At 45.1% G+C, this 72,089-nt stretch overlaps 1 protein-coding gene across 1 annotated transcript; it reads right to left on the reverse strand.

The window, feature by feature from the left end:
• Positions 1 to 9,236: 9,236 nt before the first annotated feature.
• On the reverse strand, positions 9,237 to 50,009 carry OPRD1 (opioid receptor delta 1). The gene is made up of 3 exons (XM_033157908.1): positions 49,447 to 50,009; positions 12,110 to 12,459; positions 9,237 to 10,286 (listed from the first exon to the last, which is right to left on the reverse strand). The coding sequence occupies exons 1-3, from the start codon at positions 49,671 to 49,673 to the stop codon at positions 9,754 to 9,756; spliced, it is 1,110 nt and encodes a 369-aa protein (XP_033013799.1). The 5' UTR covers positions 49,674 to 50,009; the 3' UTR covers positions 9,237 to 9,753.
• Positions 50,010 to 72,089: the final 22,080 nt, after the last annotated feature.

The raw sequence follows: 72,089 nt of genomic DNA on the forward strand, positions 1-72,089 counted from the left end.
TCCCTAACATACACGTTTTGTTTTGCAAAACAATTATTTCATCCACACTCATTCAGACATGTCCACCTCTTTTAGTCCAGTCCCCGTCTGCTCATTCGCAGCAACCAAGCTAGCCATGACACCACATGATTTACCATATAGCTCACGGATCTGAGAGAGGGCTAGAAGGGAAGATGAGAGTGTGAGACGCCTCTTAGGTATGAGCTGTGCTGGATGTTAAGCCAACAGAGATCAAGCCTTGCCTTTCATTACTTTCTCATTACTGAGAACAATTACCTGGCTATATATATACCTTGCTATGCCTTCAGGGTCCTGGATCACAGCTGGGGAAGAGGCAGGTTTGATGGTGGAGGAAGATTATTATTAAAGCAAATGAATAAGCAGAGGGAGTGTCATATCTTGCCCAGGGTTAGCTCTCTGGCCCATTTATAAGAGGCTGATGAGTAGTAGGAATGGTGGCAGTTTTAGCAGTTGGCTTATATTTGTGGGATGCTCTTCCTCAGAAAGTAGGCACAGCCCCACCGCTGGTAACTTTTAAAAGAACTTAGGTAGAGCAACCCTACCTGATACTGATGGGATTGGGGGTGGGTGGAGAAATTGGATTCAGTTCACATTTAATGGCAAGCCTACCTATTTTTCATTTTCTGAAACAATATGTCAACTGAAACACGGCTGTACTTCCTAACAGTCTTCAAGGGTAGCTCCCTGGAGAGCACGTTGCAGTAGTCAATATCGGAGGCTTTCAGAGCAGGAATAACTGAAGCCAGATTACCCTGGGATTGTGAAGGAGGTTAGGATGCGGCCTTTCTGCACCCACCCCCAGCATGCCTCATTCCTCCTGCTCGGCTGGCAAGACACCTATGCCAACAAAGTTTTCTCGAAGCAGAACAGAGGACTTTCAAGGCATGTTCTCCTTCCAGCATTTGCATCGTTTTCTGAAGACCCTGCACCAGTAAAGAGAGGATCGCTCCTTTAAGATGTTTTGCCTTTAATTTGCTTTTTAACTGATTGACTCATTCTAAGGGGCTTCAATGTGGGTTTTAATTTTATTTGATACGGCTTTTATTATGCTCTACTGCTCATTGTAAGGGGTGTAATGTGGGCTTTAATTTGATGTTGCAAATTTTTATGTTTATGCAGTTTTATGTTTACTTTCAACAAGCCTTCTAAATGGATTCCACACACACCCCATCCCAGTTGGCATCTATAAAGGATTTGAAATTTTGTGTGTGTGTGTGTGTGTGTGTGTGTGTGTGTGTGTGTGTAGATAGATAGATAGATAGTTGTTTTAAATATGCTTTTATTGGATTGTGAAATCACTTTGAGCGACTTCATGGGAAGCGATCCATAATTTAAATTGTTACTGTTATTAATTTACTCCTCCTCCTCCTCCTCCTAATAATGCTATGCAGTTATTTTGCACACTGTCTTGCGAGGGCCAACACTCTGAAATATAATGGTTCTGGTTAATACAGGTCTGGAAAAAGGAAGCTTACCGGGCAACCCTCATGTTATCTACTCATTCGAGTGAATTATTGAATCCTATAGGGCTTACTCACAAGTAAGTGGGGTTAGAGTTGCAGGTCTAGCGTTGCAGCCAATGCTAGTCCTACTCAGAGTAGATCTACTGAAATAAATGAACACGACTAAGGCTGCAACTCCCAACCTCACTTACCTGAGAGTGAGCTGCACTCAGTTCAACAGAACGTATTTCTGTTCTGAGTAAACACGGTCAGGTTTGGGCTGTTAGGTCTATGAATTTCCTTGGGACTACTTGGAGTAAATTGGACGCGGGTGGTGCTGTGGTCTAAACCACAGAGCCTAGGGCTTGCCGATCAGAAGGTCGGCAGTTTGAATCCCCACGATGGGGTGAGCTCCCGTTGCTCGGTCCCTGCTCCTGCCAACCTAGCAGTTCGAAAGCACGTTAAAGTGCAAGTAGATAAATAGGTACTGCTCCGGAGGGAAGGTAAACGGTGTTTCCGTGCACTGCTCTGGTTCGCCAGAAGTGGCTTAGTCATGCTGGCCACATGACCCGGAAGCTGTACACCGGCTCCCTCGGCCTATAGAGCAAGATGAGCGCCGCAACCCCAGAGTTGCCCACGACTGGACCTAATGGTCAGGGGTCCTTTTACCTTTACCTTTACTTGGAGTAAAACTTAGCTGGATTTAACCATTGGCTCTCAGATGGTTCTGTCTTTGTTTTGTTTTTTTCATGTGTCAATTGAGCCTGAGAAGTCAGGCTTAGGGTGTGTTCACAGTACTGCCCTAGAGCACAGCAAAATTGCCCCCTCCTTCCCATGTGTTTCACAGCTCTTTCCACTAACCCTCTTGCTGTTCACATCTGCATGGCTTCATTAATGTCAGATTAGTTTCTGTTTGTGTCCACACCAGGGACCACAGACAGGGCAGATATGTCTTTAACTTGTGCCAAGGTGTTCACACCTTGGCTATGGACTAGCTTGAGAAGCAATGTACCAAACAGCAGTATTTTATAACAAAGTACAGGATATGTATGCATTTTGGATAATGTTGTGTGAACGCGGATTAAAAACCCAGCAATGAAATCACAGTGAGTGCACAGTAAACAGGAGTGTGAACACAGCCTGAGTCATTCACCTGGGAGAGTGTGAGGGAACTTGGGGGAGTGTGTGGATAACACATTGTTCCAAATGCTAGCTGCGATTGAAATGTAAAACTTGAGAAGGTTGCCTCTGCAAATATCAGGGTTTAGAAGGTACACAAAATCCAGCTGTCAACATGCAAATCGCCTACAAAATATTCCTGGTGAGCAGCTGTTGTCACTGAGCCAATCTTAATGCTAATTGGATTGAAGAGATTGAAGAGGGGTTAAAGAAAGTGACAAGGAAACAATTTGTCTTTTCCTTGTTTGGTTAAGCTTTCAAGATGTTTTCCCTTTCCTGCTTTCTTGAAAGGTCACTCTTGAATGCATTTCTTAAGTGAAATGAATAATATATTCGGCTACTCAAATAAACATCCTCTTTCTAGGCCACTTTGCTTTTGGATATTCACACTAGGCGTTAGAGGAGGGGTAGCCAATGTGCTACAAAGACTGCGGGGAACCTTTGGCCTTCCAGATGTTGCTGAACTACAACTCCCATCATCCCTGGCCATTGGCCATGCTTGCTTTGGTTGATGGGAGTTGTAGTTTCCCCACACATGCTATGCATGTCCATTCCTAGGCAAATGTGTACAGCAAAGGCAGCTGATGTGGCGCCTGTCAGATGCTGAATTTCACATCCTTCCCTCCCTGACCATTTGTCACACTGCCTGGGACTAATTGCCATTGCAGTCCAAAACATTCAGAGAACAACATGCACACCCACCCTCCACCATCACCAAATGCAAAAACAGTCCGGTTAGCTCCGGTTAGCATTTGGGGCGGGACTCGCTGATGGCCTAGGCTGGGATGGGAAAACTCTTTTTTAGCCACAGAGCCACCTTCCCTTCTGGACAACATTTCAAGAGCAACAAATGTGAATTTCACCTCTGTACAGTAGGCCAGATTCTGCACACATCCACAGACTGCTCTCTGTTCTCCATCTGTCAGGCGGCAGTAAGCAAGTCCCACAGCAGGTTGCCAGGAATGTAGAAGACAAGGAAAAGTTCTTACCATCTGCTTTTTACTCAGTATTTACACAGAGAGGCTTGGAACACAGCCTCTTGGGATAATGGTGTTGTCCTGAGTGAATCTCCACACACCCCGTCTCTCCCACTTCCTCATTCGTCATGCTTATCACCTCTACGGGTGCTGACAAGGGCCCTCTGCCTTTGAGCTCTTTGATCTCCTACTTTCAAGGCACACCGGGTTCTGGGGGAGGGTGGACCTGGAATGCTTTCTAAAGACACTGTGTCCAACAGTTGTCACCCCCTGGTGCTCCCTCTTCCTCCTCCCAGTGGTGGAGCTTCATGCTCCAGCACCAGGGGCGGGAAGCAGGTGGGGCGGGGCTGGCACACATTCTGGGGGCGGGGCACGCCACCCGCAGGGGCGTGGCATGCGTTCTGGGGGTAATGTACAAACAGGACTTCAGCTAGAGAGAAATTGTTTGCGAAAACGCATATGCCTAGCACACTTATAAGGCATGAGGTTAACGGGAAGCCTCCCCAGCAAGAATGACCTCCAAAAAGTGTTGCTATCTTCATTTTCACTCATTGAAAGTGAGGGGGGAGGAATCTGAGCTCAATCTGTAGCCCAGCTTTAATTCTGCCACCTCAAATCTCTTCTAGCTGATTCTGCTGTGTGTGTAGGCCAGGCCTTTGATGAGCCTGTACATGTGGACTATTGGGGGTGGGGAATCTGGGTCATGCATGCAACTCATCAGTGTAATGGAGCCTGTCAGTATAATTCTAGCAGAAGAACAGACATGCGGGTTTCTCCAGGTTTTTGAGATGCTTAGGGCTTGTTCACGCATGCTTGCAGATCATTTGGTTTCTTTCCACTTGGTAGGGAGCTCAATGTATGAACAGACTCTACTGTAGAAGTGTTGCATCTGATGTGCTTGGATGGCTCCATCTGTGGTGATGTGCCTGTGATGTCTCATTTACTCTTGCAAATTGTTTCCTGATGTTGCAGTCCTCCAGTCATCAGCAAGATGCACCTGCTCTCGGGAATGCCAGCTTCTGTGAGTGGACTGAAGCAAACAACTATCCTTTCAATGGAATCAGTGTGCTTTTGCGAATACGAGTTTCCCTTCTGCCTCTCAATCGGAAATGTTCTATGGAAGCAAGAGAAGAGACACCATGGAGAGAGTAGAACAGGGACTCTTGAGACCAGAGCTGGGGGGAGGTACAGAGAGTGTCCTCCCCACTAGAAGATGTAGCCTTATTCCCATCCTCAAATTTGAAAGATGGATCCCCAGCCACACGACCATTTCAGCTCTGCAGAAGCTTAAGAGAGCCAGTGTGGTGTAGTGGTTAAGAGCGGTAGACTCGTTATCTGGGGAACCGGGTTCGCGTCTCCACTCCTCCACATGCAGCTGCTGGGTGACCTTGGGCTAGTCACACTTCTCTGAAGTCTCTCAGCCCCACTCACCTCACAGAGTGTTTGTTGTGGGGGAGGAAGGGAAAGGAGAATGTTAGCCGCTTTGAGAAGAAGAAGAAGAAGAGTTTGGATTTGATATCCCGCTTTTCACTACCCGAAGGAGTCTCAAAGCGGCTAACATTCTCCTTTCCCTTCCTCCCCCACAACAAACACTCTGTGAGGTGAGTGGGGCTGAGAGACTTCAGAGAAGTGTGACTAGCCCAAGGTCACCCAGCAGCTGCATGTGGAGGAGTGGAGACGCGAACCCGGTTCCCCAGATTACGAGTCTACCACTCTTAACCACTACACCACACTGGCTTTGAGACTCCTTCGGGTAGTGAAAAGCGGGATATCAAATCCAAACTCTTCCTCTTCTTCTTCTTAAGAAAGCAAAACTGGACAAGGGTCCTTTAAAACGGGGTTGGCAAAGTTTTTGTGGCTTGGGCTGGTTCATGGTCCTGCAGACGCTGCGGTGGGCTGGAGTGTGCGTGCATGCATGTGCAAATGTTATTTCCAGCGCTCCTTCTGGTGCAGAAGAGGCATGCGCAGCTTCCCATTGGGTGCAGGAGCTTCCTGCACCCAATGGGAAGCCAGCCAGTGTCACGGAAGGCGGTCCCTGCTCTGCTCCGTGCCGATTTAGCGCAGCGCATGGGAGCCGAGCAAGTGGGCGCCGGGGGTCCCTGAGCAGGTGGCGGGGGTCCATGGGCCGGTTAGATGACCCCCCCATGGGGCACTTGTGGCCCATGGGCCTTAGGTTGCCAACCCCTGCTTTAAGGCAGGGGTATCCAAACTTTTTTTTCAAAGAGGGCCAGATTTGATGAAGTGAACATGCGTGAGGGCCGACCAAAGGGCCGGCCAAGTTTGTTGACCTTTTTTTAGGATTGAAATTGTTCAGCTTTTTTAAGGATTTTACCCCAGGAAATAAACTGCCACAGGGGCCAGATTAAAACAACCGGCGGGCCAAAATGGACTTTGGACATGCCTGCCTTAAGGAGTCCAATGTTCTTTAAAACTGAACACGCCTTGTGTACCATCTTAAGCCCTCAGACTTTTCCAGCTCTTTGCGGTATCCCTCTCTTCCCATATTGTTTAATGAAATAAGCATCCTCAGCCAGCCACGACTCACTGGGAGCTCTCCAAGGTGCTGATCTGGCTGCCCAGATTTGTAAGCTTTTTGATTATCCCTGTTGTGCCTGTATCTGCCCTGACTCTACTGTACATGGCAAGTAGAGTCAGGCAACTGTGACTATGCCTAAGGGGTGGAGAGCCTCTGGACATGAGGCTGGAAGCCACCTGCATGTCCTTGGGCCCTCTGAGTCCCCTCAGGCACACCTATTGCTCAGAAGGGAGCAGCAGAAAGGGAAAAGGAGCTTGGATGTTTTTGCAAAGTGTGCAATTGTCTCCTTCCTCTGTGAGAAGATCTGCTTTGAGGAGATCAAAACACAGGGGGGAAGCATCTCAGTGCGGAGAGAAAATTTTGTTCCTAATAAGTTTACAGAAAGCCATTAATCCATTTTGTAGTTGCATACATGCAGGGTTGTTGTTGTTGTTGTTGCTGCTGCTGTTGCTGTTTTAAAGTGCAGTTGCAATTTGAATCTTGAGGTTGTGAATAACTACAAGACAGGGTTTGCAGTTCAGCTGTGCATTGGTGTTATTTGCATTCTTCTGCTGGGACTGCTGAGTTTCTTGTTTTTTGTTTGCCTTTTGTGCAGTCAGGACCACTGAGAGGTTTGTTTGTTTGTTTTAAAATTTAGTCATTTATAAACATTTTCAAATAAATAAAGTTTACTGGAGATCATTTTTTATTTATTTATTATACAAACTCTGAAAAGAAAATCTATGGCAAAAATGGGAGGTGACACTTGAGTGAAATGACATGACACCGTTTCCATGGGAAATAGCTTTGTGTCCGTGCCTCAGTCCACATTTGGGTTCAGTCCTTCCCGCTACTGGAGTGCTGCTCCCAACAGGTTTCCATGTTAAAGTAGGACTTGGTCTGAAAAACGTTCACTACCTTGCTGCACTTGCTGTGACTCTGCCTGCCTAATGGGATGCAAAGTGACGAGCATTGCAAAACAGGATTCTGGGGTGCTGTACGAAATCCTTGAGGTACGGCAGATGGAAAATAAATAGCAAATACTTTGCAGTTCATTGACCCCTTTTATTGAGTCAGTTCTGTTGTTGAAATACAAATGTTCCTTGTCTAGATTTTTGTTTTGCCACCAATCTCCCCCCCCCCACTCCAGACACTGTGACCTAAGTAGGTCAGATATCACACCAGGGAAGCTGAGGAGGTAAGGCAGTAGTAAACAACAATGCAGAAAGCGGTTGAACACCAGACACACCAAAATGATACACAGGCCTCAGTTGCCGATGTCCCAAAGCTTGTTCACACAGGAACTGCCACCTGAGTAACGCTGTGGCATTCCTGGGACATTGATATATACAATAAGGGGCAGTTCAATGGGTGCCTTTGTTCGCTGCTGGAGTTCCTGAGCGGATGTAGAAAGGCTTTAGCTGGCTCCCCAGGGTTCCAACGTCAGAACGGCGAGGAAAATACAAAAGAGAAGGGAGCCTTCACAATTCAAGGAAGGCTTTTGTGCTATCAGAGAATCCTGATTTGAACTTGCAGGCTCCCTTGGATTTGTGTTGCTTTGGCACAGTGGAGCAACGAGGATAAAGAGCGACTCTCCCTGCAGTGGTACAACTTGCTGTTGATTATGAGGAGGATTCAAAGGTAACCCATGCATGAGGTGCCACCAACTTTTCATTTCTGTCTCCCTATCCAGAGTTCAGTTGGCTGCATGGTCTTCTTCCCAGAGCTAGAAGGGCAGCTCATATTAGAGAAGCGAGCTAATGGGTTTGCCAATTTTTGCTTATTACAGAGAGATAAAACAGTAATAACACAGATGAGCAATGCATGAAAAAACCCACAATATTCCCATTTCTGTTGCTGAGCAGTACTGATTACTTTGTGATTAAGCTCTTACTAGCAGAGGTCTAGAGTCCTTTCCCAGTACTGTGGCATTCCCTTCTCCTCGCCTGGCAAGAGTTGGAATAAACTGACTGTTTCAAATATGCAAATCAAAATCAAATATCTGTTCCTCCGAATGAATAACTGAATTTAAATTTGGTGGCCAGTGGCATGTTCACTAAAAAACAAAGTGAAACAGAAACAGTATCTTATGCAACATGTTGTACTTCATCATTTCAATACTTCCATTATCTGCTAAAGTGGAGTCTGATATTGGCTCATCAAAACACTAAGGGTGTGCCCTGGCCACAAGATTCAGTTTTTATCTGTAGCTTTGGAAAGCAGCTCAATCTGTTTTGGAGCCACTCTGTAGTTTTCCAGTTTGACTCATAATTTGAGGCAAAATTATATTTGTTGAGAAGGAAGCTCCCCCATCTTCACTAAAATGAGGAATCTAAAAGAAAAGACTATCTATATATTGCTTTTCATATGAGTGGATTAAATTTGCAGGCACGTTAGTTCCTCCAGAGTGTATCAAGCCAGCCAAATGTTAGGAGATACAACTAGGGTTGTGTGTGTGTGTGTGTGTGTGTGTGAACAACACTTTTAAAGTTTCATTTAGAAAAGAAAGAAAAGGTATTTTGTTTTCTGCCAGCATGTGATGCTATTTGCAGGCATATTCTGCCTTTATGAAGGGATGAAGCACACCAAATTTCAGAATGATAGTTGAACTGGTTCCCCTGCAAGGGAAGCATTACCATTTTGGAGTGGATACAGTAGTAATTACAGGGGGTAATGGGAGTGGGGAAAAGAGCATGAATGTGCAGGAAATACCAGGATGGGGGAACTGCCAATGCACTCCAGCAAGAACCTTACATTGTTGGACTTTTGTTTCCCTGCTGGATTTTTGGGGATACAACCCCTTCTCCCCCAGGAAGGGAGATATCACCATTGACTTGTATAGAATTAGGGGTGATGCGGCGGGGGGGGCATGGTCTATGTGAAGAACAAACAGTTTTTAATAGTTAGGTCAATATTTCTCCTCCAAATCACTGTGAATGGAGTGTCCTGGGAAAATAATTGACTGTACAGGGCATTTCCCTAACCAGTTTGGTTTTTGCTTTGATTAAAAAATAAATGCAGTAGGTTTTTTTGTGTAGGGAACACACCCAAGTCCACAGAGCATCTTGGAAGTTTAGAGAGTCAGTGATATGACTTGAGGTGTCTTTTGAACAGTGCAGTCTGGTAATCCAGGAAGTATACAGAGCCACCGTAGATCCCTACAAAATACCTAGCAAATAATGAATGGAGGAAGCAACAGAATGAACACTGGTGTGTTAATCAAAGGCCCAACCATCTACAACATAACAAAGATATGTGCAGTGAACTTTTCAAAATTATTTAAAGCCAACACAGGATGATTAAGAAAACATCAACCATGTAAAAGACATTCAATCAATGCCAGTCTTAAGAATTCACTTCAGAACCAAAGAAATTCACACCCAAATATCACTTTGCAGTTGATGCCTCTCCTGTGGGTACTCTGTTCATGGTTGTAGGGGGGACTTAACGTTTGCAACAACTTGCAAAAGTACACAATGTTTGTGATCAGGCCTTTCTCCCCCTTCTGGCCATTCCTACGGTTCAGCTAAAATTCTGTAGTTGTGACCTGGGTCACTTCTGAATGCAGTTCATCCACTCTGCGTCCACGGGAGCCCCTCTTGTGGCTGTCCATGTCTAGTCATGCCGACTTATTGAGGACTTCAGAAGGTGTGCAAGTCGAGACACGCTCTCGTGTGGTGTTCCGGGCCCGGCTGAAGCTGCTCTGCTCCATATGTGACCGGAAGGGGAGGCAGAATTCTCGGAAGCACCTCTTGAAGTTCTCATCCAAGAAAGCGTAGAGGACAGGATTGAGGCTGCTGTTGGTGTAACCCAGGGCAATGCAAAAGTGGAGGCTGGCCATCACATAGGGGTTCTTCTTGTCGATGCCCACCAGGGTCCAAACAATGACAAAGATCTGGATGGGTGTCCAGCAGATGATGAAGGCAGCCACCACCACCAGCACCATGCGTGTGATACGACGCAGGTTGCGGTCCTTCTCCTTGGAGCCTGAGAGGAGGCGGACACTCTTCAGGCGGAGAATCATGAGCCCATAGCATATGGTGATGACCAAGATGGGAACCAAGAAGGCAAAGATGAAGACACAGATCTTGGTGACTGTGTCCCAGTAGATCTGAGGTTCAGGAAACTGCAGGAGACACATCACGATGCCACCTGCAGGGAAAGGAGAGGAAGAGAGTGAGGTGACTTTAATTCAGCAGATGGAGATACAGAGATAGAGAGGTGTCCAGCTTGGACATTATTTCCCAAGGCTCCGTCAGCACAGATGCTGATTTTCACTGCCGTCTGTTCATTGAAGCAAATGTAGGAACATCAGGACTTGCTGATATTGTAACTCCTAACTCATGCCAACATAATGGAATATTCCCAAGAGTGTCTTGCATATGACTCAATCAACTAACTGGAACTCACAAAGCGAATAAAGCAGATTTCATTTTTAATGCTAATAGTAATATCAATAATACTAGTAATACTACTACTGATATTAACAGCAGCAGCAGCAACAACAACAACAACAATAATGCAAGTGGAAGCTCTTCTCCATGAGCCTAAAGGCTCTCTCCATCACCACCCAAGCCTGCATCCCTGTCATGATCTTTCAAAGACTTTCAGCTCTCTTCTGGTGTTCTGGCTGTGCCAGCCAAAGAAGGAAGGGAAGTTTACCTCTCTCTGCTCCAGCACACAAAAGGCAGGGTCAGTGCAAGACATTGCAGCTCCTGAAACTGCCTCCGCCACCTATCTTTCTGCTGCTTCCTCCAACCTAACTGCCTGCTGGCCTGGTTGCTTGCTCACTGCTAGCAAAGAGGCTTTAAAGACTTAAGGTAAACGTTAAACAGTAACTCTAAGCAACTTCGCCCATAGTGCCTCACCCATTTCTCAGAGCGAGGCACTGAGCACTCATGCCTTTGTTGGCAGCTACCATGCAGGCTGGAGGAAAGCAGCAGGGTGGGGGCAGAAGTTGGTAGAGAGAAGTGGTGGCAGGGCTAGTGAGCTAACCAATCAACTGGCCAGCTAGCTGCTGGAAGCGGCTCAGTGGGCCATGGTTGAGGGAAGGAACATCCCAATGCCCCTCCCAATTCACCATCTCAGCCATGTGACTCATTGTGCTCCCCACATCCAGTAGGGGAATCTTCTTCTGGGTCAGAATCAAAATCTGAGATGGAGAAGAATTTGGGATTTTCAATACTTGCTCTGCCTTTGGAGCGGAACAGTATAAGCCCATGAGACTTGCATTTCCCAGTCCAGAAATAGGAGTCTCTGGAACCATGCTTTTAGATAGCTCCTTTTCCTGGAGTTTAGACAAGGTTGTCGTGGTGGTGGGTCCCAGTATTTAGTGCCCTGTGGTTTAGAACTACCCCCTTTTTTACTTTGTTGCTCTTGCCGGTTCTTCAGATCCACCTCCTGATGACTAGATGGTTGAATTTACGTTAAATGGGTGCTGTATGGTTTTACATAGGCAACAAGGTTGGGGATATGGTGTGCAGGGAGAGTTCTTTAACTTTTAAAAAAGCCAAACACTATTTTATCCTCTGCCAAGGTCCCATAGGAACTATTTGGGGGAGGGAGACATTTTCTATCTATTGCAAGAAGGAAGCTGCTATTTGTGGCAGAACATATTCAAAACTGCTCTGAGAAGTCTGAGGAGGTTGCTTCATGACTGAGACGGGGACTAGCCAATTAGTATTGTGGTGTGGGGAGGGGGCATCATGCTTGAAACAGTGCTGTGCTAATATGCCTTCCACTGAAAACGGAAAGATCCATTGTTCCCTAAGCTTAGTCCAAGTCAGAAGGTTCTACGTGTGTCCAAAATGTGGTGAGGGAACTTTTACAGCAGACTCACTGATAAAATCACACACATCTATGTACAGCCTTATGGGCGTCTCTGGCTGTGGTTTATAGAGCAGGAAAGTGGCGTCTCTGCCTTCCAAAGCCCACACAAAGGAGGATTGACTGGAATGTGGCAACAAGACACTTGCCTTGAGATCGGGTGACAGCCATGATCATGATGGGCACCCCAATGACAGAGGAAAGGACCCAGATGCAAACATTGATTAACTTCGCTTTTGCTGGGGTCCGGAAATCCAGGGCCTTGACTGGATGGCAGACGGCTATGTACCGGTCCACGCTCATCATGGTGAGGGTGAAGATGCTCGTAAACATGTTGTAGTAGTCAATGGAGAGGACAACCTTGCACAGCAGCTCCCCGAAAGGCCAGGTCTCCATCAGGTACTTAGCACTCTGGAAGGGCAGTGTGCTAGTGGCCAAGGCATCCGCCAAGGCCAAGTTGAAGATGTAGATATTGGTGGCTGTTTTCATCTTGGTGTATCTGCAGGGAGGAGACAAAGGGGAAAGCGTGTCAACTGCAGATTACGTTTGCTCTCTGCCTAGGAAGTATGGGTGTTTCCTGGTCTGGATGAACAAAGGCCCCCGAGCTGTCAAATTTCTCGGCTTTGTTGTTGTACCCTTGTTTAGCTGGTGTGAAAAAAGAAAGAGGCCTGCAATTAACGATACAGCTAGTTCAAAATAGTATGTGAAATTCAGGCCCCCACCTCTGGGGATGGATTTATCATTCTTGCTCTGGCCTCTGTCAGTTTCAAATGCATTTATTTATACGTCTGGTCCAATAGCATTAATCTGCTTTTCTAATAAAAAAGTGCATGAAAATCCATATTTTTTTTCCACAAGTGATGCATTGCTAAATCGGTACACATTTTTAATATGCATCTCATTACCTTTTAAAGCAGAGAACTGCATCACAAATTCTGGAGAAGGATAGCTCTGCATTTCATGCCTGCTCATTAGTTCAGGGGGTGTCAGCCAGGTCAGTTCATACTGAACTTGGGAAAGAATTAATTCCATATGCATCCTCCCCTCCTAATCCCAATACAAGGACCATGAACTTGGCTGGGTAGCAGGTGGGTAGCTGATGCAGCTGTTTTAACAATGCTGCTACACGTCCTCAGCCAGAAACTCCCATCAGCAATCTGGTCACTGCATTCTGCACCAGCTGGAGCTTCCAAACCAGACCCAAGGGCAGCCCCACACAGAGCACATTGCAGTAAACCAGCCTTGAGGTTACCAATACGTGGACCACCGTGGTCAGGCTATGTTGTACACCCACTGGCGGAGGCAGTTTGCTGCTGAATACCAGTTGCTGGAAATCACAGGAGAGGAGGGCGATCTGGGGACCCGAAGCTGGGAAAGGCTGGACTAGCCTTTAGAATAAGGAGCCAGTGTGGTGTAGGGGTTAGAGTGTTGGACTAGGACTCGGGAGACCAGGGTTCAAATCCCCACTTGGTTATGAAGCTTACTGGGTGACCTTGGGTCAGTCACCTCTCAGCCTGACCTACTTCACAGGGTTGTTGTGGGGATAAAATGAGGAGGGGTAGAATGCATGTGTGCACCACTTTGAGCTCCTTGTACAAAAAAGGTGGATATAAATGCAATAAAATAAATGTTGGAGCTGGAAGACCTCACTCCATGAAATCATCTGGAAGACCTGGAGACTGTTGCTGTTTATTAGCTCAAACCTATTCACAGGGCTGTCAGAAAAGATCCAGTGGGGTGGGGGGAAAGGCCACTGAGCCCTTTGGAAGAAGGATAGAATGAAAATGCAATATATTTTTTATTGAAACATGGGGAAGGAGAGCGAAGAAATGACTATAGTTTCTCCTCAGTAGGCTCCTTATTGTAATGCCTCCTTCCCTCATCTTTCGCCTTTATTCTTTCATATCCTTCCTTCCCACATTAATCTCTCCTAGAGGGAATATATCTGACCAGAACTTTGATTTTCTTCTCTCTCTCTTTTTACCACCAGGATCCATTTTCTTCATTTTACTGTCTTGGTGTACAAGAACTTATCCATTAAATATGGATTTGAATGCTTCAATTATTCAAGGAAGCAAAGGACTCAAATGAGTGCCTAGTTTTCCCTCCATCATTGCAGAGGAAAAGTTGAACATCTCAAAGATGCTGTTGCTGCACATGCCCTGTGGTTTCTGCTGTCACATCGGAACCAGTGCTTTCTTTTATTCTAGGCCAATATGCACACTTAAGAGCTGCCTGAACCACTAAGACATAAATGTCGGTAAGTAAGTGCCAAAATCTTGGTGGCATTTTAAAGAGGGATAGTTTTATATTTCCAGTAAATCAGCTGGACAGTGGCAGAGGAAGCCTCTCCGCCGCCCAGGGCAGCGGAGTTGAGGCACCCCTCTGGGGGGCGGGGTGTCACGACACACATTGGCTACACTACGCACGCCCAGAATTTCTGGGCATGCGTAGTGCAGCCGGGTCGGCACTGCTGCTCCCGCGGCGAGTGGGTGAGTGAGCGGCAGCTTGTGGGGCTGCCCCGGCTGTGCTGCTTTATGGATGGGGCAGTCCCATGAGCTGGCAAGCGAGCTGCGACTTGTAGGGCTGCCCCATCCATCCGTAAAGAAGCACAGACAGGGTGCCGGGCCCTACGCCCCACCCTTCCTATGCCACTGCAGCTGGACTACTCAAAGTAAAGCATACAATTGCAAGAGAACTCAGAAGTCAACTAAACCAACCCAATGTTTATTTCTGGAAGCCGACTGCTACAGCAATCTTGAAAGGTGGTCCTTAAGCTTCTGCTTGAGAAACTTCCAATGAGAACCATTGCTTTCCAGGCAGTCTGTTTTACAATTTCATTGTAAAAACTGCCATTATCATTAAACATTGGAGGATTTTTTAAAAAAATAAAAAAGATTTATATTCTGCCCCAGTTATTCTTTTTCTTTCATTCGTCTATTATTTTTATTTTTATTTTTTGGCCCTGTTCCTTCTTCCCATGAATATTGTTAAGGGCCCATTAAATCCTGGATATTGGTTTTCAAAAGCATCATCACCAGAGCGGTTAGAAAGCAAAGCAGAAAACCCAGGATTCAGTTGCTTTTGGAAAGGCAGCATTTATGATATACATATGAGAATGTTCCAGCATGTATCTCAGTTATATACACAAAGAGGGGAGTGATAACAATATTGATCTCTCTGTACATTGTGACAAAATGATAGGCTTATCTTGACACACATGCACACCAACCATCAGGAATACACTTTAGAACAGAAAAATAAATAAGCACTGTTCCACCATTCAAGCCCACTCATGCAGTCATCAGATAGCTTTGCTGCATTTTGCCAAAGACATTCATCTTAAGGCTTATCAGTATTTGCATAGATAACTCCCACCAGCTTCCAGTGGGCATGTAGGAAGGACAAGAGGACCCCCCCCATTAAATAGCCACATTCATTGTCCTGACCCCAATAGTCCAAAAGCCCTCTGCATGCAAGGAAAGATAGATCAATCTGCCAGTTTAGATTTATCTCAGTTTCTCATTTCCCCAGTATAAAATTCAGCTCTCCACAGTTCCACATTGGTTTGTGATTTATAAAATTTAAAAGTCCCCATTAAAATGTGTTGGCTTTTTTTTTTTTGCAAGCAATTCCCCCTGATATAATGCATGTTCGCGAATGCTTGTATTTATACACAAACTTTCCCCTAATATATGCATTCTTGCACATGCACATTAGAACAAGGAGAATTTTTGCAAAATTCTGAGAAGTGGAAATTTGGGACGGGGGGTGGGGGTGGGGAACAGCTGGCTTTCAATTCTCATGTTGTTCTGCCACATGAGGACTAAGTAGGTTTGCCTTTAAATGTCAGCCAAACTGCATTCCCTTCTCATTCCTACAAGTGAGCACCTGTTGCGCTGAGGAGGGGAGGGTGTCCCTTGGCTGAATTCATATGTTAGAAAACAAACACAAGAAACACCACTTTCCTTTTACACTGCACTACCCGTTACATGGTAGAACTGTAGCTTTTGGATAGCTATACAACTGCCATGCCACGCTGCATTTCAAATGGTCGGTAAGAGCTGTCTGTAGTAAGACTGGCCCCAAATTTCATCACGTTGGAATTGCAAAATAAATTTTTCCGAGTTAACAGGGTTGCAAACTGATATTTCCCCCTCTGGAAACAATGATCACAGAAACGAGTGCTAAACTTCCAATAGATTTCACCAGGCTTCCAGAAGCGGCTTTCCCATTATGTAAAAGATAACATAAAACGCAGAAATTAACAGGGAAGGAAATGTCAGGGGAATGGAAGAAAGGGCCATCTGTATGCAGCCCCTTTCTATGCGTCGCTACAATTGCCCCTAACGGAGAGCACCATTTCTGTCCTTGGAGAGCCCTGACTCTCAGTTTTTGCACAACTACACAAACAAGGGCCTCTATGCATGCTGCTGCTGTTGAAGAGGTGACTGTTGGCGAGGCCCACATGCCAGTGGTGTGCAAGAACAGAGGCCAAAGCAGCAGCAATGTATGGTGTGTGTGTGTGGTTTCTGCACACACTCACACAGCCCTCTCCACCCAGGCAAGCGAGAGGCACTCGCAGAGTTCAAAGGCATATTCCAGCCAGGCAAAAACATTCAAGGAGGGTGAGAAACAGGGCCAGTGAGGGGTGTGGCTGGGGAGGGTGTGTGACCTGAGGAGAGTCCCAAGAGCCAGGTAGAGAGGCTTGGGGAGCTGCATCTGACTCCTGAGCCTGAGGTTCCCATCCTTCCCCTACACAAAAGCTACTTCAGCTCCAATAAAGTTAAAAAGGTAAAGGACCCCTGAATGGTTAAGTCCAGTCAAAGGCGACTATGGGTGTGGTGTGCTTTCAGGCCAAGAGAGCCAGCGTTTCTCCACAGTCAGCTTTCTGGGTCATGTGGCCAGCATTACTAAACCGCTTCTGGTGCAATGGAACACCGTGACGGAAACCAGAGCACACTGAAACACAATTTACCTTCCCACCACAGTGGTACCTATTTATCTACTTGCACTGGCATGCTTTCGAACTGCTAGCTTGGCAAGAGCTGGGACAGAGCAATGGAAGCTCATCCCGTCACAGGGATTCGAACCACCAACCTTCTGATCGGCAAGCCCAAGAGGCTCGGTTGTTTAGACCACAGTGCCACCCGCATCCAATAGCACTCCAGTAGCACTATCTGTACAAGAAAGACTGGCCCTTTTATAGGATTTTATGTTTAGGGGAGAGTAAAGGCTATTGTGTGAGAATTCACAAGGAAGAAGCATCAAAATTGCTTCAAGAGTTATCTCCCCTTCCCTCCACCACCCCCCTTTTCTTTGGCAAAAAAGAAATCAATTTCCCTCTATCTTTGCAGCTGCAGCACCAGTCACACATTCCTCCTTCATACGGATTTCTGCTCTCCTTGTCTCTTCTTTTTAATCTAATTCCCCATGACTAAATAATTATGATCAATTGTTTTATTGCCTGCCAGGTTTGCTTTCAGAAATCTCTTTGGTAACCATGGGGAACTGATCGCCTGGAAATTTCCTGATTAACAATAATCGCTTGAAGTTTTACAGTTCTCTCCAACGATGTTACAAGCATTGCATAACAAAGCCCACAACATTCCGATTGTTTTGCCTGCAAGAAAGAAATAGGGGGGCAGGCAAGCAGACGGATTTGGGGTGTGTGTGTTATTGCTGAATCTAGTAACAAAACCAGAAGGGACTTGTTCCTTCCAAATGCTCAGCTTCTGGTCTTTTAGTGTTCGCGTTTTAATCTAATCTTAACATGACTGTGCCACCCTACTTGTAAATATTTCCAGGGTTTGGCTCACACAGCTACAAATACAACCAAGACAGCACCAAATACAGGAGAGGTCCAAACCCCCTTTGTGATGGGATGTGGAGCAAGATGTGGTCAGGGCCGGCGCGTCCATTAAGGCGAACTAGGCAATTGCCTAGGGCGCCAAAATGGAGGGGGTGCTGGCCGGGCTTGGGTGGGACGGGCTAGCAGCAGCTTCTCCGCTGTAGTGGAGAGGTGCTGCTTGCCCCCTACACCACCACCCCTGCTCCCGCTAAAGCAGGCTTTGGCGGGGGCGGGCAGCAGGACGGGCGAGCAGCAGCTTCTCCGTACAGCGGAGGAACTGCTGCTTGCCTCTCTGCCACCCCCACCTCCCGCTAAAGCAGGCTTTGGCAGGCGGGGTGGGGGGCGCCAGAAGAAGCACTAGCACCGGTCCTGGGTGTGGGGAAGCAAGAGGTTTGATTCGATGCTGGTGTCTTTCTGTCCAGCTCTGCTGCCTGCAGAGTGATGCCAGCACAACTCTTCTAGGACAGAACGTGCTCTTCCAGCCACCTAATAGTTGGAATGCTAAAAGTGCTGCTTGTGGAGTGCCCACCTGTTTGTCAGGGACTGGCTGGATGATGAGGGTTAGTGGGAGGCTGTAGCCGGAGAACCCCCCCCCCCCGGGAAGCCTCAGAAGAGGAAGGATCAGAGCCAAGGCAGTGGTGGTGGGACCCGGAAGACAGAGGATGAAGTTGGGGGCAGAATCGTTGGATGCTGAACAAGCGACAGGCTTGAGTGAGGGAGAGGACCCAGAGGCAGCAAGCACTGCACACAGAAGCTCCAACACATTTAGTGAGAAGTGAAAACATCACAGGGAGGGAAGCAATGGGGCAGACCCATAGAGTTTTGCATACGCAGGACAGCCATCAGTAATGAAATACGACATGCAGGCAGACATAGTCTTATACCGAGTCAGACCATTGGCCCATCTAGCTCAGTATTGTCTGACTGGCAGATATTCCTGGAGATGTCAGGGAGGGAACCTGGGACCTTCTGGGTGCAAAACAGGTGCTCTATCACAGCTATAACCATTTCCCGCTTTGCCATCTAACAATAAAGTTGTCAATGGAGGCAATTTATGCATTCCACTGCAAATCAATGTCATTGAGTGGCATTTTGGGAAACTCTCCTCTGGTGTCTTAGAAACATCTTGCTGACAAGCAATGTGGAGGGTGGGGGAGGGACTCAACTGATCTTGGCTGGACTTCTTCCTTTAGGGATTATGTGTCAGCTTGATTTTTATCTATTGCTGCCTTCCGCCCAAGGCCAGTAGAAGACATTAGTCTTGCTGGCTGAAATCCAGCCTGAAGGCTTTTGCCGGTGAGATATTATCAGACTAATACTATGAACAGTATCAGTCAATTGCCATGGAAGAAAAGAAGGCCAAACACTTGGGACATGACCCACCTCTGAACTGTACCAAGAAAAGAGATCATAATTATATTATTGTCATCTTCTTAGTTCATCTTTACCTCTCTCCCCAGTCTCTTCTCTTTAACGCTGAATGAATAATAAGCAAAGGGTGGAACTAGCACAGGGGGAGCCAACAGATATTGTTGGATGACAAGTCCCATCAAACTCAAGCCGCTTTGATCAGGGATGATGGAAATTGTCGTCCACAACATCTGGGGGGTACCATGTTGGATACCCCTGAATAAGAAATACTAGATGCCCAAGAAATTTTTTCTGCTTGAGGTGAAGGACAAGGTGGTCCCATCTCCCTGGTTTCCATGTACACAACCCAGCTGGACCATCACCTGCATTTTAATTCAACAGAGGGCCTTCTGTCGGTTCCCTCACTGCGAGAAGCAAAACTACAGGGAACCAGGCAGAGGGCCTTCTCGGTAGTGGCGCCCGCCCTGTGGAACGCCCCCCCCCATCAGAAGTCAAGGGAATAAACAACTACCTGACATTCAGAAAATATCTGAAGGCAGCCCTGTTTAGGGAAGTTTTTAAACTGTGATATTTTAAATGTATTTTAATGTTTGGTGGAAGCCGCCCAGAGTGGCTGGGTACAAATAAATTGTTGTTGTTGTTGTTGTTGTTGTTGTTGTTGTTGTTGTTGTTGTTGTTGTTATTATTATTATTATTATTATTATTATTATTATTATTATCTCCACTGCTGGATGCAGTTTGCCTCTGAATTCCATTTTCTGGTAATCACAAGTGGAGAGAATTCAGGTCCTGCCTGCAGGCTTCCCAGAAGCATCTCATTGGACGCTGTGAGAACAGGATGCTGGACTAGATGGGCCTTTGGCCTGATCCAGCAGGGCTTTTCTTAAGTTCCTACAGTACATTTTAGCATCAATTTTCCAGACCTGTCAGAGATGTCTAAACTTATGCTTACAAGCATACAGGTTTCAAAGGACCTAAGGTTGCTTCTCTTTTCGTCTAATATTCCAATCTTTCTAATTAATTTCCTGACTATTACCCACAATGTGCCACCGATAGGTAGAACTGCCTCCCTAACATTCCCTCCAACACAGGCAGCATTTAAAGTCGGCATCAAGGTTAAGGTCCAAACCACAGAGTTGAACTTGAGTCGCAATTAGTCTCTCCTGTAATGAAAAGGCTTGGAGCGATAAAGGCAGCAGCACCTCCTCCCGGTTTGACCTGTGGCTGATTGATCATCCTGCCTTCCTCCCGCTGCTCAGAGTGAAACAAGTAGTGTAGAAACCAGAGCCGTGCAATTGCAATTTGAAGACACAGCAGTTACCAGATGCAGAGATGAACTTCTAGCGGTTCTTCTGTTTGCATGGCAGTAAAGATACCAGATGTCAGAGGAAGGCTTGATACGCGCCTAACAGTGTGATCTCATAAACTGGGGGTGAGAAACCCATGATCATCCATACGCTGTTGGACTCCAGCTCCCATCAGCCTCTGTCAACGTGGCCAGTGCTCAGGGATGATGCAGCTCCATAGCATCTTGAAGGCCAGAGATTCCCCATCCCAGCTACACAGGATTACTTAAAAACAAGTCCCACTGAATTGAACGTGATTTACTTCTGGTTAATTGGGTATGGCAGGATGGGGAACCTATAGCTCTCCAAATCTTGTTGCACTACAACTCCCATCATCCCTGGCCATTGGCCATGCTCTCTGGAGATGATGGGAACTGCAGTTCAAAAACACATGTCCCATGCCTGGCTAGGGCTGTGTGAGCTCCTTCAGGGTCCAATTAAACGCTTTGGATGTGGCCTCTATGAATTCTGGATCACTCCTAGGGGGCCTTGGCTCCCCCCCCAAAAAATCTAAAGCAATATTTGGAAAGCCTAAGCTTCAGTTCTCTGTTTAACCAACCTATGACTTCGGTTAATTGCCCATTCCAAAGCTGGAGGGAGGCTTGCAGATTCCATGAAGTCTCACTGTGCCCAGTAGTGCCCAGTGGGGGCTGATCCATTAGGGCAACTAGGGCTTAGCAAACCAGGGGCCAGCAAACTTTTTCAGGAGGGGACCAATCCACTGTCCCTCAGACCCTGTGGGGGGCCAGACCCACCCTCTCCAGAAAGCACCCCCCTTCAAAAAAAGGACCCCTCCTCTTCCGAAAGGACCCTCCCCTGCCACCACTCATGCCGCAGCCACCAATGCCACCTTGTCTTCAGCAGCTTTGCCGTTGTTCTCTGCCTCGGCCAGGGGTCCACATGCTGCTGGCCTGGGCGGTGGAGGAAGCCTCCCCACTGCCGCCTCTTCCTCCTGCTCGGCTCTTGGCCATACGCCTCAGCGGGAAGGAAGGGACGTCGCCCAGAGGCATCCGTGGCTTCGGATTGGCTGCAGGATCTTCCGGCAGCCAATCTGAAGCTGTGCCAGAGTCACATGAGTCAGTCACTGCACAGCGAGGCCTCCACACCGTACTGGTTTAGCGTGGGGACTGACCGAGCAGGCGACAGGGTCCACAAGGTTCACAGGCCGAATTAATGAGCCCGGTGGGCCGCACCCGGCCCCCAGGCCTTAGTTTGCCACCCCCTGGCTTAGCCTTACTGAGCGAAATGTCAAGCTTTTTATTTAAGCCCCCATCCCTCGCCAAATCTCATCACCACACTCTTTCCTGTTCTGTTCATCCTTCCATAATCAACCTGAATTTATAGACTCCTCCGGGAGACATTTCCATCAATGGTCCTGTCAAATGAGAGAGTTGCCTTTCACAGTTGCCAAATTTCATATATGATGGAAACTTTCAAGTTTTACACTTCTGCTAATCAAAAACATTGCTTTTCGTTTTTAAAAGTCTGGTTTTTAATTTTTGGGTATATTTTCAGCTTGAAATAAACTGACAGCCTGTACTTAAATATTCCTGTTACTGTATGTTCAGAATCTCTCTCTCTTTCCCATGATTTTGCAAACACCTGTCTTAAAAGATTCCATTTGTACACTCCTTATTGGTTCCTGCCTGTGCTTCTTTGCTTAATAGGGACTCAGAGATGCAAGTATATCTGCAAAAGGTGAAAATCCACCTGTAGACATTAGCTAGAGACATTTTAGCTGTCAGACAGAAATGCCCAATTAACACCTGCAACTACATTGGGAATGATTTTCTGACTTGTCAGAGATGGAAAAATAAAAGATCCTACCATCAAGTTTCATAACTTATTTTTAAAGGATTTGCGGTCCAAATCTACTTTTAATTACCCATGTGAAAAATGTTCATGTTAAATTGTTATGCTAAGGGAATATCAACGCTCCACCAAGAAAAGCTGCACTATATCATGTCACTCATGTCATTTTGCAACTATTTGGCTTCTTGTATCACTTGTTCTACTTCTAGTTATGGAAAGTAGCAAAGACTTGTTCAAGACACCGGATATCTTCCTCATTCGTCTCTGCAGCTTCTGAAATGTCAACAAACATTTCCTCCTCACTTGCAAACCTATCATTAATGAGGACTAGAATATTGCTTCCTAGGTCTGGGGAAGAATTCCAGCTTGGTTAGCATTCTAATGCAAACCTACCAAATTTCCTGAAGCTATATGTGAACTGAAACAGAGCTATCCTTCAGAATTCACCTTTCTCTGAATTTTGTGATGCAGCAACAAAAAAGGTGTGCCAAGTGCACATACTTGGGGAAAGTTTGAATATAAATGCATTCATGAAAACAGCACACACAAATTTAGGGGGAATTGCTTGCAAAAATGTATGCATTCGGGAAAATTTGCACTAGCACACTGATGAATTTTCATGAGGACTTAAAAAAAAACAACCCAAAAATTTGACAACTGATGTGGAAGTGTGACGAGCTGAATTTAAAAGAATGGAAAAAAATAAGAAACTGAAATTGACAAAATTATCCATATTTATGCCAACCACCCTAAACCAAACTGGAATTCTTAGAATGCTTAAATAGTAGTAGTAGTAGTAGTAGTAGTAGTAGTAGTAAATGCTGCTTCCAATGTGACCATGCAATTGTGCAATACATATAACCAGAATGCATGTGACTAGCAGCTATTTGAGAAATACACAACCCCAGACCAAATAGAATGAGGGTGTGTACACACCATGCATTTAGAGCACGCACACCTCCAAGAATTCTGGGAACTGTAGTTTTCCCCACACAGAACTACAGTTCTCAGCACCCTTAATAACACTTCCCAGGTTCTGTGTTTTTGGTGTGTGTGTGTGTGTGTGTGTGTGTGTGTGTTATGTGCTTTCCCCCTTCTATCTCCAAAATGAAAAGTGCCCAATATTTTTTTGCATTCAAGCAATTTTATGATCACACCACCACACCATGCAGGATTTCATATGGGAAGCACAATCTTAATCTGGCATGCTAAGAACTGGAGTTTTGCTGCTGCTGATTTTAAAGGCAATTTCCTAGTTCTTAAGAATGCAATGATAAATGTGCGTAGGCGATGCTGTTGAAAGCTTTTGTGATAGGGCTCAGGAGTTGACATCACCAGGCACCTGCCAAGGCCCGTGCCCCAGCAAGGGACCCACTGCTAACCTTAGAGCTCTCTTGCTCTGCTCTTCCTCCCTACAGATACTTCTGCCTGCACATCTCTCCTCTGTGGTGGAATGCGCAGTGACAGGCGCACAGAGAACAAGCAGCCATCTCTGTTCCGCCTTAGCCTTTGCCTCTGGGTGGCCAATCACATTAGACCCAAGAAAAAGAGGGCAAACAAACGATGGGCAGGACTGGCTGTGGCAAGGAGGAGTGGGGTGAATATGGAATTGGCAGGGTGCCTTTGAACGATGCTCTTTCATCAGGCAACCCTCCCTAAAATTGCTGTGGTATGAGTCCAGCTGTGATGATGTTCTGAATGTGGGAAGAGCCATGATGTAGTGGCAGAGGGTCTGTTTTGTGTGCAGAAGGTCCCAGGTTTAATCTTTGGCATCTCCAGGCGGGGCTGCGAATGTTCCTTATTAAAACCCTGGAGAGACACTGCCGGTCAGTGCAGACAATACAGAGTGAGGTGGGATGAACCAATGGCCTGACTCGGCACGCAGCAGCTTCCTAAGTTCCTAACACAATCTGATTCAATGGGATTTGTTTGGCTCAGGACTCCGTACCAGGCAGATCTCTGGCTTGAGCTAAACCCTGCTGATATCACAAACTTGTGGAGTAAGCAGAGCACCGAGATTACAATCAGGCTGAGCCAGCTTCCCGCACCTACTAACAGCAAGATTATTTGCCAAATAACTCTTCTGGGCCACAGTGGGCAATGTTCAGCCCTGGTGTGCGCATCAAAAAACAGATTGTGAGTTGGAGGGCTGCAGCTAATACCTTGGTACATGCATTGAATACATTTTTCACAGTATTTTCCTGGATGAAAAGGATAGTTGGCAGCTGTGTGCAGTTCAGTGGCATTCTTATTCTAAGGCTATGGGCTCAAGCATTTTTTTTATAAAAAATAATGAGCTAGACCTTGCAAAACCTTTGTCCATGCACTGGAAAAGGTAACGGATGGATGCATGACTATTTGGAGGAATCACAGCTAAAGAATCCCCGACAGATGGAGTCACATACTTTTATGTTTGGATTCATTGAGGGTGCCTTCTGGATTTTGCATTTCTTGCCCTCTCGTGCAACAGACCTGCTTCTGTTTAAAAACAAAACAGTAGACTTTTGCAGTAAGGAAAGTGATGGGGGGGGGGGGAGAGACGTGCTGGAAAACACCAAGTGCTTGACGTGGTATTGCGTTCCTTCCCTACAAACAAATCAAAACAGGATGTCCAATAAACAGCCGCCATCGCCAATCCTCCCCACAGACTTTCTGCAAACAAATCGGGATAAACAGGTTGTCTGAAAGCGACTTGACTGGGGACCAGTATAAGCCGTGAAGCATATGTGCTTTGTTTCCTGCTAGAAGCGACAAGATGGGCTGTTATCCAGAGCTGCCTTGGAAACCTTCATGAGTTTTACTGTTGTTTTGGGTGTCAGGTCTATTTCCTGGCAGCTGAGAATTCTATACCAGCCAAGGACGATGTGAAGGACAAGGCGGGCGGGCGGTTTCTATGATGGAAGACTTAGAGAAGTGGCAAGCATATGGAGCCGCTCTGCCCTTGTAACTGGCGTGTCCCTGATGTATCATGATTTGTAGTGATTAAGCAGCTAGTTAAAGACACAATGAATTTAGAGGCACACTTGGAAGGGATTTAAGGTTTAAGGAGGCAGTACAAGGATGAAGAAAGGCAATGATGTATTTATTTTTTAAGCAGTGGTGGGGAAAATATGGCTCCAGAAGGCGTGGCCCATAGTAGGTGCATCCAGCCCATTCTCTCTCTCTCTCTCTCTCTCTCTCTCTCTCTCTCTCTCTCTCTCTCTCTTTCTTTCTTTCTCACACACACTCTTGAATGCAGGGGTGCCAACTTGAATAAAATATGGGGTGGGGGGCAGGTAAGCCCTGCCCCACATAATCAATCACAAGATGCAGTACATGCACACCATTTGAATGGCAATGCTTATTAACTTGGGGGGGTCCTAGCCCCCTAAATTTTTTTATTGGGGGCACCAAAGGGACCTCCGTACTTAGGTGTTGGCTCCTATGCTTGCTTATTATTTCATTGCATACTGTGCAACTTTGTATATTCCATTGTGCATGGCGGTTAACATGGAATTAAAATGGAACAGAATTGCATCGTTGCTGCTGTTGCTAAGGATAAACACTGCGGAAGATAAGGAGTGAGTATTCTCCCTTTCTCCTCCTCCTCAAGTGTTGTCATCTTGTTTCCCAACAAGGCTCTTGTGCCTTGAGCAGCTGTGTGAAAGGCAGAAATGCCCATTCCCTCCCATGCCCAGCTCATTCATCATGTTCTGATTGCACTATAAGCTACGGAAATGACTCTTCTGGAAAACATCAAAGTTCTCGGCTAGCTAAGCAGGACCAAAAAGATAAGATGAGATGGAAATAACAGTTTGCAGGGGTCTCGATATGATCAAAGGTTCCTAGATTGAAAGATCAACCACATTAGAAGTAATGTAAAAAAAGAGAGAGTGAGAGAAAGTTGACATGCGTTCTTAGATTTTTGCAAATGGATCAGACATGGTGGCTATCAGATTAGATGATATTTGCTCTGACTGCTTCTCTTTCATTCATTCACCCTCTACAGATTCTCAGTAATTATGCAATACACAGACAAATTACTTGCCCCGTGTCCTTCATTCACAGAAGAAAATGCGCCTTCGGTTCCTCCAGACCAATGGATTGTTTGTGTGGGTGTATTCCTCAACATGTCATTGACACAATAATAGTGCATTAGCGGTGGATTTATACTGGACCATCCACACATCATTCTGCTTGGTTAGCTGCTTCTGCAGTGCTTCCCTAATGTCATTGTATTATTGCCGTTTAGTGGGGCGCCCTTGTGCTACAGCACAACAGAAGAGGGAGAGATATAAAAAAAAAGACCTGGAACATTTGTGGCATGAAATGTTACAGAATTTCAGCAGGAAGCTATAGGCCCTGCCCTGCTTTGGAATGAAGCAGTGTGCCCACCTTTGTAGGGGAAAAACAGTACTGAAAATAAAAAAGGGCATTATGTCGCCCCTTGCCCAGACATCCTGGACTTAGAAGGTCATGGCTTAAAATTTGGCTGGCATGCATTGCCTATGGGAAGGTGAAAATTTGTAAAAAGTTTTTTGAACCACAGGGAATTGCTGCACTTTACGGAGGTGGGGTGGGGTGGACCTAAACTGAAGTCAATGGAAAATGTAAGGAGCCATGTTAACAGATTGGCTACAATACCATCAGTTACATGAAATGTTTAAATTAGATAGGAAAAAAATGGTTTTTCAGACCAAAGCTCAAATTTGAAAAAGAACTTCTACAAAACAAAGAGAAACTTTTGTCTAAAAATGTATAATCTGTTATTAGACTGGGAAACAAAAGACGAGCTTGTTAAAACTTCAATGACACACTGGGCAATAGATATAGGACACAATATAGATTTTAACCTCTGGGGAAAACTCTCTGGAAAAGTGACTTGAGGTTTACAGCATGTTTTTCTTTGAAGGAGAACTACCTGAAAATGATTCACAGATGGTATTTAACTCCTAGTAGGCTTGCTAAGATGTGTAAGACCGAATCAGATAAGTGCTGGAGATGCAAAGAGGTGGAGGGAACGTTCTTTCATATGCGGGGGACTTGTAAAAGGGTAAAAGAGTACTGGGAAATGATCCACAATGAATTGAAAAAACATGTTTAGAAGTACTCCCCCCCCCCCAAAAAAACCAGATTCTTTTTCTGTTGGGAATAATTCAGACTGAAATTTCCAGGTGTCAAAAAAGGTTATGTATGCTACTACTGCGGCCTGTGTTTTGTTAGCCCCAAAATGGAAAACGAGTGAGGTCCCAACCAAAGAAGAATGGCAACTTAAGTTGACAAAATATGCACAACTTGCAGACTTCATGGGCTGCTGAAGTGTAGGTGCATTTTGAGCATTTTTCAGGGGGGAGTTCTTAAAATTTGATGAGGCTGGGGATCTTTCTGGTTGCTGTTGGTTCCTCCCCACCCCCTACCCCTATTGAGACTTGGCTGCTTGTGGCTACCTGTGAACTTTCATGTTCTCCACACTTTGTCTGGTTTAACACAAGAAAAACCTTGCTGAATCTGCCCAAAAGCCCATCTAGCCCAGTATTGTGTTCTCACAGTGGCCCAACAGATGCTTATGGGAAGCCGGGAAGCAGGAACTGAGTGCTAACAGCACTCTCCCAGGAACAGGTATTCAGAGGGATAATGCTATGTAACAGTTTAGTGTTGTTTCAGAGATCTTGTGTGTGTTTGTGTGTGATATAGTAACATTTTAATGCATCTAACCCAATGGCCTTTGCAAGACCACTATGGCCATACATTCACAACAAATTAATGATTGCCAGGAAATGATGACCGAGAATATAAGAAAAACATACATAAAGTCTGTATCCACCATATTTGCTACTCTTATAAATCAATTCAGGTAAAATAATGTGCTGAGTTGTTTCTTAGCAGCTGGTGCACATAACACCATCCTATATATAATACAATCCTGGTTAAATATTAAAAATTATGCCTATATATATCTTGGTGTTGTGTGTATGTGTGTGTGTTTATTCCAGTACTGGGAAATTACATTTGCAAAGAATTTCCCCCTTGGCTCAGCATATAATGGGCAGAATAATAAATAGTGAATTATACATCCAATTCAATTGCACCCAAATAGTTTTATATGCCTTTTCTCTCCCCCTGCCCCAGTGTGTGTGTACATGGCAGCGCTGCTTTGGGGGGTGGGTGGGTACCATTGGAATAGGCACTGTGGGAGAACATGGCGTCTATTTGGTAGTGGAAGAGTGATGATATTCATTTATTTGCATTGTTTATAGGCTGCCCTAGAACATAAGGGTTGTTAGTACCAAAGAGAGAAGAAAACGGCAAATACATTCATTTTATACCCCATCTTTTCTCCAAGGAGCTCCAGGTGGTGTTTAACCTCCAACAGCAACCCTGTGAGATAAGACAGGCTGAGAGGCAGTAACTGGCCCAAGGTCACCCAGTGAGCTTCATGGCCAAGTGGGGATTTGAACTCTGGTTTCCTGGGTTGTAGTCTGACACTCTAACCACTACACCACACTCATAAATGAGGGGGTTGAACCTCAGGCGTGGGGACCCCAGTGCCACCATCCAGGTCTCTCTGTCTGGCTATCAGAAATCTCCCCAGGCCCACAACCAGTATTCCGCACACTGGCCCTCATCTGCATCTTCCTCACGTTTCTTTGCCTGGCTGAAACATGTCATTGAACTATGACAATGCTTCTTGCTTGCCTGGATGGAGGAAGAAAGAAAGAGGGGTGTGTGCAGAAACTAGTTCTGTGTACAAAGGTAAAACTTTACATTTGCTGCTCTGTCTGCTTTTACCTCTGGTTCTGCTCCACACTGGCATGTCGCCCCTGGAAGCTTGCCCAGAAAGAATGTGGCCCTCCTGTTGGAAAAAAAAAGTTTTCCATCCCTGACATAAAGAAACATCCACTTGCAGCCACTGCTTCTCTCTCCATAACGCCCTGTGACGCAGTCTTATTTTGTGGATTTCATTAAGCACAAATATAATCCCTATCGTACATGTACTATCCATCTGTGTGGGAATTAGGGGCAGGGGCAAACCTAATGCTAAAGGTAATGTTCAGCATCATCCCCCCTCCCTCGTGCCGGTGGTACAATCCTATATGCTAAGCTCTCTCTCTGTCTCTGGGCTGTAATACTTTTCAGGTGGGCAGTCCTGTGACTGAATGTTCCCCAATGCAAAACATTCTTCACATAGAGAAAACACGATGCCAGGTGGAAGGGTTTAAAGGGGATATTGATAAGCTGGAACGTGTGCAGAGGAGGGTGACCAACATGATAAAGGATCTGGAAACCAAGCCTTATGAGGAACGGTTGAGGAAGCTGGGTATGTTTAGCCTGGAAAAGAGAAGCCTAAGATGTGATATGACAGCCATCTTCAAATATCTGTAGGTCTGTGGAAGATGGACCTGAATCAATGGGTTAAAATTACAAGGAAGGAGATTCTGAGTAAACATTAGGAATAACTTTCTGACAGTAAGAGCTGTTTGACAGTGGAATGGGCTACCTCAGAAGGTGGATTCTCCTTCTTTAGAGGCTTTAAAGCAGAGATTGAATGACCATATGCTAGGTATACTTCATCTGTGATCCCTTTGCACCCATTCCGACTCCACAATTCTATTATTCTAAGCTTCTCCTCCAGCCTTCTTCCTGAAATACTAGCTTTACACATGCAGTGCTTTTTCCTAATTCTTCATGGGGGAGCATTCCATCATAATAGCAGCCCACCCCCACCCCCCGAGTCTGAAGTAATATAGCTCGGAGATAGATACGCCACTTCAATGAGCACCAGGCCTAAATAGATCTGGGGCAGCATTTCCATCTCTTCCAGACAGTGAAGTGCTAACAGAAGCATCATTAACACTTCCGTTTCAGATTTTGCAATTGCAGTTCTATTGACACCAGCTTCCACCAATACCCCTGGAAACCATTTGGCAGCGGAGGAATTTTCACTCTGATTTGCCCACCACTTAATGGTGCTATCAGAGATAATTGCCAAAGCCCGAATCCTAGCAACAAATTGAGTCCCACCAGAGCCGAACGCCTCTTGTACAATTGCCTGGTGCCCAGTTTGCCAATGCTTCAAAGATTTGCAAAGATAAAACTGAGCTACATTTTTTTTTAAAAGCCCTTTGGCTCAAAGGTTATGTGATACAGCCCCAACCAGGCTAGAAAGAGCTTCAGTGGGGTGGGGAACATATGGATTTCCAGGCATTGTTGGACACCGAATCCCACCCTTCCTGATCATTGGTCACGCTGGCTGCTGCTGATGGGAGTTGGGGTCCCCCAGGCCTCCTCCTCCATTGGAAACAGGTTCAGGGGAGAAATGTAATTAAGTCTGCATTGAAAAGCAAACCTGCTAAATTAGCATTTTCTGAAACAATGTGCAAACTGGAAATTCATACATTTCTGTGCAAAAATTCGCACATTTCTGAATTTTGCAGAGTGCTTCCCCAGCCATGTAAGGTGTACAAAAATGAATATACTAAAGGAAAGTGTGCACAAAAGTCCACACATTAACAACTCTCAACCACCCAATATCGACACAAGAGATGGAAGATGCAATAAACAACATGCAAATGGGGAAGGCCCCAGGACCGGATGGATTAACAGCAAAATATTATAAGACATTGAAAGACTGGCTATCGCAGCCGTTAAGAGAGATTTGCAACAAAATATTAGAAGGAGATAGGGCACCAGAGACGTGGAAAGAAGCCTTTATCACACTGATTCCAAAACCAGATACGGATAAGACTCTAATGAAAAATTATCGTCCAATATCCCTTTTGAACGTGGACTACAAAATTTTTGCAAACATTTTGGCTACAAGGTTGAAAAGAGTGCTGAAAGATTATATACATAGAGACCAAGCAGGTTTCTTGCCAGGAAGACAAATAAGTAACAATACGAGAATTATTGTGGACATTTTAGAAAAACTGGAGAGAGACATAAATACAGATGCGGCACTATTGTTCGTTGATGCAGAGAAAGCATTTGATAAAGTATCTTGGACATTCATGAAAAAGAATTTGGAAAAGATGGGAGTTGGAGAAAAGTTCTTAAATGGCATCAAGGCCATTTATACGGAACAAAGAGCAAAAATAATAGTAAACAGTGTGATATCGGAGGAGATAGAAGTTGAGAAAGGAACAAGGCAAGGGTGCCCTATCTCCCCTTTACTTTTTATTACGGTCCTGGAAGTCCTCCTAAACATGATTCGAAAAGATAAACAGACGAAAGGAATCAGAGTGGGAGAGAAAGAATACAAATTACGCGCCTTCGCAGATGATCTGATGCTATCCCTGCAGGAACCGGAAAGCAGTGTCCCCAGAGCTTTGGAATTAATTGAACAATTTGGACTTGTAGCTGGCTTCAAATTAAATAAGCAGAAAACCAAAGTTTTAGGTAAAAATTTGAGCGCAGAACAGATTCAAAGAATACAAGAAGCCACAGGCCTCAATTTTGTTAAATCGGTAAAATATCTAGGTATCAATCTCACAAACAAGAATTTGAACCTGTACAAGGATAACTACGAAAAACTGTGGATGGAGATAAAAAAAGATATGGAAATTTGGACAAGACTAAAACTGTCGTTGATGGGAAGAATAGCAGTGGTCAAAATGAATGTCCTACCAAGGATGCTGTTTTTATTCCAAGCCATACCAATTTTGGATAAATTAGACTGCTTTAAGAAATGGCAAAAGGACCTATCGAAATTTATATGGCAGGGCAAAAAGCCTAGAATTAAATTCAAGATTTTAACAGACTCTAAAGAGAGAGGAGGCTTTGCTCTGCCGGATTTAAGATTATACTTTGAAGCTGCGGCCTTTTGCTGGCTAAAGGATTGGTTTAAATTAGAGAACGTAGACGTGTTGGACTTGGAAGGACACGACAATATGTTTGGCTGGCATGCATACCTTTGGTATGACAAGGGTAAAATTCACAGAACTTTTAAGACTCATATAATTAGAAAATCCCTATATCAGGTTTGGACTAGATATAAAGATTTGTTGGAGAGAAAGACTCCTAGATGGATTTCTCCAGTAGAGGCCAAGGCATATAAGAGACCGAATATGTCTGCAAATTGGTTAAGATATACGGACATATTGCAGCAGGAAGGGGACTCATTTAAATTAAAAAGCTATGACCAAGTGAAAAGTCAGGTCCCCGACTGGCTGCATTATTACCAGGTGTATGAAACATTTAAAATGGACAAAAAAGTTGGTTTCCAAGCTGAAAAATCAAAACTGGAAACAGAACTGATAGAAACGAATTTCAAAAACCTTTCCAAAATGTATAATCTTCTGCTAGAGTGGCATACTAAAGATGAACTGGTTAAATCGTCAATGATAGATTGGGCGAAGGATGTGGGATACAATATTATGATGGATGACTGGGAGAGACTGTGGCAGAAAGGTATTAAATTTACTGCTTGTCATAGTTTAAGAGAAAACATAATGAAAATGGTTTACAGATGGTATTTGACACCAGTTAAGATAGCTAAGATGAACACCAAAATGTCAGATGTTTGCTGGAAATGTAAGAATGCGAAAGGACCTTTTATCATATGTGGTGGCTGTGCCCAGCGGTAAATGCTTTCTGGGATAAGATTTATAATGAGCTTAAGAAGGTAATGAAAGTTACCTTTTGTAAGAAACCAGAGGCATTTCTTCTGAGCATGACCAATGAAGAGATACCCAGTCAGGACAGAGTGTTTTTTATGTATGCCACAACAGCAGCTAGAATATTATTGGCAAGAACATGGAAAGGAGAAGAGATACCAACGGTGGAAGAATGGCAGATGAAGATGATGGAATACATGGAACTCGCAGAACTGACCGGCAGAATCCGGGACCAGAGGGAGGAGACGGTGTCACGAGAGTGGAAAAAATTTAAAGACTATTTAGTTAAATCAGCAAAATTGAATATTTGAGCAGAGATAAATTAGAGGCTTTAATAGGGTTATATTAGATAAAACTGGCAAAAGAAAATTTTTGTATGAATGATTTATTTGTTAAATAGGAGTTAAGATTTGACATTAAGATAAGATTTATTGTTGATTAAGTTTATGACTGTGTAAAGTTAAGCATATTGAAAATTTGAGCAAATGTTAAATGAACAAGATACAAAGCTACCTTTAAGATGTTTTTGACTTTGAAGACAGTGGAGGGAATGGGGGAAGTCCCCAAATTGAGAAGTTAGTAACAAGGAAAGTATAAAGATAGGTAATGGTTAAGGTATGTATATGTTCTTTTTTCTCTTTATGTTTATTGTTATTGTTATTGTTATTGTTTTTATTGTTGTTTTTATGCCTTGTGTTGTTGTTGTATTTTGTTTTTCGGTGTTTTATTGGAAAATAATAAAATCCTATAAAAAAAAAAACAAAAGTCCACACATTAGTGAAAAGGACACACCAAAACCACATTATATTCAGGAAAATTGTTATGCGAAAATGCGTACGTGAGGCAAAATTGCAACAAAAAAAAACAGTGTGAAAGGGGAATGTGCACTAAAATGCTGATTCCTATCCAGGAGAATTTAGAAAAACAAAATGTGGAGAAATGAATTTAAGACTGGGGGGGGGGGAATTAGAGAGTGAGAGAACAGAAATTGACAGAGCCAGCCATACCTAGTTGAAGATCAGAGCTATGTGTGATACGTGCAGGTCAGAAAAGATGGGTGTGGGCCAATTGGCATGGCCCTATGATTTTGAGGGGCCTACTCCAAGCTCCTCTGTTAGAGGCAAAGAAATTAGCTTGCTCCCTCAAGTACCTGTTGCCAGGGTTCAAGTAAGATTCAGTTGCCCCCAGCCCTGTCAGTTTTTCTTCAAGGAGTGGTGATGGAGCACCTTCATTCCCTTTGCTTCCAGTAGCAAAATGTGGAGCCAGTGTGGTGTAATGGTTAGAGTGTTGGACTATGAACTAGAAGACCAGGGTCCAAATACCCACTCAGACATGAAGCTCACTGAGGGGGCCTTGGGCCAGTACCTGCCTCTCACCCTAAACTATCTCCCAGGATAGTTGTGAGGATAAAATTATGGGGGCAGGGGGAGAAACTATGTGCTCCATTTCGAGCTCCTTAGAGAAAAAAGGTGGCATATAAGTGCATCGATAATAACTTTTTAAAATGGGTTGGTGGGGGGGGGGAACAAATTGGTGGGGGGGGGGAAATCCCGTTACAAACTAACATAAATAAATTTGATATGTGAAATAATTTTATGGGATCTAAGGGCACTTAAACGCAAACACTGAATATCTACTTATTTCCACAGCGAAGTAATTAAAAAATGAACAGTCTGTGCTGACACAACATCAGCAGTGTGAACAACTACAGCTCACAAAACATCACAGAACCCAATTGCGTTTCAGCCTTGGTCTTCCTCAGTGGACTCTGAGGACCACGGCAGATGTGGCTCGACAAATAAAACCATTTATATATGCACAGAACACAAGTAACGCCGCCAGCTGGGACTAGTAATAATATTATTTATCTAGCCTTTGAGCAGCTCACCCAAATATATGAATACATTGCCCAGTCAAATAGGCTCTGAAAGAACTCAGTCTGTCCTTCCAAATGTAGCAAGTGCACACAAATGTAGCAACTGGCACAGCTAGCAAGCCATTAAATAGTACTGTACATCCTAGGACTCACAGCCAACGGTATGACTTGTCACATTTTTTTGTGCATGACAAAGGTCACCTTAGGCTAGAGCCAGGGCCAGCCTGTCCATGAGGGGGACTCAGGCAGCTGCCTTAGGTGGCAAAATCCCAGGGGGACCACTGTGGGACCCCCCATCACCAGACAAGTGAGGAGAACCAGCAGTAGAGGTGGCTCCCAGGTTCTGTTGAAATCTTGCGGGGCTCTCGTCAGATCTTGCTGGAACTCAAAAGCCCCCGCTGCAGCTGCACAACCCTGGGAAGTGAGGTTTTGGTAGGAGCACAGGTCAACATCTTCCCATTTTGCCTCGGGTGGAATAATGGGATGGGCCTCCTTGACTAGAGCAGTGTTGAGAGTGATATGTGCTGGGTCCCTCAGGGCAGCTCCTGTAGCCTTGACAGGTAAGCTCTCCATTTGGATATCAGTAGGGCTGGTAAATAAAAGTGAGTGACCTCTCTCAGCTGCATGAGTCTTATAGAAGCTTTAACAATGGCAGATTTTTGCCCTGAGGTTCTTGTGGTAATAGGAAGCCGTCTTATACCTGTTGGAGTTTGGTAAATGCATTGTGGCGCCGTGCAGAAAGACATTGTCTGCAAATGTGCAGTGGGGAAATATGCACATTTGCATAATTTATGTTTATTTTGCATAATTTATTCCGGTTTTGCTGGTAATGAGGAAGGGCAAGGAGGCACACACGACACCGAGGCTCTCTGGCTTCTGTGGTTTCAAAAAGCATCATTCATCATAAGGGCTAGAAATGAGCCGTTTCAAAAATGAAACCTGAGGTTCCAGATGAATTCTGCTGTCAATACCATATTCTTTGCTTTCTCTCCTCCCACGGATATATGAGATGCACATGAAATGGACTGAAATGGACTGGAGGATAAACCTTAAATAATAAACAATATTGGGATAGGAACTCACTTCAAACTCTGATACATGTTTATATATTCATGGAGTGAATCAGGGCTGGAAGTCCACAACTTTGGCAAGAACAGTGACATTTGATCGGTCGGTCTCTCTTGGCAAATCCTAGGGCCACATCCACACCATACATTTAAAGGACTCTTATACCACTTTAACAGGCATGGCCTCCCCCCCAAGAGTCCTGGGAACTGTAGTTTGTTATGGATGCTGAGAGTAGTTAGGAGATTCCTATTCCCCACACAGAGCTACAATTTCCAGAGTTCTTTAACAACCGGTCCTTCTTCCCAGGGAACTCTAGAACTTGTAACTCTGTGAGGCGAATTGGAGCTCCTGATAACTCTCAACAATCTTAGCAAACTACAGTTCCCAGAGTTCTTTGGGGGAAAGCCATTTAGCCCTTAGGCTGTTAAGGGAGCCTAAAGCACTTTAAAAGTGTGGTGCAGATGTGACTGGGGGAAATGATTACAGGAACAATAGCATGGTTTAGGTATAGGAACAATAGCAATGCCATCTTTGATGGTATAGATTTCAGAGCTTCATAGAGAAACACAGTGAAAGACACAGTAGTCCCACTCTGTAGTTTCCCAGTGTGATTGCCACGGTCTCTATAGTTCCTCTCACTACTATCTAGGCAGATGTAAAGACTTCTGCCCACATTCTCCAACTTTGTGGCATGTTTACAAACCACAAAGGTGATGGAATAGGCATCAAAAAGCAGTAGAACACATCTGTTGCATGCAAAAGGAAGACCCCACCTTCATTGTCCGGCATTTTAAAAGGATTGGGTAGCAGGGGAAATGAAAGGCCTCTGGCTGAGAGCTCAAAGAGTTGCTGCCAGTCAGAGTAAACAATACAGGGCTAGGTAATCCCCTGGTCTGATGCTGGATAAGGCAGCTTGGCATATTCATCAACCTTCTAAGAGACTAGCCATTATTTTCATACTGAACCACATGGTTGGAAGTCTGTCAGCCTGAATCAGCAGTCTCTGGAGATTTTTAATTGAATTTAAATCCCAACATTCCTGCTAAAGGAGCCCAGGATGCCAAACACACACACTTTTTAAAAAAGCCTTCTAAAACATCTGAAAACAGTTAAAACATCTTTAGGTAAACTAGCCATAACAATCCAATTACATCTCTTATAAATCTATTTAACACTCCATTTATAGTTGACCTTTGCTCCAAAGAGCTCAAGATGGCATACCGGTTACACGGTTCTCCCTGATCCTCATTTTATCCTCACAAAAATCCCGTGAGGTTGGTTAGGCTGAGTCAGAGACTGGTCCAAGGTCACCCAGAGAGCTTTATGGCCAAGTGGAATTTCGACTTCTGACCCCCTAGCTCAGTGATGGCGAACCTTTTAGAGATCGAGTGCCCAAACTGCAACCCAAAACCCACTTATTTATCGCAAAGTGCCAACAAGGCAATTTAACCTGAATACTGAGGTTTTAGTTTAGAAGAGGAGGTTGGCGCATCCATGTGGAGAGAGAGAGGAGCAATACAGTGGAACCTCGGTTTTGGAACAGCTTAGTTCTCGAACTACAGTACTAGGAACCCGAACACTTCAAACCTGAAAATGAGTGATCCGGTTTTCAAACTTTTTTCGGAAGCGCAACGTGTTCTGTTCTTAGTATAACTTCCATTTTGAGTGCCACGCTTCCGTTTTCAGAGTGAGGGAAGGCGGGCTGGGTGGCAAGCAAGCAGGCAAGGGATGTCGCAGCCACACACACACACACACACCCCAGCCTGCTCCGGCTTGCAGGCAAGTAGGAGTGGGATTGGGCTGCTCTGCTAGGGAGCATTGCTGCCTGCACGAGAACAGGAGCTGCATCTAGGCTGCTCAGCAGGGGAGGTGCAGACTCCGTCACACTTTCCATTGAGGGGTTCGTGGCTGCACTCTCCTCAAGGGAGAAGTTTAAAGGAGCCCCCACCTCCGCATCAGATCCCTGTGAAGGCAGTCAGGCTGAATAGTTGCTGAGGTTGGTGAAGGTGGAGGCAGCCCGGAAGCTGCATCTGAGAGCCCCTGCCCCCTGCACCAAGCTGAAGGCAGCCAGGCGCTCCTCAGCTGAGCTGCCTGATCCCACTCCTACTTGTGTGCAAGCAGGAGTGAAGGCAGGGATCTCTCAGAAGTGGAGGTTTCGCGCTTCCCAGCTGAGAGATCCCCACCCTGCTCCTGCTTGCAGGCAAGTAGGAGTAGGATCGGGCAGCTCAGCTGGGGAGCGTGAAGCCTCCACTCCACTTCTGACTCCACTCCCATTGGCCCCAGCCAAAGCCTCAACCTTGCAGCAGCAGCAGGAGGAAGGCGGCTGCTCGGAACTCTCGGGAGGCTCACCAAGCGGCAGCGCGCTTCTGAGCGTGTGCATAGCGCTGCGCCCTCCCCACCCACAGCGGAGGCTCCCCATGGGAAAATGCGCGCCCTGGAGGTTGTGGCTCCATTTTGCACACACACACAACGCCCCATCTGGTGGTGGGGGGTTGCCCCAAAACTGCTGAGCTTTTGGGGGGAGAGAGAGAACAGAAATAAATGACTAATAATACCTTTGCTGGATCTAACATGCAGCACCGACATCGTCGTCTGCCAAAGCGCCCAAAAAACAACAACAGCACAATAAGGGTTAAAAAAACCGAACTCTGTTATGCCCAATCAGAAACAGCTACTGACGCAGCAAATTGAAAAACAGACCAATCGCTGAATACAATCTCCAGCAACCAGCAAAACAACAACAACAACAACAACAACAACAACAAAACAATTCCGGGTTTCAAGAGCGGATACAAGCTGTAGTCTGGGGAAAAAACAACAACAACCGATGGGCCCATGGCGCACGTGCCAGCAGTGAGGGCTCTGCGTGCTAAGTCTGGCACGCGTGCCATAGGTTCGCCACCACTGCCCTAGCTCCTACTGCAACACTTTAACCACTATATCATACTGGCTCCCATCTTGGTGTTACTGACAGTTTTTTTTCCTGAAGCATAACTTCAGTTTTCCAAATGGTTTTCATCTGCATTCTATTCAGTGAGGCAAATTATTGGTAACCCCATTTAACAGATGTGGATCTGAAGGCTAAAAGGTACTGCCATTTTGCCAAGCCCATTTCATGAGGCCACATCCCTAGTGATGCATCCGGAAGCTCTCACAAGCCCATCTTTAAAAGACCCCCTTCTGATGCCATGTTTATCTTGAAGATAAAGAAAACAAGCTACAAACATTCCATCAGAGCAAATCTGCTGAAGGATGTATATTGGCCAAAGCAAGTGGTGTGTGGAGCCAGAACCAAAAGTGGCTTGGGCCTCAGGATGGGGAGAAGTCGAGTTCCATTCTCATTTAAAGGTGGACCTGCCTAATTGACACTTTCCTAAGCAGTGCAGTTTATCAGCCGAACAATGTATACAAAATGCATATTCTAAGGTAAAATGTGCACCAAAATACATTAGTTTAGAGGAAACCACTTCACATAAATATGTATATTAGACCAAATTGCTCTCTCTCTCTCTCTCTCTCTCTCACACACACACACACACACAAACACACACACACACACAAAGATTTTTGGGAGATGTTTGCATAAAACTGCTGAAGAATTCTCATGATGACTTTTTTTTTAATACTAATTATAAACTGGTGTGAAAATCTGGAGAACTAACTTATGAGTGGAAAGATGAGAAAATGAGAGAAACCAAAACTGACAGATTTGCCGATCTTTAGCTGGGCCAACTGCTTTTCTCTTTTTTCCCATACCCCATCTCTCTCTCCCTCTCTCTCTCCCTCCCTCCCGCCCTTTCCCCCTTTCCTCCACAATCATCAAGCTACTGGGGGGGGCAGGCGGGGCAAAAGATCACTCTCGCCAGAGGTCTGACCCAATCACTTCTAGAGGGCTGTTGTTACGAGGGCCACATAAAAAGTGACTGAGGGCCACAGGTTGACTGCCCTTTGTTACAGTACATAAATTTGATGTGCTTAGAAGAGCCATTTACTACCTTTTGAGAAGTAGTAAAACTCAAACCTGTAACCTTGGTAAATAAAGGCGAACTCCCATTGCACCCGGCCACTGTGCCATACATAGCACCAGCAAGATTAATCTTTCCTAATAAAATTCTGGTCCTGGATGGAAGTCCCCTCTGGGAGCTAGACCAGAGAGAAGTTTAATAAGTGCTCAACTACCAAGCAGGCAAGGTTGTTTACAGCCTCAATAGAGGCAGCATTTTATAGGGTGGGTTTTATTTTCCTCTGGTGAGTCACTGCCGATTTCGTTCGCAGCCAAAGCCAAGCCAGAAAGACCTTGCGATTTGGTTGCTATGTTCTAAGTGTGATAGCAAAAGAAGAAAAGAAGGAAGGAAAGAAGGAAGGAAGATAGGAAAGGTGAATAAAGAGAATTGGGATAGGCTAAAATGTAAAATTCAGTTGTGCTGGCTAAATCCCCCCTACCCTGTGGGTTGTTGTGCTGTGCATACCTAAACACAGGGCTTAGGGCTCATCCACACTCCCACTTGTCCATGCCTAGGAAGCAAGGGTCTGAGCGGTTTCCTGCTTGCCCTGCTCCTGTCCCAGGGGAAACCCACTCTTTAGTGCTGAATTGGAGCAAATGTCAATCTGGAGAAAACCCAAATTGCCGTTTGCTCTGATTGAGTGCTAAAGAGCCATTTTCCCTGGAGGAAAACAGCAGGACAGAGAGGACTTGTGGATTGCCTTTTAGTGTACCACCCTGCTTAGACTTAGGCTAACATTTGTCATCTTTTCAGGCTTCCTGGAAAGCAAGGGTTCTGGAACAGCCTCTAAGTGGTAACTGTTTTGGTCACTAACCTCTGTTCACTTCATAGATGTGCACTTCATTCTTCATTTATCAGTGAATATGGGTGCTCTGGACAGAATGGGTGGTAGTGGGGGGGGGAGTGGTTTTCTTTGGAGGTCTTTCTTGACTTCCCACAAACACTTCCTAAGGGTTCGCAGCTGAGTCAGGGAACAACCAGAAGATGTGTTCTGAACTGACTGTGGTACCTGAGCCATTTTCAAAGGCAGCCCCATGAAGATCACATTTCCATAGTCCATCATCAAGTTCCTCAGGGCATAGATGATTTTGACCAAACTCTCTCTGCCCTGGTATGCAGACCTCTTGGAAGGAAATTTGATAAAGACTCTGGCAATGACTCGCTGAGTCCAGTGGGGCTCTTTCCAATGTAAACAGGTCTAAAACCACAGACTTAGGAAGGAGAGGAGACAGATTCAGGAACACTCTTCTATGCAACTAAAGTGCAGAAGCCTTGTCTTCTTTTCAATGTGGCTACTGGAGGAAAGAGGTGTTGGGTCTTATGCAAAGCAACGCATTGAAAGTCTACTCAGAAGTAAGTTCCTGCGGATATAATCTCACATCCTTTGTCTATGATCTTGGAGAACAGGTGAGGTCCTTGCAGACTGGAGGTGAGCAAATGTCCCCATCTTCCTAAAAGGGGGGGGGGGCAGAAGACCCAGGTAACTATCAACCAGTGAGCTTGACATGGATGGTGGGTGGGAAGCAAGATTATGGCAAAGAGCGTGGCCATGCCCTGGAGGAGAGCCATGGCCCAGTGAGCACAGCACACTCTTGTTTTGTATGCAAGAAATCCCTGGTTCAATCCTTGCCATTTCCAGGAAGGGGTAGAAAAGAGTTCCCTTTTAACAGCACCCTTAACAAACTACAGTTCCCAGAATTCTTTGGGGGAAGCAATGGTTGTTTAAAGTGGTATGACACTGCTTTAAATGTTTAGTACCAATGAGCTCTCTCTCTCTCTCTCTCTCTCCCCTCCCCTCCCTCCCTCCTTTGCCTCCTTCCACTTGCACATGGCTTCTCTTCTTACTTCAATTGCCCTCTGTTTGGGGCTCCATGGAATTAGGCACAAGGTTACAAGTGTCCCACTCCAGGTGGGTCTGACCCCAGTATATGGCCACTTCCTATGTCCCTATCCCTTTCTGCAATGACCACCAGAAATGGTTTGCCTGGAGGGGTGGAACCTATGCTGGCAGGGAGCTTGGTGTGTGATAATCATGGTACTTAACTAGCCAGGAAAAGCCATTACATAGACAATGGAACTAGTTTGGCGGGCTTGTTCATGTATTACACACACACACACACACACACACACACACACACAGGTTTTGGGAACACCCCCCCCATCTCATAACAGTATACTATTTTTGCAAATGATTTCCCCTAATATAATGCATTTTATATACCATTTCCACTAATTCCCCAATGATAATTTTGTTTCCATTCACATATTGCTTTAAAATGTGTGAAAGAGGTAGTTTGTCATTCAAATGCAAGCAAAATCAAATTTCTCCCCCCATTCGTAGTTCTGAGATACTGCAGATGTTTCTCTCCCATGATCCTGCACATAGTTCAAGGAAGCACTTACAGACCTATTTCCTTTTATCCCCAGGTAACGCCGAGAGCTGGTAAGTTGCACAGGCCACCCAGTGAGCTTCATGTCTTATCAAGGATTTGAACCCAGATCTGCCACGCACTGCATGCACACACATCTTGCTAGCTTAACTACTCTGTGCCCTAGTTTCACTATATGTATAAAAGGAGAATCCTATCTATGACGTGCTTTGAAATCAGAAGCTCAGACATTCTGTGCTAAACGTTAGTCAGCTAGCCTAAGGGGTGGGAAAAGATAACAGCTGGCACAATTTAGAACCACTGAGACTGTAAATGTGTGAAATTGGCATTTCAAAGGATAGAACTGGCACTTGGGAAAAACTGAAGAAAATGACCCTGAAAGAGCAGAGGCATCAGCAAAGGAGCAGGAAGCAAGATATGGGGCAGTTATATAATTCCTGTCCTTAAAAAAGCAAAACAAAACATTTCACCCCACCCTAGACATCAGGGTTGGGGAACGTGAGGCTCTACAGATGTTGTTGGATTCCAGCTCCCATCAGCCCCAACCTGCATGGTCAGCAGCAAGGGGTGATGGGAGTTGTAGTCCAGCAACTTCTGGAGGGTCTCCAGTTCCTTATCCCTGTGTTAAAGGCAGAAAGAACTGGGTTCTGTGCTGGGCTCCAGAGGCTCACAGATTTCCCCTGCTAAAACGGAAAGTCCCATTGATTTCAGAGCAGGGATGGAATTTGTAGGGTGGGGGAAGAAACCGACCTATGCAGATATCTTAAAGAGATGATGATTCTAGCTGGCTTCTGGAAGGAAAACAGCTGACATTCAGTGCTATACCCCGACCTGTCAGCCTTCCTTTTTCTTGCATTGGGAAACGGCCATAGCCTGTCAACCTTCCCTTTTTTTGCAGTGGGAAACGGCGCTGGAATAAGGGAATTTCCTGCAAAAAAGGGAAAGTTGACAGCTATGAGTCCCCAAACTGGATGGAAGTAAGAAGGCAGGCAGGTGGAGGCTGATGAAGGGCAGAAAGAGGTTGGTGGGGCAGTGTCCCCATTTGTCCTGACAGGCCAGCCTCCACTGGTAAATGGACACCTGGGAACCTTGGCTGATCAAGGCTCTTGGACAGGTGTTTTTTTTCTGTTTCCATGGAATAAACCCCCTTCAAATAATACTGTGTGTTTGTTCACTGAAGAATAAAGTGGTGGGAACACTTCTCTCTCTCTCTCTCTCTCTCTCTCTCTCTCTCTCTCTCTCTCTCTCTCTCTCTCAACATAGGCTACTGTTTATATTTATCAAAGAGACCATCAGAGTAATCCCCAGGAGATGACAGAAGCTTTGGTTGACCAGGCTGCCAGTGAAAGTTTTCAGCTTCATGCGCTGCAACTGTAAAAAAGGAAAATGTCACTCTGTTGGGAAAAGAACTTAAAAGAAAACAGCAGGCCTTGCAGCTCCATTATAGAGGCTAAGAGTGTTTGCAGAACACTCTGTGCTGTTGGGATTACCGCATTTTTAAAATGTTGTGAGAGAGCTGCAGAAGATGCGTGCACACAAAATGCCCAGCAGAAAGGATCATATCTTGCTTACAAGGAACGATCAGCATCTTCCTTACAAAGAAAGGCTTAAGCCAGACGTGGGGAGCCTTCGGCCCTCCAGATGTTGCTGAACTACAACTCCTATAAACCCTGGCATTGTCCGTGCTTACTTGGGCTGATGGGAGCTGTAGTTCTGAGCCAAAGTTTCCCCACGCCTGCATTAAGCAGCTGCCAATGTTTCACTTGGGAAAGACGCAAGCTGGGCATGCCAGGGCAGAGAGCTGTGAAAATTGTGAATGATGTGGAGATTGCAAAGGGAAGTAAATGTCAACCAATGGTTTTGACTGGCTAGAAGTGGCACTGTTAATCAGTGCTATTGTCTGACAAGTTTGCAAAATTAAAAACTCCAAGAAATGCACAAGTTACCTGTGGGATTCATTGCTGTAGGCCAGGGGTGAAGAATGCATTGTCTTGTTGAGGGGTGTATTCCCTTGGGCAAAACCTTCTTAATTTATGTTTCCATCTCTATCACGCCTGTTCTTCAAGGATTTTAAGGTGGCTTCATCCTTCCAGGATCAATCTATACCACTGCCCAGAGAAAGAGAGAGCAGAAGCTCATCCTCTCATTCCACCTAGGAGAAGGGTCATAGCTCAGTGGTAGATCAGCTACTTTGCATGCAGAGTGACCCAGGTTCAATCCCTAGCATCTCCAGGTAGAGCTAGGAATGTCCCCTGCCTGAAGGCCTGGAGAGCCACTCAGTGTAGACAATAGAGATATTGATGGACCAGTGATTTGATTCAGCATAATGCAGCTTCTTATGTTCTGGTAACTGGAACTCTTGGGATTGACTAGTGGTCTTCTACTTGGATGTGGGCCTCAGCAGATGCCTCACTTTGCTGACTCCAAGCACTGGATCCAATTGTAAGTCATGACCCATTGCTGGTTGAAGAACAGGGAACCTATGGGATGAAGCCACCAGACACTATCCCTAGCTCCCAATTAGCTCTCGTAGTTACTAGGCAACTCTAAATGTGCGCAGCACTCCAAAACTCAAACTCAATTAAAAATATTATGTCTGAAGAGTATATAAAATCCTTTCTGGTTGTCTCCCTGGTGGTTTTAAAAAGAAATCATTTGTGCTCCTCCGCAGCAACTGGGATCTCTGTCATTCTGCTGCTGTTGAGAAAGCTGACTCCGCAGGAGGGGATTTGTTACAATTCTCAACATGCTCAGGATTACATTTGCCAGTTCTGATCATCATATACAGATTAACCATGGCTTTCCGACTTGTGCAGCTTTTCCAGCAGGGGTTTTGATGAGAGCAGAGCCAAATTGTCACAGGGTACTTTGCCCTTCCCTGCCCTACACCTGAAAATTTTTCCACGATTTTCTCATTCAACTAGGAAAAGAAAGACAATTTGCAGAATTTCACTCCCAATCTGAATACTCTCTGCCATTCATGGGGGAGACGGAGGTTAGTTGCTGCCATTCCACCAACTGTTCCACCCAGCACTACCCTGGAAGAATACTAGGTCTGGGCCATAGTGCAGGATGCAAAATGGTGGCAGTGCTGCCAAGCCCACAGCTGAGTGGCCGGGCATCTGCTTTACATGCAGAAGGTTCAATCCTCAGCATCTCCAGTAGAGCTGGGAATGTTCTCTGCCTGAAACCCCTGAGATTGGCTGCCGCTCAGTGTTGGCAATATTGAGTTAGATGGGCAGGTGGTGTAGGCAGCTTCCTCTATTCCTAAGGCTGTTCTGGCACTTGCAGCAGAAAACAATTAAAACTTTGATGCTGCTGCTGCTGATGATGATAATGGTGAGCCCCATCCCCAAGGAACAGTTGGAGAATTTCCACACCCTCTGGAGAAATTCACTGGAATTTCTCTGTCTTCAAATAAAGGCAGAAAACGCAAAGAGTTATGGAACCCTGTGTGTATAGCTCTGGTAGCTACTGTACACTTCAAAATATATATTTATAGACTGCCTCTCACACCACTTATACCTCAATTGCCAGAATTTGTTTCATTTTTTAAAAATAAAAAACTCTGACTAATTATATGCCAAAGAAGTATATTACACTTACAACAATAAAGAGTCAAGAGTTATGTTATTCTTTTCCACCATCGTTTTTCAAGTATTACTACATGAGCATTTTTATACATCTGTATGCATTGCTTTTTGTATCTGTTTATGTGCTAGTTACTTTAGGAAACCTGGAGGAAACCTTATGTATTGCCTGCATAAGAATATGAGAATTGTTCTCTCTCTCTCTCTCTCTCTCTCTCTCTCTCTCTCTCTCTCTCTCTCTTTTCTTTTTGAAAACCAGTAAAGAAACATCTTCCTTCACATGGAGAGCAAAATGTCATATGGGAATTAAAGAAAATCCATGCAGGCCAGCTTGACATTTAGATGTTCAGAAAATCCCGTGAAGTTCACTTGCTCCACACAGGATCTGCAGCACAGTCTGCAACCAGTGGTGGCTTGTGCCCATTGGGACTGGTAGTGCTGAAGGCAGGGAGACCAACAGTGGATGGAGTCAGAGCCAAGCACAGGCAGGCCAAACAACTGTAGTGCCGCTCCACATCCTCCTCTCTGCTGAATTCTACAAGGGCAACACTGAGCCACAGCCACCCCTGGACTGTTGAAGGCAAGAAGTGGGGGTTGGCTGAGGTTGGTGGAGCAGTGCCCCATTTGCCCTGATGAGCCAGCCCCCACCCCCCGGCTGCAATGACAGCATCCCTGACAGATGACTGCCCAGCTTCTGCTTAAATCCCATCAGTGAAGAAGAACTCACCGCTTCTGTTTCACTGCGAAACAACTCTTAACATTAGGAAGTGTCTCCTAATGTCTAGCTAGAATATGTGTCCCTGCAATTTCCACCCACTGGTTCTTAAACTTGCACCTCTGTCCCATCCCAAAGCAACATTCTTGGAATGGGAAAGCCAGTAAACCTAAATAGGAGTGGGAAAACTTTGGCACTTCAGCTCCCCACCCCTCTTGTAAGGGCTCCAAGTTGTACTTGTGCCACAGATACTCTGCTATCTCACCTCAGTAACCACCACTGGTCACACATTGCCAGGCGATTTTGGGAGTTTGGAAACACATATGCAACATTTTTGGGGGGAAATTTAATTTCCTAAGTAGAATTTGCATTTTCTAACGACAGAATTTGATGACCTTGTTATGCAAAGTTCAAAATCCTCTGACTCCAGGAACCTTGTAGCCTTGCCAGAGCTTCCACTTTTGCCAAATACAGAGGGAGGATGTGAAACTAAGGATGACTCCCTCTCTCTGTCTTTTAGATTGTTGTATGCATGAGTACAGATCACTTCTGCCTACAATCTTGGATATTCTACACAAAGCATGACTCAGAAAAACAACATAGAAAAACAACACAGGTATAGTATGCAGATCAAGGGAAGTAATAGTACTGCTCTATTCTGTCTTGGTCAGACCACACCTGCAATGCTGTGTGTAGTTCTGGGTGCCACAATTTAAGAAGGACACTGACAAGCTGGAACATGTGCAGAGGAAGATGACCAGGATGATCAAGGGTCTGCAAACCAAGCATTAAGAGGAATGGCTGAAGGAGTAGGATATGTTTAGCCTGGAAAAGAGGGGACTAAGAGGAGATATGATAGCCATCTTTAAATATCTGTAGGGCTGTCACATAGGAAAGGGAAGAAGCTTGTTTTCTCTTGCTCCAAAGGGTAGGACCAATAGATTCAAGTTACAAGAAAAGAGATTCTAAGCATCAGGAAGAACTTTCTGGTGGTAAGGGTTGTTCAACAGTGGAATAGACTCCCTTGGGAGGTGGTGGACTCTCCTTGCTTGGAGGTTTTTTAAGCAGAGGTTGGATGACCATCTGTCATGTATTATCTAGTTGAGATTCCTGTGTTGCTAGTTGCTAGTTGAGCTAGATAACCCTCAGTGTCCCCCCCCAACTCTACAATTCCATGACTCTATGAACACTAGAATGAGTGTTCTTCTCTGCAATCCCCAACTAACCATGATTTTCATGGAATGCGGGTCTGTGAAGATGTACACATGTGTTGCAAAACAAGTACCTTGAAATAAAAAGCCACTATGAGTCACTCTCTTGTTTGCCCAAACCCCTTAACACCTGAGAAACTTGCTTTCATGGAGGCTATATATGAGCACAAGTGATGCTAGAAAACAGTTAATGCAAAACACAATTTTGAGAGCAAAGCTCTCACCATTACCCTAAGCATCATTGCTTGTGCTCCCCTAATTACCTCCACTGAAAATTAAAATACCGGGCTGGATGGAGCAATGATTTGCTTTTGTGTACAAGACAGTTTCCCATATTTATTAGACAGGAAGCATTTTGATGGCACAGAGTAAGCATTTAAGGAAGGAGCAAAATTCATTCTGTTGATCCAGTGGCAGAATTTATTACATAAGATTGTGATTTCATGGATAGTCCTGCTGAGTATGGTTACCCCTGCCACTTCAACAAGAGGCACCTGCTGCTGTAAATGTCTCCCTACAATAAAAAAGACTGCATTGCTTATTCATTTCATTTATGAATCGCTTCCCTTGAAGCATCCCAAAGCAATTTAACCACAAAAGACGCATATAAAAAAAACACTTCCAATTTCATTTATTATGAACCAATCCTAGAGTCAAAGGAACATGCCATGTTCAAGATAAGTAGGTGCTTATACATGCACGATACACACATTGTGTACGTATACTCAGACTGCAATGAAATCAGAGTTGGCACTCTTGCATGCAGGCACATGTGGTCAATGTGAAAGAACTAAATCATGTTCCCCCACGCCTAGTTCACAAACACTCAGATCAATATATCTAGTATTCATTGTGCAGCTGGTCTCTCTGATTAGAAGCTACTTCATTAGAAAGGCAATGCATTTCCTGTTATGAAATGCCCCCCTCTACTCAAATGCACCCACATATAACATCCACAGCATGGACAGAATCATAGAGCCCACACATAAAATCAAAGTCCCATGCAATGAACTGCAATTGTCTGTCCCCAAACCCCATAATAACATATGGTCCTCTTGTTGTTTTGCATTCACAAGTGCACACATTAAGCCTGCGATCCTATGCTTAGTATGCAAGCCCCACTGAATTCAGCTTCTAAGCTGATGTGCCTAGGATTGCGCTGGAAGACAAAACTGTCTCCTGAAGCTGAAAGTAATCCCCACGTTCTAATATCCTGCTGCTCTGCCCCCTTCCATATAGTAATATATTGCTTAATGCAGAGGCAAGGTAGGGTCCTCAGCCAATCCGAAAAGACCTGGATTTCTTAGGTGAGGGTGTGCTTAATGCAACATGCTACATTCTCTCCCAGGCACAATCTGCATTATCCCATACATTCTCTCTCCGCCCACTTATCTTTATGGTTGTATTACACATCGTTCAGTGAACATGCACGTGATGTTTCTTCCCCAGACACGCACACATGCACACACTTTTCTCTCCAAGTTAGTGCCACATACAGTACTACTGATCATCCTACACAATACACAGCATAACCTCTTGCTATCCTCGCTGTCTCTAAGTATATTCCTTGGGGCGCCTACCCAAGTGGGGACGTGCATAGGACTTTCCCGTGGAAGCATCTAGGGATAAGCCCCCTAGATCCCGGCTATCCTGCCCTTACCTGACAATGCCGTACATGACCAGGATGTTCCCCAAAAGCCCCACCACGCAGACGACTGAATACAGGGCAGTGATGGCGATGGCGATGATGATTGAAGTCGTGTTCTTGATCGGGGACTGACTCGTGGCGTTGGACGTCGTGAGAGAAGTCGACCCGAAGTCTTGAAAGGTGCTGTTGTAAGGGAAATCGGGGTAGGGTTCAGCACCGGGAAAGGTGGAAGGCTCCATCTCTGCCGGGAGCTTCTGGATCCCACCCCGAGGCCGGGCAGACGGGGAATACAGTACTTTAAAGGCTTCCTGGGAGCTGTCCCGTCCTGGTGGTGCTGAAATAAGCGAAGCGCATCGAAATAAACCTAAAACTTAACCAGGGGGTGAGGTGGGGAGTTGCCTACCAAGGTAAAGACGGGCTCTCTCAGTAGCAATTATGCTAGCCAGTAAGGTCTGACATCTCCTCTAGTCTTTCTGCAAATACTGTTACAAACACAGCACTGCACTCCCTCCCTCCGTGGTCTGCTGCCGAGCATCTGAGCACGAGAAACCGTGAATCTGCAAGCTCTCCTAATGGTTGTGATTTCTTTCTCTCTTCTCCCCCCCCCTTCTCTCTCTTTTTTTTTTTAAAGGAGGGGATATCTGACATCTCTCATGGACGTCGGGAACGACGTATGGGGCTGCAGACTAAAGGGAGGGGGCTGCCCATCAAAACCCTTTAAGGATTGGTGGGGAGAGCAATTTTACACATTGCTCTCAGCTGCCATTGAAATGCGGTGCCCCTGCCTAACGTGTGTTTCTTAGGGAGCTACACTGATATCATTAGAGATCGCTAATAGAAGTTAACAATGGAGGCATCTATTAGAGATGTTTAACTGCATTTGAATGGGGGGGGGGGGAGAGGGTTGGAGAAGGTTTCCAGTGAATTTATCGTGGAACATCCAAGCAAAACAACCACTTTATTTTCTTTCTTTTAAAGGCTAACTATAGATGGAAGAAACAGCCACTATGTTCCACCAGAAGCAGTGGGCTTGGTTAGCATTAAGCACACAACGTCGGAATAGCAAAAGCACCCAGAGAGGCATTGTCCACGGCAGCCCTCGAGCTTTAGAATTCTTTCCCCCTTATTACAGCTCAGTGGTATAGAGCACATGCAATGCGGGCAGAAGGCTCAGTCCCTGGCATCTCCCAGTAGGGCTGGAGAAGAAAGACTCTTGTCTGCAACCCTGTGGAGCAGTTGCCAGCGAGTGCAGCCGTCACTGAGTCAGCTGGATCAATGGTCTGACTCAAGATAAGTAGGCTTCCTACACAGGATAATTTAGCATATTTTAAACAGTCACTTTGGCATGGGGTGTCTATCAGTCATAATAATAATAATAATAATAATAATAATAATAATAATAATAATAGCTCCAAACAACAACTTTAAACACTGTCCAGTTCAATAGCTTTGTGCCTGAACAGATTCCTTCTATAGAGGTTTTAAAAGCACCAGACAGACCTTATCTTCCAATACTGTAGTTACAAAGAAAGAGGCTTGTGTGCTTTCCATTAAAAAAAAATGGCAGTCATTTTATCTGTAAACATATTTCCACTACTTAATTGCATTAGTGCTTTCTCTTTGCATAAAATATGGGTCTGTTGGCTTCCTTCCTGAGCATCCTCTTTTTAATCTCAACTCCTCTTCTACATGTTTTTTTTAAAACCAAAACCAAAATCCTTACATCTATATGATTTAAATAATAAGAATAATTTAAAAACCCTACACTTCCTCCAAATAGCTCAGGGCAGCATACATAGTTCTCCCCCCACCCCACCCAACTGTATCCTCATAACAATCCCAGAGTTAGGCTGAGAGACAGGGACAGGTCCAATAACACTTTGTAAGCTTTGCAACTGGGTGGGAATTTGAACCCAGATCTTCTTGATGCATTGTTAGTAGAACACCCTGGTCTCTCAAAAAATTGCCTGTCTCCCCCTCTCCTTCTCCAAATCAGTCCTATTGATAACTGGGTAATATTTTAATCAAGGACAGCCCTTAGATCTTGCACAAGAAGAGTTCTGTTTTATAATTCCCAGCAAGTTATGTAACTGAATTCATATCCTCATCTATGGAGAATATGAAATATCTGTGTGTATTAGATTAGAGACCACCTCTTCAACATTAAACAAGATAAAACCAGGAAGCAAATGCGAAGAAGTATGCATGATTCCCAACCCTCCTGCCACCCTTGCTAATAGAAAAGAAGCAGTTTAGGCCTCCAGATATTCTACCAAGGGATGAAAATTGGAACCCAGAGCTTCAAAGCAGATTTATACCATGCAACTGATTGCATCTTAAAGTCTTCCACAATGACACCCAACTGCTTATTTTTTATTTATTTATTAAATCCTGTTATAATTCTTCTTGTTGTGTTCTCTCTCTCTCTCTCTCTCTCTCTCTCTCTCTCTCTCTCTCTCTCTCTCACACACACACACACACACACACACACACAAACAGACAGACACACACATACACACACCTCCCCACCTTTCTATTTCTTGCCAAGCTACATCTGTTTGATTAAGTACCATGACAGGCCTATGCTCCACCATGCCACAGGGGGCTCCCAAGATGCATCAGGGATGATCACCCAGCTCCCCTCCATTAACACCCACATTCAGGAATAAAGAAATTGTCTGAATTAGGAAGATGAGGAAATGGAATCAAACTTTCATCAGTGTTTACCTCTTGACAGAGGCTGTGTATACATGTCCGTTTACTCTGCATCCAATGCACTCCCACCACTGGTTTGGTAAGCAGTGTGCACGTTAACCACAATCCATATCTAGCCAGTGTGGCGTAGTGGTTAAGAGCGGTAGACTCGTAATCTGGGGAACCGGGTTCGTGTCTCCGCTCCTCCACATGCAGCTGCTGGGTGACCTTGGGCTAGTCACACTTCTTTGAAGTCTCTCAGCCCCATTCACCTCACAGAGTGTTTGTTGTGGGGGAGGAAGGGAAAGGAGAATGTTAGCCACTTTGAGACTCCTTCGGGTAGTGATAAAGCGGGATATCCGATCCAAACTCTTCTTCTCTTCTTTATGAAATACTGCATTTTGGTGCATTTCCCCTCAAGTCAGCATCAAACTGAATTGAGAAAAAGAAGAACCTAGCAACATTTTAAGCCGATAATGTGTACACAGCCAGAGCATTTTCAGGAAGGCTTCTTTTACATTCGTAGTTTAGTAATTCACTTAAAAAAATATTTTATTTTATTTTTTAAATCCCTTATTACCAAAATCCTATCTTCTACTTTCCCTGTCTGTCTGTCTGGCTGTTTGTCTGTCAGCAGCAATCATGTCTGTACACTTGCCTCTCAAGCATATTGCCATCCCATAATTTAGGGATAAGGAAACTGAGGCCCTCTAGCTTTTGCTGTACTGCAACTCCCATCACCCCTGGTCATGGGCCAAGCTGGCTACGACTAATGGGAGCTGGACTCTCACCACAACTGGAGGACCGCTTGTCTCTCAACCCTGCCATAATTAAAGCAGCAATGCTTAAGGCACATGGGGGAAAGCCCCATTGAGCTTGATGTGATGTACTTCTGAGGAAACAGGCCTACAATCACACAGCCCAAGAGAAATATAAAATAGTATACATTTGGGGTTTTCCTGTTCATTGTTTTGTTTTTCACACTGTTGCTGCTGTTTGCATGCATGAAAGATTGCACCTGCAATCTATCACAAATGGGATTTGCAACAAAATGATGCAGCCAGCGTGGAATGCTGCTTTTCAGGAATGCTGCTTTTCTAGACACTTCAATCCACTATCCCCCCAGTTTTCTTCCTCCCTCAAGAATAAGCTGGCATTCCATGCCCACCGAGCATGCACATTGGGCTATGGGGGGTGCTTTCTTTCTCTTCCTTAGATTCCCCCCCCCTCTTAAATCCTTTTGCTTTTTCTGCAAATCTTGGGTCTCCCTGAAGTCTGCTTATACTTGTGAATGGATAATGCAATGTTGGTTACAACGGTGCTCACAGCCCAGATATCAGAAATGCAGGGAAAGGTGAAGTAGTAGCATCTGAACTTCACCTAAAGCTGGCATTTCTTCCCCGAAGAAGAGTTCTGTCCCACTCAAAAGCTTGCTGCATAGCTGGATGTTTTGTCTTGTTTTGTCCCCCCCCCCCAAAGCATCACTTTGCATTTTTCCAGTTCCAAGTAGTGAGAAGTTCCAGGGGTAGCGCTAAAGAATTTTGCTTGTTTCCAGTGGCTGCTGCTGCTGCAGCCAAAGGCAATAAGACGGACAGTAGGTGGAGCCCAAGCCACTGACACTCACAGCCAACTAATTCTAGGTTTCTGATGAGTTCTACAAAGGCAACTGAGAACTAAGGAGGAGGAATCCGGCAAGCAGTGCCACCAATAGGACTGGATCTAAGCAAGGAGGCAGGCAGATAAGGGCAGGCTGGAGGTAAACTGAGCTTGGTGGAGCAGTGCCCCATTTGCCCAAATCAGGCATAGGCAAACTCGGCCCTCCAGATGTTCTGGGACTACAACTCCCATCATCCCTAGCTAACAGGACCAGTGGTTGGGGATGGTGGGAGTTGTAGTCCCCAAACATCTGGAGGGCCGAGTTTGCCTATGCCTGGCCCAAATGGACCAGCCTCCACCATTCATTTCATTTGGCTGAGAGAGAAATGATGATTTACGCTGCCTCTGTGATATCTGCTTTACCGACAAGCATGTAAGCAGGGGTCAGTGGAGGCATATACATCGCCATCAGTGGATCCCACAGCTGCTAAGCCTGTACCAGCTCCCCAGTGATAATACCAAGGATGCTTCAGCTCACCTCGTTCACATCTTCACCTGATTTTCTTCCTCAGCCAAACTGGGCATTTCACAAACACACAAACCTCTGCAAAAACACTGGTCTCAGACCCCCAAAAATGTATCAGAGAGTCTTGTGACACCTTAAAGTAAGGTTGGTGAACCTCAGGCATTTCTCTATACCCTTCTTGAGTGCTTTTGCCTGGTTCAAATGTTTCCTTCTGCTATGGTTGTAGTTCTTGTTTGGCTAGATGGAGGATCGAGAGGTGCCTGTATGTGTATGATAAAAACTCTCTATGCTAACAAAGGGTTGGAGGGATTGGAGGGAACGGAACAGAAAAAAAAGAACAGGTGGTGATGATTACCATAGTGGTCAATTTACAAGGCAACATTGGCAGTAACCCAAACACCCTGACACTAGTTGCTCATTAACACTTGTAGTGTATAAAAACAAATGCCCATCCATTGCTGAAACCGAATGTCCCTGCCTCTCCACAACTGTCTAAGTTCCAGGGCTTTCCCCAAGCAATTGGAGACAGTGCCTGCATGAAGCCAACCTCTCCCCTGCCCTTTCATGCCTCTTCTGGTTCTGGGAGACAAAGGGGAGAGGAGCTTGTCACAGCAGGAAGGGGAGACACCCGTAACTCTTCACCAGCCTGACTCACCTCTTCCTCTTGGCCTCCATCCTTCCACTCTCCTGCTTCAGCTTCTGCCTCTGGACTTCTCTCTGCCACAGAATCTCTTAGCTTACCTTCCCAATCTTCTCCCTCTTCCCTCTCTGACCGTTCATCGTTGTCCCACCACCACTCCCTGGGCTCTGAGCCGCCTTCTCTTGGTGGTTCCAATCCACAACTGGTTCCTGCCACTGTTTCTCTGAGTCCAACAAGTCAATGACAGCTGGAATATAGATTATTGTACAAAGGTAAAAGTCACAGCCAATACTCTACCCAGTTTTGCCCAAGGCCCTGCCAACCACTTTCACATGCTCTACCTAGAAGGCTGCCCACGAGGGAAAGCAATTCTTGGGGTGAGGAAGATTCCCCACTCCTGAAGTAGATGGTTTCTGCCACAATAAATGTGTTTGTCTTTAAGGTGACACAAGACCTTTTGTTGTGTGTGTGTGTGTGTGTGTGTGTGTGTGTTTCAGATCTCCCTTCTGGAAAATATTTTCTCTGAAATAGGTTCCTTTAATTTCGGTGGAGCAAACTTTCAGGTAAACAGACAATCTCATTGTAACATCTATTCTATGACTCAGTTATAATTTGCAAGTGAAAAGTGCCTTTCTTTCATGTAACTACAGAAGTCCAGCTATGGGGATAGAAGCTATAAATGGAAGATTAAATGAGGAAAACGGGAAGCAGGACAAACTCTGGCAAAGGGGGGGGATAAGGCAAGCAAACAATAATCTGAAGAGCACATGGCTAAAAATATTAAGCATGACGATTTATTTACATACATCAGAAGCAGGCAAAGGAAGAAGCGGCAAAGGAATTAATAGTGTGCTAGAAGTCATGATGAAGACTGAACATAGCAGCCTGCTTTATAGTGAGCCAGACCATTGGTCCATCTAGTTCAGTATTGCCTACACTGACTGGCAGCAGTTCTACAGGGTTTCAGGCAGAAGTCTCTCTCAGCCCCACCCAGAGATGTCGGGATCCAAATCTGGGACTTTCTGCATGCAAGGCAGATGCTCTACCACTGAGCTACAGCCCAGACTGGAGATAAGCTGGATCATTTCTTTGCATCTGCCTTCTTGGTGAAGGACAGTTACAGAGCTAAGCCAACTTTTTCTGGGCATCTGGAAAACTGAGTAAAAAAGATACAGCTAGTGCCAGGGCTTATCAACAAATTAAAAATGGACAGTTCACTGAACCAGCTGAGAATTCTGTAGGAAAGAACTCGGATCTGAAATTGCTGATCTTCTAACACAAGTATGCATGTTGTCACTAAAACCAGCCTCTGAACAGAGAATTAGAAGGGAGTCTACATAATTTGATTTTTTTTTTAAAGGCAAGGATCTTGGAAATGACAGGCCAAGGTGACATCCACACCCTACGTTTATAAAGATCTTGGCTTCTCGCACGGAATCCTGGGAACTGTTGTTTACCCCTCACAGAGCTACAATTCCCAGCACCCTTAACAAACAATGGTTCTCATGATTATTTGGTGAAAGCCTTGTGCTTTAAATGCATGTTAAATGAGCTTTAAATGAATGGTGTGGACAGGGCCATCTTAAGGATATCCGGCGCCGTGGTTCAAAGATCCCTCCGCCCCGCCCCCCGTTCAAAGATCCCTCCGGCACCCACCCATTTCACCTTTTTACAGTGCTGCAAGCAGCTCTGCGGGGCTGGAGGAGGCGGGCAGCGGCTGGAGGGCGGCTCCTCTGGCGGGGAAGAGGCAGAGGCTCCGGGCGTGGGGCTGCTTCAGCATGATGGGCAAGGGCAGTGAGCTGATGCCAGGAGGCGCTGCGTCCAGCCTCCACCTCTTCCCAGGCGCCCTCCAGAACTTGGCACAAACTTGGAGCCCTGGTGCCCCACACCACTTGCCTCTATGGGCAAGACGCCCCTGGGTGTGGATGTGACTCAGAAGCTGGTGGAAAGTAGGTTTAGAGATTGAACATGTGGCTACTTCAACAAAATGTTGTACTGTGGAGGATTCCTATTCATTGTTTTGGTGTTCTCATCAGATAGCCATGCACTCTTCCATTATAGTTCTACCCGCACACCACAGCAGTTGGCATCCCATGGTCAATGAGAATATGCTTTGGGCTGTTGTTTTGTGGGTCCCCCCTCTAAGGCATTTTTCTCTCCTCCTCTGGCTTTTCTTTTTTTACTTCACAAACCTCCCAGTGCTTGCTGCTCCCTTCCCTTTGTGCTTGGGCAGAGCTATTTGGCCTATGTACACAAACACACTCATAACTGAATGCCTCAAATTAAGAGAATGATTATCAAGCATATAGAAGAATTGCTGGGAAGGAATCAGCATGGTTTCTGCAGAGGGAAATCTTGTCTCGCCAAACTCATGGACCTCTTCAACATTGTGAACAAGAATATGAATAGGGATCATCTGACAGACATTGGATTCTTGGACTTTCCCCAAAGGGAAGGCTAAAGCTCTGGAACGTTAGTTTTGGGGGTGGGTGGGGAAAGATGTCAAAAGGTTTAGAACAGGGTTAGCCATTGTGCTGCCTTCCAGATGTCGTTGGACTCCAACTCCCATCAGCCTCAGCCAGCGCGGTCAAGGGTGATGGGAGTTGTAGTCTAGCCACATCCTGCGTGCAGCACTTTGGCTACCCCTGGTTTAGAATATTAGCTTAGAGGGGAAATAATGTTGAAGAGTTTAGAAAATGATGCATGGTATGTGGAGAACATGCATAGGGAGACCTTTTTCTCCCTGCCTCATCAATCACTTAAGCTCCTTTCAGGGAAACTGATTGGCAGTAGAGTCAGGACAGAAAGAATAGCATACAGCTTCACACAATGCACAAATGATTTATGGAAATCAATGTGAAGAGGTGTGATGATGGGCCCCAGCCCAAAGAGGGATTCAGAGGTAGGACTGGTATGTCAAGGGGTTTTAGTCAAGATAGCCAAGCTGAGCCTCCACGTTCAGAGGCAGCATATTGCTGAATACCCCTGAAGGGCCATAGCATAGCAACTATCTGCTTTGCATGCAGAGGGTCCAAGGTTTGATCCTCAGCATCTCCAGGTAATGCTGGAAATGAATATTGTCTGAAACCTTGAGGAGCCAATGCCAGTCAGTGCAGGCAGTACTGAGCTGGATGGGGCAATGGTCTGCCAACAGCGTTTATATGCAGCAGCAGAAGCTAACTTTAGTTAAATGAATCCTTGCATGGAACACCCCTTTAGCTGAAAGGTTTTCAGACTGTGACTTGGTATAAAACAAGCAAGATTACGTTTATGAAATGAAGTACCTTCTTGACAGGAAAGAGTTTTATAGTCCTAGCTAACTATCTAGTTGAAAAAAATAGAGAAGCTATGTTTGGTGCTGTGTCCTCAGAAGAGAGATCCAGAGGAAAGGCCTCTCACCTCAAGGTCCAGAAAAAAGTATGTGAAGAGGAACAGGAAGTTGTCAATGGGATGCAACCTGAGATATATCAATCTGAACATGAAAGAGAGAAGCAGAAGTCAGCATAAAGGTACAGGGGTAGCCTAGAAAGATCACTTACTTAACCCATGCAAATTCCTCTGAGCAGCCAAGTTGCACCTGAATTTCCAGTATGGTCTGATCCTTAGTAAGGCAGATTCCCTTTGTTCATATGTTCCAGTCTTTGGGATCAACAGTGAGAAAAGGCTGTTTTCTTCAAGCTCTATTTGCAGGACTCCTGGAAGCAGCTGGCTGGCCACTCTGAGAAGCAGGATGGTAAGCTAGGTGGGGTACCTGCTGGACTCAAGCTCTCCCCAGCCCCACCTAGCGTTGGCAACGGTCAGCGATAAGTCCACTCACCTTCTATGGTGGGCAGTGTTGCGGCCAGGCCTTGGGCCATGCCAGGTGACCTGACAAATGGCAGGCTGGATTGCCCAGCTACCTGCTATTTGGCCAATGCCAGCAGCCTTTGGTCAGGCATTCCAAAGGGCCCAACCAACCAGTGAGAACACCTGGAGCCACTCCCTGGGGGTGGGGATAAATTGTGGTCTGCCCAGTGCCCTTCCTCAGCATTTTTCGTTGCATCTCCCCAGCCCCACCTAGCATGGGCAATGGTCAACCATAACGGGAGTTAGTATTCCAGCAACATCTGGAGAGCCACAGCTTCCCCATCCCTTGGGCATGACCCCAAAAAGCTCTTCTTATGCATGGACCACAAAAAGTTCATTTTTCACCTTTTCCACCCACCTCCCCTCCCCTCCCGTTCTTTTACACCTTCCACTGCCGCCGGGATGAAGTAATCAGTTTGCTTGGTCGAACACATGAGTGAAGATCACTGAACAGGATGTCAAATTGCTGCCTCATTGAGCACCACACCAGCTCACAATGTGTCAAAGCGCAGGATTGACAGAACTTGCGCAAGTGGGTTTCACAACAAAATCATTCTCTTGAGAAGGAAACATTGGTTCATTTGCAGGACAGGGAGAAGCTGTTAGGGATCAAGATGTTTGCACTATATCCATTTGCTTGTGTTTTCCCCTCACCTCTGCTCAAAGCTCCCTCTAGTTTATTTATAATTGAAAAGCTCTGGGGAGATTTCCCAGCAGCTCAGCTTGGCATCAGGCTAGCTGTTGCTTCTGCACTGGATAGTGCCATAAGGCATCCCCTCTTTTCACACTCCATTAGTGCCCTCCCCTTTCCTGCTTCCAAAGATGACACTCATTTTCCCTGCCAGCTTCGCTACCAAAAGGAACTGGATGGCGATCAAAGCAAGTCACATGTGCCAATATTGTGGGGCAATAGATGGGCGCGGGGGGGGGACCAGATGTGTCACTTACTTTTGTACAATAAGCTATATTCCAGCCATGTAGGAAACAGAGGTTTCTATGCAAACACATCTCTATCCATTCATCCAAGCAAGCAAGAGGCATTGTCATAGTGCCAGGACACTCAAAATTGGATCAGAGGAGGACTTAGGAGAGCTTGACTGGTTCGCCCACTCTGGGTGCCAAGCCGAGAGGGTGCTGCAACAATGATGAACAATGGAAGGGGAGAGGCGGGGGGGCACTGAATTTTGGCATTGCAGGGGGCGCCACTGGTTGGGCAGGAACAGGGCTAGTGGAAAATGTGGCCTGGAAGGGACCATTGCCTGCAGAGAGTCCTGAGGACAGTTGCAGTGGTCTGGAGAGTCACATTTGCACACACCCCTAGGGCCCAAGATACCTGCACCACTAGGCTAGATAATTGGCCTTAAGGTTCAAATGCCCGAGTGGCCTGTTTGGACAAGCCGCTTCCAGCAGCCTCAGATCCCCAGCTGCAAAGAGGACAAAGTCATGATCTGATTCTATGGATGCTGATGACATGAGCAAACAATGGAGTCACAGTTTGGATTTTTCACTGCTTGGTGTCCCAGTATTTATTGCAACTCTTAGGCGCCCTTTGCCCCCACCCCACCCCCCTGCCAGCTCTTAATCTTCTTGAAATTAATAAGGAATGTTTGAGATGTTCTGCTTTTTCTGCTTGTGTGGTCAGCAGCATTCATCAGACCAGGTTGACAAGGTGGGTAACTCCTGCTGTTGGCTCATTCCTAGAACGTGCTTGCTTTCAACTCCTTACAAAGTCAGGGCTGAACTAGTCCTTGTGCACACTGGGCTGTGTCCAATGATAATCCTATTCAGAGTAGACCCATTCAAGTTAATGGACATGCATGTTGGGGCTAATTGGAGTTGCAGTCCACCCAATTCCCCCAATTCTTCCCCCTCCCAGCAGTATTCTGGAGATTCTCCTGACTCTCCAGAGCACATTTGGGGGGGAGGAGAGAATGGGGGAGGAGAGAGAATGGAAGTCCTGTTGTGCCTGTGGGAACCTTTGCCCTGGTTTCTCCTAGTGCCCCAGGTTAGTTGAATCTGACCCACTGAGATTTAATGTTAGTCATGTGTTTATTCTAAGTAGGACTAACATTAGATGCAACTCTTTTGTTTGATGTTTGGAAGGTGGGGGCATAGGAGCCAACTCCTAGGGGGCGAGGGGTCTTCAGCCCCCTCATCTGCACTGCATCATGTCATAGATTATGCGGGTGGGGCTTACCCCCCCCCCCAATATTTTATTCAAGTTGGCACCCCTGAGCGGGAGCAAGTTAACTTTACTGAGTGATGGGAAAGAATACTGCCAGAATAATTTTCCTTTTAATTCCAGGAATTAAAATATAAAATGCAAGCTATAAATTCTGAAATGGCTGTGGAATATCAGCCTTGCCCGCACAGCTATAGCTCTGCTCTTCATCTCCCCGTGTACAAATTGTGTTGTCAAGAAGAGAGCATTCTTGGCTGATCTTAAAGGTCACTGTGAAGCACAGCCAAGGTGGAGGTCTCTAATGAACATTAGGCCAAGGCATTCTGCAGTTTTATAGTTCAAAGCCAGCGCCTTGAACTATGTCCAGAAGGTAATGGGAAGACAACGCAGATACAGATGCGTTGGCACCATATTTGGCCTGCAAGGAATATTAATCAATAGAGGGCTGTTGAACGGTATAGTGATTAAAGTTTCAGAGCAGCGATCGCGGCCGGTCCCATGTAGGGGTGGAGGAGAAATCCGACTGAGCTTGCATTTAAAAGCAACCCTAGAAAAACCCTCGAACCAAAACACAGCCATCCTTTGAGACTCTCGCTTCTCTGAATTTTGCAATGTTGTTCTCCAGCCAAGTCACATAAATAAAGATGCATATACCGGGGTAAAATGCACATTAAAACCCATGTATTAGTGAAAAGAACATGCATATGATTAGGGGGAGTTGTTTTGCAACAATGTGTCTATTAGGCAGGATTGAATGCATTTTTTAATTAATAGGCCTTTCCTCTCAGTTTCTCAGAATCCGCTTTTTAAATCAATCAGGTACAATTTTCTATTTCGGTCTCAAGATCACTATCTACAATCACACACTCTGTACCAACAATCTGTTTTCCTCATTTTCTTTTCCTTTCCCGTGGTTATAAATCTCACATCCCAAGAAGACCTACTATTATTTTCTTTACGAGTTTTTTTTTTAAGACAGGGACTCGGGATGGATTTACTGCCACCTATTTCCACAACGAGTGCTCCTTATTTCCTTTAAAGCCATAGAAGGCTGAGGGCCAAGATGCTTAAAGAACCATTTTCTCCCACAAGGGAAGGGCCATAACTCAATGCCAGAGCACATTCTTTGCATACAAACATCCCAGGTTCAATCCCTGGAATCTCCAGGTAGGGCTGGGAAGAACTCTTCTCCCTGAAGCCCTGGAGAGCTGCTGCTGATTAGTGTAGTTGTCAATACTGAGCTGGATGAACCAATGAGTTGTCTCTTTGGCAGCTTCCTGTGTCCCGCAAAAATCAGCTGCCAAGCTGGGATTTCTGCATTCCTGTAAGGAGGAGACAGCTTCCTGTGCTCCACTTAAATCTGTGCATCCTTTCACCATCATCAGCAGTATGGCTGTCAGGAACACGTGAGAACCTTCTCTGTTTCAGGGCTTATTGGGTTTATCACAACTTTGTTTTCATATTGTCAGCCATCATTATACTTCAAGGGCAGAAGTACAAACACCCACTATCGGCTTACCAGTGGTTTGAAGATCTCACCGCCCTCACTGAGGTCCTCCTCCTAAGGCCTTCTAGCAGTTCCCTCAAGAAGTGAAGTTACAGGGAACCAGGCAGAGGGCCTTCTCGGCAGTGGCGTCCTCCCTGTGGAATGACTTCACTTCAGATATCAAGGAGATAAAGTACTACACAACTTTTAGAAGACACCTGAAGGCAGCTCTGCATCGAGAAGTTTTTAATGTTTTTATATGTGCTGTAAGCCACCCAGAGTGGCTGGGGAAACCCAGGCAGATAGGCAGGGTATAAATAATAAAAATATTGTTGTTGTTGTTGTTCACTAAATGCATGGCCTATAATTATCAATTTCATTTAAATACCTCTTTGGATATTTGGACTGCCTATATTAATTTCTGCATTTACATCAGGATTGGTGATTCTTCTCGTTAATGCCAGCTGGCAATGGTTTTTGTTGTTGTTGTTGATGATTACTCTTCTTTTTTATTATTTGTTTTTCTCTTCTTCCTTTCTGTTACATCCACAAATAAAAACAGTACAATCCTATGGCTGTTTATTTGGCAGTCTCACAGTGTTCAATGGGCCTCCTAGAGCTACAATTACTAGAATTTCCTGGAAAGGGGAATTGATCATTAAGCCATTCTGGGAATCATAATTCTGTGAGGGGACTAAAGGTCTCCCAACAACTCTCAGCACCCTTAATAAATTACAGTTCCCATAGTTCTTTGCAAGAAACCCCACCTGTTTAAAATGGTGCAAGTGTGCTTTGAACATATAGTGCAGATTGGTCCCCAGTCACATTTCCCCGCTCAATTCGTCCTGGCTGGGTTTGAAGGAAATCAGGGTTCCAAATTTCTGGAGGGCACCAAATTGGGGAAGGCTGAAGTGGAGAATGAAGTTGTATACTTTTACTATTTATTAAGAAGATTTATGTCCCACCTTGCTATAAAATACCCCAGTTGACTCTCTCTCTCTCTCTCTCTCTCTCTCTCTCTCTCTCTCTCTCTCTCTCTCTCTCTCTCTCTCTCTCTCTCTCTCTCTCTCTGACCTTGGGCTAGTCACACTTCTTTGAAGTCTCTCAGCCCCACTCACCTCACAGAGTGTTTGTTGTGGGGAGGAAGGGAAAGGAGAATGTTAGCCGCTTTGAGACTCCTTTGGGTAATGAAAAGCGGGATATCAAATCCAAACTCCTCCTCCTCCCCCTCCTCCTCCCCTTCTTCTTCTTCTTCTTCTTCTTCTTCTTCTTCTTCTTCTTCTTCTTCTTCTTCTTCTTCCCTCTCTCTCTCTCTCTCTCTCTCTCTCTCTCTCTCTCTCTCTCTCTCCCTCTCCCTCCCTCTCTCTCTCTCACACACACCCATATAAAAAGCATTCACAGTTATATGCAAATTTCTAGAATGCTCTATTAATAAATCAACTGCTTAGAGCAAATTAGCAATATATGAACCCAGATGCAGTTTTGCAACCCGGAGGCAATTATGTGCTTTCAAAAAGGTATCTTGCTTCGTGTGTGTGTTTTCTGTAAACAAATTAATATCCAAAACATTTCTGACACAAGGTATGATGACTGGCTCCATGTTCACCTAACCTCCTTCACTGGTGCATGCTAGGACTTGGTCTCTGTCTCACACAAGCATCCCAGCAGCATGAAGAAGAGGAGGAGGAGGAGGAGGAGGAAGAGGAGGAGGAGGAGGAGGAGGAGGAGGAGGAGTTTGGATTTGATATCCCGCTTTTCACTACCCGAAGGAGTCTCAAAGTGGCTAACATTCTCCTTTCCCTTCCTCCCCCACAACAAACACTCTGTGAGGTGAGTGGGGCTGAGAGACTTCAAAGAAGTGTGACTAGCCCAAGGTCACCCAGCAGCTGCATGTGGAGGAGCGGGGATGTGAACCTGGTTCACCAGATTATGAGTCTACCGCTCTTAACCACTACACCACACTGGCTCTCGTCCTTGCTAAAGGCATGGACTCAGCTACATACAGGTCAGGTAAGCACGGTGTGGTTTAGTACTGGCAGTGGTGCTGTAGGTAATTTTTGGACTCTGGACTTAATGAGTATTCAGCATAGCTCCAAGACTTAGGTTCCATCATCCTCACTCTCGCACATCACCCTGCATGCCCCTAAATCTGTTCTGGATTTCCCCCCACAACCTTCTAGAGCAGATTTGGGGGTAGTGCAGGTGTGGCGGGGGAGGCAGAGGGAAGCCCCATTGAACAAAATCCCTGCACGCACATAAACATTTTGTTGATTACTGTGCAATGGTCTTTACCAGTCCATTACTCCGTAGCAGTAGTGGTCGGTGAGACTGAGTGGGGTGGGACGGTATTGCTAACCTATCTTCCCGACACGGAGATTGCTGCTGGTAACCAAGAGAGACAAAGGGAGGGGTGAAGTGGCAGTGCCGTCAATGCGTTGTGGGTACATTGGTAGAGCCAATCTGATGCTCTCACTGCTGTGCCTGCAGCGCACCAACCTTCCCACTGCCTTGCTTATCTCCCTCTCTGTTACTTGTTCTGCATTTGCAAGCCAGGTGAGCAATATCCCTCTACTCCCCTGACCAATACTGCTCTTTAAAGGGTAAAGGGACCCCTGACCATTAGGTCCAGTCACGGACAACTCTGGGGTTGCGACGCTCATCTCGCTTTATTGGCCGAGGGAGCGGTCGTACAGCTTCCGGGTCATGTGGCTAGCATGACTAAGCCGCTTCTGGCGAACCAGAGCAGTGCACAGAAATGCCATTTACCTTCCCACCAGAGCGGTTCCTATTTATCTACTTGCACTTTGACATGATTTTGAACTGCTAGGTTGGCAGGAGCAGGGAACAAGCAATGGGAGCTCACCCCGTCATGGGGATTCAAACCACCCACCTTCTGATTGGCAAGCCCTAGGCTCTATGGTTTAACCCACAGCGCCACCCGCATCCCTATACTGCTCTTTAGATTAGGGAATAACCAACATGGTACTCTCTGGATGTGTCAGGAGTGCGTGCAGGAGCCAGGCCCCGTGACCAGCAGGGCTTCACAGGACTGGGGCCTTCCTAAGTTTGTTCTGGAGAGGCAAGGCATGGCCGCACAAGTGAGGCCACTTGGTAACTCACTGCACCTGGTGGCAAGAGCCGGGAAGGGATATAAGGTCAGCATTTCCCTTCGGCTCTTTGCCACAGCAACACACTCCCTGCCTTGCTGTATCCGGCCTCCTGATTCCTGCCTCTTGCTTCCTGATCCCCGGTCCTCGGGTTCTGGACTCCTTGCTTCTCAACCCTCAGTTTCTGGACTCCTTGCTTCTCGACCCCCGGACCTTTGACTTCGTGACTTTCTGCTTCCTGACCCTTGGACCCCTGGTTTCTGGACTTGCATTCCTGCTCCCACCTCGCCATCTTGCCCCTGGTCCTGACGTCCTCTGCTGGGACTTCGTTCACCCGTAGACCGGACCGTGACAGGATGGCACTGGATTCTAATTACCATCAACCCTATTGGCCAAGTTGGCTGAGCTAGTGGAAGCTGGAGTCCAGAAACATCTGGAAGGAACTGCTTTAGATGATGGTGCCCATTACTTCACTCCGTAGTAAGCCAGCTCAGCTACATTTATCCCACCAATGAATGTTGAAGGGGTGTCTGGTCATCTGTCCCACAGTGCTGTTGGGTTTAGGCTTGAAGTCTGTGTTACTTCATTATGACTGTAGCATTTTTATCCTACCCTTCTTCCAGAGAGCTCGGGCAAGGGCACATAGTTTCCCAAACCATTTTAGCTTCAGAACAACCCAGCGAGGTAGGTTTGGCTGAGTAATTGTGACTGGCCCAAGGGCAGCCAGGGAAAACTTCAGGGTGAGATGAGGCTTTGAAGCTGGCTGTCCCCAGTTCTGTACCGATGCTGAGGCACCCTGCCTCATGCCCATCTAGGGCCCAAGTGGGGAAAACCTAGAAGAGCCCGGGGAGAAAGCAGATCATAGTGTTTTCCCTTCCACTGCAATTTAATCCCTTGCAAAAAGCCTCCATTGTGCTTTTGCTGCTCAGATCATAGCTAATCCTGTTTAAAAAGCTGGCTATGATGCCAGCAGGGGTGGAAAGTGGTCAGTAATAAATATTGTGTGTGCGTGTGATTTAGAAAACCGCCAGCCAAACTGGCATTATTTTGTTGTGGTCTAAAACACTGGGGGGGGGGAGAAGATTTATAATGAACTCAAGAAGGTAATGAAAATTACCTTCAGTAAGAAACCGGAGGCCTTTCTCTTGAGCATGACCAATCATGAGATACGCAGTCAGGATAGAGTGTTTTTTATGTATGCCACAACAGCTGCTAGAATTTTACTTGCAAGAAACTGGAAAGGTGAAGAGCTCCTGACAATAGAAGAATGGCAGATGAAGCTGATGGACTTTATGGAACTTGCTGAATTGACCGCGAGACTCCGAGACCAGAGGGAGGAGAAGGTGCAACAAGATTTGAAGAAATTTAAGGAGTATTTAAAAAATCGTGAAAAATTAGATATTTGAAGCAGAACCAGTTTGTTTAAATGGCTTTAGCTAGATGATGTTAGATAAAACAGTATATGAGAAGCAATGTTATAAATGGCTTAGGAATGTTTAGAAATGTTTAAGGTTATGATGTTTAAGTAATGAATTATATATGATTAGCCAGTATGTTAAAGTATATTAACAATAATGGTGAATGTTAAGAAAATAGTTACAAAGTTACCAAAGTATATTAGTATTGAACGCAGCCGAGAGAGTGGGGGAAGTCCCCTTAAAGAAGATTTGAAAATAGAAGTAAATAATGATTTATTTTGTGTTCTTGTTTTAGGTATGTATCAGTTTTTCTTTGTTATTTTCTATGTTGTTTTAATGTATTTGATGTGTTTTTGTTGTCTGTTAAATATTTTTGGTTTTCTGTTTGTTATATCTGTTGTTTGCTGTAGAAAAAAAAACACTGGGGGGGGTCTACAACCTTCAGTCAGGTAGTCTGCGGCGAGTCTGTGAGGACCACTTACAATTCGAATTCTAGGGAGCTGAAATTGTATTACAATAAAATACAACATAAGAAACAAAAGAAGCACAAAAATCGTTTCAAAAATATACAGCATCTAACGTAGTGCATTAAAATTGCTACAAAAGGCAGAGGGGTGGGAATCTTAAGTGGTCTGCCAAGACCCTCAGTAATTTTCAAGTAGTCTGCCAAGACCCTCAGTAATTTTCTAGTCAATGCAGTGGGAGTTGGGAGCCATTGTTCTAGGGCCTCTCCTATGGGCAGAATGTTTCCACCTGTTGTTACACATCATAAATGCAAACTGAGTAGGGATGGGAGGAAAATTCAGTAAGTTCAGATATAAAAGAGTATCTAATTAACACTTCCAGAAGCAATGTGTGAACTGAAACGCATCCACTCTTCAAAATCTGCACTTCTCTGAATTTCACAATGCAGTTCTCCAGTTACATTATGAGTACAGAAATGCATGTACTAAAGTGTGCCTAAAATGCCTGTGGTAGTGAACATTATGTACAAAATACATGATAACAGGTGAAATTGCTTTAAAAACAAAACGAAAAAACAACACATGTATATCGGGCAAAAATGCATACAAATGTACATTAGAAGAAATTTGCACTAAAATGCTAATGAATTTCCACAATGACTTTCTTGTGTTTTTTGTTTTTGTTTTTAATGCAGAAAAGTAGAGAACTGAGCTTAAGGTTGAAAAAATGGGAAACGAAGAGGAACTGAAAATGACAGATCCATCCATCCTTAATTGCAGCTGTAGCTCCAGAAGAGGTGAGCATATTTCTAACAATAGACTATGCAGCAGAAGCAGTGTCAGACTACCATCATTATAACTCGTCTTTCTTCATCTGGTGGAAGAAGCTCAACTTTAAAATGCTTATTTTAAAATTTGCCATCTAAAATGGGGAGGGGGCAGAAGACAGGTCTGGATCTACTGATAACAGCTATGGATGAACTGCAGATCTGCAGGGGTTTAACAAGAGTGACAACAAAAGGCTTGTTTCCCCTCCTAAATGAGACCACTAACATAAATGAAAGAGGCTCTTGTACAGTGGTACCTTAGTACTCAAACTTAATCCGTTCCGGAAGTCCGTTCCAAAACCAAGACGTGCTTTCCCATAGAGAGTAATGCAAAATGGATTGATCCATTCCAGACTTTTAAAAACAACCCCTAAAACAGCAATTTAACATGAATTTTACTATCTAACAAGACCTTTACCTTTAATATATCATTTATGTAATACAGCCCACGTTAACATATTTTGTATGTTTTGATGGTTTACTTATACGGTTGTTGTATTTTGTTTGGGTCTATGACTGCACAATAAAGAAACTGTTTCTAACTTAGGTCTATTGATTTCAGTGGGTCTACTCTGAATTGTACTTAGTTGGAAATAACCCTCTGTGTTTGCTGACTACAAAGTCTGCTTGCCACTATTTCCCCTCCTGTTCCCCCTCCTCCTTCAAGTTACATTGGCTGGGATGCTGATTCAGAGGACAGATGCTTATCCACTTGTTGTTTAGTTGTGTCCGACTCTTCATGATCCCTTCCACAAAAAACAATGATCAGACTATAACAAAAAGAGGGAGCAAAGGGCTTTGCAAGCCTTTTATGTGAAGACACCCCTAGATTTATTGCACACCCTCAGCACTTTGATTTATGAGGGACAGAGCCACAGCTCAATAGCGAGGCACTTACTTTGCAAGTGCAAAGAGTTTATCGCTGATTTCTCTGGGTTGGACTGGGGAAAGACTGCAGCCTGAATTCCTGGAGAGCTGTGGTCGGTCAGTATTAGCAATATTGAGTTAGATGAGCTACCTCCCTCTCCACAGGGACAGAGATATTCACTGCAAGGGGTTCCCTAAGTTAGTCATGTTCATTAATTTCAATGAGTCCACCCTGAGTAGAACTAGCACTGGCTACAACCCAGATTTGTTTATTTGTTTAAGCTGCTCAAAAAAAAGTCTGCTGAACCAAGCCCTGAAGAGTGGGAAGTTTTATTCTGGCGCATTTCCATCTTTTCATGTAGAATATGAATTTTACAAGAAAGCTGCATATCAGCCCTGTGAGACCTTTTCTCTTTCAAGCCTTTTACAAATTCATTACTCCATATGGACGCCTCATCCATCCTTAGTTTTCCCATAGGGATGGGATATAAATGGAGGAAGACAGTCAAAATGAGAAAACCTGACAGCAGATGAGATGAGAGACAAACAAACAAACAAACAAACAGTCAAAGCCGATATGTAATCAAAGGAGACAAATAACCTATGCAAAAAGAAGGAAGAGAAGGGGAGCAAGACTAGCAGGACTCTTTGGCATCACTTTATGGCATTGTTCCAATATGAGCATTATCCAGTAGCAAAAGCTCCCGAAAGGAACGCCACCTGAGCACTGCCATTGCAATCTATGTATTCAATTAGCATTCACTCTTTTAGCTGGTTAGATTCAAAAGCAGGGGGAAGAGATTTTGTCATGAGCAGCTAATATAACATTAAAAGGACACTTCATACCGAACTGTGTTGACCTACAAGAAACAGTTTAGCCCCTAACAGAACCAGGAAAAGGTAGAGAGTGTAAAGAACATGTTATGTATTGAAGTTCTCACCCTAGGCCACTAGGGGTGTGTGTATATAGTTCATTCTGTTGCAGTTCTCACTCAGGTCCGCACATGCAAATGAGGGATTGAAAGTGACGTTCAGGGATTGGGTAACTACAGAAAGTTGTTACTGTGGCTTGTAGCTGAGTTCTATATAAGCAGGCTGCTGAGCCCTTCAGTTCAATCCTGTTCCAGCCTGAGAATAAACAGAGCTGCTTGGAGAATCACTATGTCGTCTGCTATGTCCACCCACTATTTAATAGAACATAAGATAATCAGACCAAAGGTCCATTTAGTTCAGCAGTGAGGGACCTTTGATCTGCAGATCTAATTTTGCCCACTAGGCCATTTTGGCCAAGCTGAGCTGCTCCATCCCTGAACTGACATCAGGTGTGAGGCAGGTAAAAACTGTTGGTTCGTGGAAAAATTAGTATACAAAAAGAATTCCTAGATGCCAATATCCAAGTTTGGGGCAAGTAGTCTTTAATGTCACAAAATATGCAGCAAAGTAAATTGTGGGAATATTGGTTCTTTAAAATATACCCTTCAAAGTGATTTCCAAACCTTCCAACTTCCCCTAGCATAGAAAAAGTTAAAATGGGTTTACTTACAAATTCTCTAAAGCTCAGATTCATGTGCTTTTCCATGTAGCACTCAGAAAAAAAATTGTGCATGAAGAAGATTTGGTTTAGTTGCAAAGTGGTGGAAGTTCCTAAATTATTGGTATAGGAACTTAAGAGAGGCTTGTTACAGTGCCCTTGTGAGCGTTGGCAATCAGGTGAACATCAGAGCTTGCAGAGAATAATGCATACTGCAAGCACGCACGCACACACACACACACACACACACACACCCAGCAAGCAAGGAGCTGGGCTCTTGTCATTAACATATACTGTTATTCCGCCCCCCCCCCACCAGCAATCTTAACATATGGGACAGAGCTCACCCACTGAGAAATATACCCTATGCCTTCTATGTACCCTACCCATGTTTTTTTTTCTGGGGCTGCCACTGATAAAAGTCCATAATAAATAAAATAGATGTGTGTAATAATTTACTGCAAACTTCTATCCATAGCCATTTATTGCAGCAGTGCTATTTGGAATCGCTCCATTAAAAAAAGAAAGAAAAATAACAATGATTGGGCACTCTGAAGCTGGAGCCAATCCACAGACCCCAGAGCCCCTGAACATCAGCAGATGATGCCAGTTTAACTACACTGAGAATTGATCTTGACAGCATTAAAAAAAATACAACAACCCCCCCCCCCCCGCAACACACTTGTAAGCACACCTTTCTGCCGCCTTCAGAGCCCCAGCAATTTCTAAAATTGGTTACTTGTCTGAATTCTTTGCTCTTTCTGGATTTCGCACATTACCAAAGATGAAAATGAGCCTGTGTATTGTTTTTGTTTCCACACGTCAATAAAATCTCACCATGGGTGTCGTCCCGTCCCCCCCACCTCCATATAGTTTGCGCTGCATCTGCTAAGCAGGGAAAAATACATTTCCAGCACTGGAGTTAAAATTAGAATGGATTCTTCTACCCATCACCATTGTGCACGAAAGGATGGAAGACATGTTTTTCTCCCTCAACCTTTTTTCCTCCTCTGCGGTATTAAGAATTGGCAAGGTTTCTCTGCAGGACGTTTAGCCCAGGTGGTTGGAGAAATCTAAGGGTTATAGGGCATGACTTGAAAAGCGGCGTCGCTTTGTTTAAATAAATAAAAAAAAGCACAAACAGGCATCATTGATGAAAATGCATCTTCAACAAAGGTGCAACAAAATGCACTGGTAAAGTGACCAGGTAAAGAAGCAAGTTTCAAAAGGGACAGGCAATACCTGAGCTGAGAATTTGAAAAATAAAATATTGTTATGGCTGGGGTACCAGAGTCTTGTAGGGAATAGTAGAAATTAATAAACAGTAGTGTTTAGATAATAGTCGGAGTATCAAAGGGAAGATTCCAGGCCAGTGGAAAAATACGGACTAAGCCAGTGCCTTACCTGAGATAGGTAGCATGACAAAAGGTGTTACTGGCCCATCTCAGAAAAATCCTTGGGTCTGTGCAAA

Source organism: Lacerta agilis, chromosome 8 (assembly GCF_009819535.1).
Source record: "Lacerta agilis isolate rLacAgi1 chromosome 8, rLacAgi1.pri, whole genome shotgun sequence".
NCBI classification, from domain to species: Eukaryota; Metazoa; Chordata; class Lepidosauria; order Squamata; family Lacertidae; genus Lacerta; species Lacerta agilis.

Coding starts and splice junctions, on each gene's coding strand:
- OPRD1 (XM_033157908.1), bottom strand. CDS start 49,673: ATGGAGCCTTCCACCTTTCCCGGTGCTGAACCCTACCCCGATTTCCCT. Junction 12,460..49,446: donor GTCATGTACGGCATTGTCAG/GTAAGGGCAGGA, acceptor TCCTCCCTGCAG/ATACACCAAGATGAAAACAG. Junction 10,287..12,109: donor GGCTGTCACCCGATCTCAAG/GCAAGTGTCTTG, acceptor CTTTCCCTGCAG/GTGGCATCGTGATGTGTCTC.